At 36.8% G+C, this 72,089-nt stretch overlaps 1 protein-coding gene across 2 annotated transcripts; it reads left to right on the top strand.

Moving 5' to 3' along the window:
- The first annotated feature begins 37,229 nt into the window (after positions 1 to 37,229).
- Positions 37,230 to 68,490, top strand: PITX1 (paired like homeodomain 1). 2 transcript variants are annotated; one of them, XM_073620817.1, is made up of 5 exons: positions 37,231 to 37,517; positions 41,175 to 41,228; positions 58,004 to 58,150; positions 60,296 to 60,501; positions 67,882 to 68,490. In XM_073620817.1, exons 2-5 carry the CDS (start codon positions 41,183 to 41,185, stop codon positions 68,428 to 68,430), a joined length of 948 nt encoding a protein of 315 aa, XP_073476918.1. In that variant the 5' UTR covers positions 37,231 to 37,517; positions 41,175 to 41,182; the 3' UTR covers positions 68,431 to 68,490. The 2 variants fall into 2 exon arrangements, with proteins under 2 accessions (XP_073476919.1, XP_073476918.1); XM_073620818.1 differs by lacking the exon at positions 58,004 to 58,150 and having other exon boundaries at positions 37,230 to 37,517.
- The last annotated feature ends 3,599 nt before the right edge of the window (positions 68,491 to 72,089 follow it).

The following is a 72,089-nucleotide window of genomic DNA, read 5'->3' as shown; positions in this document are numbered from 1 at the left end:
TTAACGGACAGATGTACTAGATCCGTCCTGAATAACCCAGGCACAAAACCCTCAAGCACCATGTGGCGGAATGATAAACCACCCAAAGATACTAAAAAATTATGGATAGTCCTATTCAGACATCTCCTAATTCTATCTACATAAAATAAATTACTGGAAGGAGACCACAGCCGTGGAATCATTTCGAGAAAGCCAAAACTGTTAGTGGAAATAAATGCTTAATGGCAGAAAGATCCCTTTTCATTTCGCATAACAGTTTCCATGTTTTAATTTTTTCAATGTAATTTCCTCTGACATGAACAATTATAACCTGGGGGATATAGACCCTCCGGGTGATGTTGACCACGCCCCCTAAAATGTCACAGTCCCAGCATGCCCAGGGACTGTGACGTCATAAGGGGGCGGGGTCTCCGCCTATATAAGTCACAACGGAGCGCTCAGAGAGCAGTACAGCCGGAGAGAGTTTTGTGTCAACATCTGGAGAAGAGAAGAGGGAAGAAGACAAGAAGCCCAGAAGTCTGTTCCTCCGCTGGCAAAAGAGTGGCATGAAGACAGCGGAGGAGCCGGCAGAAGAACTGGAACACTGGGAGAAGAGGCCAGAGAGAGTGGAGAAGAACCAACCGGATGCCGGGAGAAGAGGAACCAGAGGCACCCCCGAAGCCGGAAGAAGACCCCCGAAGCCGGAGGAAGACCCCCCCAGAGCTGTTTAATAAATTATTTTAAAAACCTGTGTAGTGTGTTTTATTATTGACACTTTTCCCTAGGTGAATGGGTAGGGGTACCATGTACCCCATACTCATTCACATAGGGTGGGGGGCCGGGATCTGGGGGCCCTCTTATTATGATTCCGATAAGCCCCCCGCCCGCAGACCCCGACAACCAATGGCCAGGGTTGTCAGGAAGAGGCCCTTGTCCTCATCAGCATGGGGACAAGGTGCTTTGGGGTGGGGGGCCCCCTCCCCCAAAGCACCCACCCCCCATGTTGAGAGCATGCGGCCTGGTACGGTTCAGGAGGGGGGGGCACTCGCTCATCCCCACCCCCTTTCCTGACCGGCCGGGCTGCGTGCTCGGATCGGGGTCTGGTATGGATTCTAGGGGGGACCCCATGCCGTTTTTTCGGCGTAGGGGGTTCCGTTTAAAATCCATACCAGACCTAAGGGCTTGGTATGCCCCACGCTTGCCGCAATAGGAAAATTTGTTTTTCCTATTGCAGCGAGCGCGAAATGCAATACCCTGCCCTTACGTCGTATCAGGTCCGTTGGACCGGCATACAGACGAGCGGGCTTTCCGTCGGACCAGCACACAGACGAGCGGACTTTCCATCAGAAACTGAGTCTGACGGAAAGATTTAAAACATGTTTCAAATCTAGGTTTTGGGAAAAAGTCAGACGGAAAAGTCCGCCGGAGCCTACACACGGTCGGATTGTCCGGCGGACTCTGGTCCGCCGGACCAAGTATGCCGGAAAGTCCGCTCGTGTGTACGCGGCATAAGAAACGTAACAGTTTAATAACCATTTCAGATTTAGATGATAGCATATTGATAGCAAAGACCTTTGTTATCCTTATGCAAAATTACTCTCCAGTTCATGAACTTCTCTTTCCAGATCACTATTGAAACTATAACTGGAAACAACTCTAGCAGGACATTATGCAAAATGTCTTGATGCAACCAACTCGAGTGCCATTCAGAGGCACACCAATGGCCATCCATAAAGGCTCCAAAGCCCGTGAAACCCGCAGCATCTGTAAAGAAATTCAACTGAAAATCTTGTGTAAAAGCTTGTTGCCAAATGGTCGACCCGTTAAAGTTGCAAAGAAAAGAGTCCCAAACCTTTAAATCTTCTTTGACACTTTTAGAGATGCGAACATGTGCATAGGGGTTTTTTAAACCTTTGGTAGCCAAAGGGAATCGCCTAGAAAAAATTCTGACTATTGGAATAACTCTAGCTGCAAAAGCAAAGAGGCCCAATAAAGACTGGGCTTCTTTTAACAACACCTTACGCTTAGACAGAAACAAAGAGATCACCGTTCTCATACGATGTAACTTTTCTATGGGCAATCTGAACTCCATTAAGGAGGAGTCGATAGTGATTCCCAAAAATTCAATAGTAGTTGTCGGGAAAACCATTTTCTCCTGTGCAAGCGGGACTCCGAAGGCTTCACAGATGTGAAAGAATGCATTCAGTGAGTCAAGACATATGGGGGAATCCGCTGGACCAATGAACAGAAAGTCATCTAAATAATGTAGAAAACCCCCCGAAGGGGAATGTAACTCCAGAACCCAATGTAAAAACTTAGCAAATGCCTCACAATAAAAACATGATAACGATAAACTCATGGGCATGCATTTAGCAAAAAAAAAATAATAATTCTGGAAGTGGAAACCCAGTGAATCAAAACTTTGGGGATGTATGGAAAGCAGGCAAAAGGCAGATTTGATGTCTGCCTTCGCTAACAATGCAGCCTGCCCAAAGCCCCTTAACAGCACAAGTGCTTTGTCAAAAGACGCATATGAAACAGGAGCTTCGACATCCAAATCTTCGTCATTAAGCCAGGCATCCTCTGGATAGGACAGGTGGTGAATCAACCTATAGCTACCCTGCTCCTTTTTGGGTACAATGCCTTCCTTCTAGAACTTCTTTAGCGATCTTATCCCGAACAATTTCAGGGTGAATTGCAGCGGAACATACATTCCTAACCAAGGTGCAACTTTTCCCTGAGAAGTAGGGGGCCAAGAAACCTTCTTTGAAGTCATTAATTTATGGATTTGCATTGCCCTTCGTTGAAAGCAAAACAGAAGCCTTTAAGAAAGGCATTCTGCAAGCTAATCACTGCCTAGGCCTGAATTGCGGCTTCTGTGATAGCATGAGGTTCAACCATAAGCCCACGTCTTTTGACCCCCAACGTAATGTAGGGTGAACTGACAATTTCTTGTCATAAGTGAACCATGCTGTATCACCAAAATGACGAAAGGCTTCAGAAACTAAATCTATGTGCTGGAATAAACCCAAACATTTCTCAGGAAATTGTTCACCCAATACTGCCGCATAAATGCAGAAGGCATGCAACCAATTTTGAAAAGTTTTGGGGATAGCTCTCCTCCTATCCTCCTCAGTGCGGTCTCCGTTCTCTTTTCAGATTTAAATAGGAATTCTCTAGACGCAGGTAATAATGACAACAGATCGATGAAATCACTCCCCCCATATTTTTTCTTTAACCGAATTGGCTAGGTGGAAACCCAAACAAGAAATTTCACAAGTCATTGGCTCCTTAAAGGAAGACTCCGCAACTAAAGATTGAGAGGGGCGTGAAGGGGGGGCAACAGATTTGGTCTAATATCGTCAATATTATTATGTTGAAACAAGACATCATTTGTATGTAAAATGGCACCATCTGAATGTGCCCCCATATAACTACTGCTGTTATTAGCAGAATCCAATGCACCAGAAACCTGTTCTCCTTCAGCCTTTTTATCAAAAGCACCCACTGTGTGTGCCCCTTAAATATTTTTTAACATACTAGATAATGAATTAACAATTACTTACTCAGAGATATTAACATGAGACTCAGAGACATTAACACTAGACATTGTCACACCAACAGAAGAAATCCTCGTTTGCTCACTGCTGACCTCTGCAGAGGCTGGCTGAGTAGCACTGTTATATTGCAATTGGGGTGCATTCCTGAAAGGAACGCTGCAAGCTCCCTCCCAAGCTCCCTCCCGGCCGTCAGGCTGCGGGGAAGCATCTGTCCTCTGTTGCTTCTTCTTCCTCCCTGGCTGCTGACGTGGACTGCGCAAATCGTCGCTGTCTCCTCCATGTCCACAGGAACCATGATGAGAGGCAGTTTGGGCAGAGACACAGACTGACCCTCCTCCAGGCAGCGCATAAGCCATTCCTCACCTCCCGAGTTTTTGGCCCTTTCAATGAGGCGGGGAGATGGCAATCTCTTCTCTCAGGTGAGCTTCATCTTCCGCGTCCGAGTCTCGGTCCTGTCCTGAAGGGGTCTGCTGGTAACGGCCGGACTTCCCCTTTTTATCTGTTCCGGATTCGGGGGCTTTGGCAACCCGCCAATTTCTTCCAATCCTCTGCCTGTTGCTGCGCAGGGAACTGCCGCAGTAACCAATGACAACCTGTTAAGAGACTTAAAGGGAAACATCATTCCCCTTTGAGCTTTCTGGATCTGAGCTGCTGGAGAGAGAGAAAAGGAATCTGAGAGGCCAGTGGCTGGTTTATCTCCATAACGCATTATGTGTGTGGATTTTTCCATCTGCTATTTGAGAACGGGTGATACCCCAAGTTATCAAAGGCGCATTCATTATGTATGGCTGGTAAGGGTGCATGTATACACAGTGGTGGAGCATGAATTGAAGAAATAATTTCGACACCCTATTATCAGAAGGCACGGTGGAGTTTTTATAAGGACTATTTTTTATGAATTTTGTATTGTCAATATGAAATATCTTTTTTCACTTTGTTTTATCATTTTGCACTAATTGGATTGAGGTTTTTTGATTGATGGCATTGCATTTGTAAATTTTGTGTTGTGTGGTAGCGCCTTACTTTTAAAAATCTTTCTCTTATTTGTTTATTGTTTACTTATTATTTGTTAGTTGAAAAATTTGAATGGGCTACTTTTTTAGCTAGTGCCCATTTTAGCACTTAACCACTTGACCACTGGGCACTTAAACCCCCTTCCTAACCAGATCAATTTTCAGCTTTCGGCGCTGTCACACTTTGAATGACAATTACTCAGTCATGCAACACTGTACCCATATGAAATGTTTGTCCCTTTTTTCACACAAATAGAGCTTTCTTTTGGTGGTATTTAATCACTGCTGGGTTTTTTATTTTTTGCGCTATAAATCAAAAAGGACTGAAAATTCGGTAAAAAAAAATAAAATTCTTTGTTTCTGTTCAAAATTATTGCAGAGTATTGTCGAATATTGGCAGAGTATTGGTGAATATTGGCAGAGTATTGGTGAGTATTGGCGAGTATTGGCAGTGTATTGGCGAGTATTGGCAAAGTATGGCAGAGTATTGCAAAGTATTGCAGAGTATTGGCAGAGTATTGCAGAGTATTGCAGAATATTGGCAGATTATTTCAGAGTATTGGCAGAGTATTGCAGATTATTGCAGAGTATTGGCAGAGTATTGCAGTTTATTGCAGAGTATTGGCAGAGTACTGCAGATTATTGGCAGAGTATTGCAGATTATGGGCAGAGTACTGCAGAGTATTGGCATAGTACTGCAGGGTATTGCAGGGTATGGGCACTGAGCAGCTCTGTGGGCACTTCAGATCCAGCCAACAGTGCTGCTGCAAACGATCTCTCCCCCTCTCCCCTCGCACTGTACAGATCGGTACAGAGAGGGGAGGGAGGAACCGGCATCATGACATGACGCCAGTTTGTTTACAAGTGATCACTCCGTCATTTGACGGAGCGATCGCGTGGTAAACGGCCGCTACTTACCGTGATCCGTGATGCGCCGGGTCTTCCAGACCTGGCGGTCATGGATGTTCCCGGGGGCGCGCAGGAGCAAAATTCTGGGAGGACGTCCATGGACGCCCACCTATAATAAGCCGACCACGCTGTAGCCGTCTTTCAGCTATGGCCGTTAGGCAAGTGGTTAAATAAGAAACAAGGTGGTTGAGGTGGTCAATATGCAAACTTTCTGGTATATTAAAAATATGAAAACTTTTCCACATTCTTATACTTACACAAAAACTCAACACTCCACGTTAATAAAACAACCATGTCTGCACTCCCAGAAAAATCTGCCCACTCTCAGCTAGTACACTTCTGACTGCCTGATCTCCCTCTCAGGAGCTTCAAGCTGGTTTGAGTTGTTTTTCAATTCCCATTGACTTGTACTGGGACAAAAACAGTCCCGACACAAAAGCAAATAAAAACCCCACTCAAGCCCTTAAGCTTGAAAATACACATATTGAAATATGCCTTAAGCAGGTTCAGGACAAATCAATCCATGTGTACCGCTCTCTGCCCAACAGAAGCTGAACGGTAGACCACCTGTTACTGGCACACGGTCCTGCTTGAAAACCGGCATTCAAGCAGTGACTGCAGCACTGCTCAGCGTATTATCATGGAGGGGAGTCTCCACTGTCAGAATACAACAAAGACTTTAAAGTTGGGCTTCACTTGGTTTCTAACAGCTTAGAAACATGTGCGGTTTGTTTACATTGGAAGGCTGGCAATGTTCTGCTCTGGGAAGAAAAAAGGTGAGGTTTTAGGGCCAGTTCACACCAGAACATGGTGCGAGAAAGGCGTGTTCTGTGAGCATTTCCCACCCTGCGTTCAAAACACACAGCCTTTGCAATCTGCTGTGGGTGCCAATAGATTGTTAACGGCACTCCAAATTCAGATCTCAAATGCAGTGTGTTTACAGGCACCGGATCTCATAGTTCAGCAGTACAATACAATTTGGTGAGGCACATTTTTTAAAAGTAGTGCATGCACTACTTTTTGTGTGTCCCAGTACAATTTACAGCCCATTCAAATAAATGGGCTGCAAAATCGCACCGCAGGGGAACGCGCAGGAATCCACGTTCCTGCGAAATTCTGGTTTGAGCCGTGTACACACGATCGGACTTTCCTACGGGAAATGTTCAATGACAGGCTGTTGGTGGTAAATCCAACCGTGTGTATGCTCCATTGGACAATTTTTGTTGGACTTTCCACCAACAAATGTTGGCTAGCAGGTTTTCAAATTTTCCGTGGACAAATGTGTGTTATCGGATTTTCCGAGCATGTGTACACAAGTCCGTTGGACGAAAGTCCAAAGTACAAACATGCATGCTCGGAAGCAAGGACGAGCCAGAAGTGGTCGGTCTTGTAAACAAGCATTCGTAATGGAGAATTAACATTCATGACGTGGCAAATTATGAAATCTCCAAATGCAGCACACAATTCTCTTCTTCTTTAATGGGATAATAATGAAGCTGCTTTCCTGGTGATACTGATGGAGTTATTGCAAACACATTTTTAAAGGCTTTTTTTTTCTAGTGATATCAAGAATAATATTATTATGCTTTTTTTTATTATTTGGGCAAGTTACTACAACACCATTATCCCCTAGTTTTTAAGAACAAAGATACAACTATGTTGGTGTCCCCTTGTCAGTTTTACATTGTATTTTTTAAAATGTAACTGCCTACTCCCAAACTGTCATTTGAAGTAAAACACATAGCCAAGTATTATTCTACACAATTTTTTTATTGTGTATTAAAAAAATGTAAAAAATAAAATTAGACATGCTATCGGCCAATATAACTTAACCAAAAAGTGCATTCTATGCATCCAAAAATATAGAAAATATACCAAATGAAATCATTATTCAACCAAAAAAATAATGTCAAAGCAATAACTCCAAGGCCAATAATAAATAACACGTTATCGCCTCCGATTCCGCAACATGTTTGATTGACGAATGGCCGTTCAGAAACGAACTGAAAAGCACAAAATGAAAAGCACGAAATGAAAAGCGCAAACTGAAAAGCGCTAAATGAAAAACGCGAAAAGCAAAGCGCGAATCAACACTCATCAAACTTCTACTAACACGAAATTAGCAGAAGGAGCCCAAAGGATGGTGCTAAAGACCTGAAAAAACACGTAGTATGTCTAGTACGTCATTACGTTCGTAATTGTTGGCCAACAATTGTGTGGCCATGTGTATGCAAGACAAGTTTGGGCCAACACCCTTCGGACAAAATTCCACGGTTTTGTTGGCCAACAATCCGATCGTGTGTACGAGGCTTAAGTGTTTCTGTTGTGAACTTATGCCACGTACACACGAGCGGACTGTCCGGCAGAAAAGGTCCGACGGAACTATTCCGTCGGACATTCCGATCGTGTGTGGGCTTCATCGGACCTTTTCTGTCGAAAATTCTGACGGACCTAGAAATAGAACATGTTTCAAATCTTTCTGACGGACTCAAGTCCGAACAAAAAATCCATTCGTCTGTATGCTAGTCCGATGGACAAAAAAGGACGCAAGGGCGGCTATTGACTACTGACTATGAACTTCCTTATTCTAGTCTGGTCGTAAGTCATCACGTTTGAAACAATCGGACTTTGGTGTGATCTTGTGTAGGCAAGTCCGTTTCGTTGGAACTCCATCGCAACTCCGTCGGAACTCTGACGAAAAGTCCTTCGGAGTTCAGGCGAACGAGAAGTCCGCTCGTGTGTACGCGGCATTAGAAGATGAATTTCCCCACAATGCATAGATAGCTACAGAGGGAAGCAAGGGTGTTTCTTCTGATTTTGCGGAATATGCAAATACTGTAGTGAGCATAATCTGGGCACAGGTTCACCTTAAAGCGGTTGTAAACCGCTGGACTAGTTTTCTTTTCCTTACCTGCAAGATAAAGACATAATGTGCTACACATCACATACTAGCACATTATGTGAAACTTACCTGAAAACGAAGCATTCCAGGGATGTGATGTCATTGCTGGAAGCTGCTTCCATCTTCACGCATCTTCCTTCCGGGTCTGCAGACTCTGGCTGTGTGACTCCCTGGAGCCGCATCCACGGGGGAGCCACTGTTTACGACACAGGACTCTGAAGGAATGGCCCGGGTGGCCATTCCTTCAGAGCGCATGCACTGATGATGTCATCGGTTGCATATATAGTAAATATCTCCTAAACGGTGCACATTTAGGAGATATTTACAGTGCCTATAGGTAAGCCTTATTATAGGCTTACCTATAGTTACAAGTCAGTGATGGAAGTTTACTTCCACTTTAACTGATCTTTTAAAATTATTGTTTCTTCAATGGAGAATGTAATATACTGACTGTTTTTTAAAATACTTCAAACCAAAATACATTTGTTTGAATGATTAGTGCTTATATAACACAATTGTGTGAGCCAAAAATATTTTGCTCCAAAAAAACAAGACAGTGTAGGTATTAGGCATGGGATAGTTAGCTCCTTGCAGTTATACCACTTGCATAGTTCTGAATACAAGGTTAAGTAAGTTTTGGCCAGCGAACTTTGTTTTAAATGTACTTTGGATGTAATTTCCTCTGTGATGAGACATTAATTGTTGCCAAAATAAGTTAATGAAGTGATCTAAGACGTGAGTAATTTTGTATAAATTGATACTGCAATGCTAAATGAGTTAATTAAATTTTGAAATTTCGTAATTGTATGGCAAGCAATTGTGACCTTAAGTGTTTGCAGCTTTACAAGTATAGCACACTTGTTGGTAGCAGTTTTTTTTTTGTTTACTTTCATTAAAATAACGGTATGCTTCTAACCTCACTAAATCATTTGCCTGTTCTCCCTATACCTTCGGACCTCAGCTGTTCTTAAGCCACTGTGTTTGCTTTAAAAATATATGGAAAGAACTGTAAGTTTCTTTCTGAGCCAACAAGGCATGATCTGGTACATTTATGAAAAATGTTAAGACTTACAAATAAAACTTTCACTGCACATAGTCTACTGTGTCAGACTTGTATGATAGGTAGTATAACATTACTTATACAGTATGGCAGCCTCTCATGACTCAGTATGTCAAATTAGCAACTAGCAAAGGTCCATACCTTCCAATTACAGCCCGACTCTAGCCAAAACATTTAGATTTAGGAAAAATTAATAATTCTGTGATATTGTTATTGCTGTCAGTGACCCTGTTAGAACATTTAAACTAATTACCTGTACCTACGACAGCCTATGACAGCAGGACAAGAAATGAGGGAAGTCACATTTAGTAATAAAGACTTGAAAGAGGATCAAACCCTTGCCCAATGTTACTGAAAAGGATGTTTTGTTGTAGTCTGTACCCCCACCAGTGAGATTTATCGTCATCTGAAAAGGAAGCAATTGGGCATCTCTCCAATGGGACACAAACCACTATAAAAACCACTGGTTCTAAGCACTCTCCACTCTGTCCAAAACTAAAATATGGGTTTAGCTGGCGTTAGGCTTTGGGTTTTTCTAGATTTCAAATTGTTTAATGTGTACTGTTTTCGTATGATTTTCATACAAAAAAAATCAGAAAATAAAGACTGCGCATGATCAGAAACAATAAACAACAAAAAAAAAGCCTTTGTCATACAAGAATTTTCATTCAAATTTTTGTTCATCGGTTCCGATTTGCTGTGAAACAACGACGAAAATCGGATGATCGCTCACCCGATTTTCTTATAGTGTGTACCCCACTTTAGGTAGATTCACCCCTTTGTTTGTCCTTGTTACCATTGTCACCAAGACAGAAAGTAAGGTAAATCCAAACATTTAGAGTTATCATCTGAGCAAGAAGTGAGGGGAAATTATCCAATGTGGGGAAATTAACAACTGTCTAAGATATGATTTGTCTTCACTTTTGGAAAAATCTCTTCTATATTAAAACCAAGATTTGATATATATACCAAAAGGAAGAAAAACTGTATGCAAAACTAACATTCTTTGTCTGATATATCTCAAAAATATGAATCAAGAATAGACAGTTAAACACCCCCTCAAAATAATTCCACTGAATAAACATAAGGCCTCATGCACACTGGACGTTTGGCCATCTCTACTAGATACCTTTATTCCTGGCAGCAGCGTTTTGGCAGAAAAAAACACTTAAAGTTTGTAATGTGTTAAGGTGCATTTAGGTGCTCCAAGCGCTTGGGCATTGATTAATTTACTTGGCCAGAATTATCATTTTTTTTTATGGCCATTGAAATGAATTAACGCTTAACACTAAACACTCCTAGCGTTGATGCGTTTACATGTGTAAGGCATTTTTTATGCCAAAACACAGCTGCTTCTGGATGCCATGGCAGTGTGTTTTGATTTCTGCTTCTAAACTTCTCTAAGTGCCGACACATAGGCTAACATGCAGGAGCATTTAGAGGCAGAAAAAAAAACACCAGATGCCCCTAACAGCAGCGTTAAAAATGTCCAGTGTGCCTGAGGCCTAAAAGGCAATTGACAAGGTTGTGAGCCAACCACAAACCATACACTCCTGTGTACATCAGTCAATTAGTTAGGGATACCAGTACCAATGTCACACATATATTGTAACTAAGTGCTAGTAAAGTACACAATCAAAGCATAATAAAGAGCCCTCAACTGCACAAAGAAGACCCAACTGTACCATTCCCCCAATGGGACACAGATAGCAAAAAAATAACTTAATCTGCATTTAAATATTTCTATACTGCATCCAAAACTAAAAAAAAAAAACAAATAGATTTGCCTTTACACTTAAAGGCTGTATAACTACAGCCTCCAGTGACAAAGGCCTGCATATGGTCATTCCAGTAGTGCATATATGTAGAGAGTGTGCAGGAGCTCATCAACACTGAGATGCAATATTGATGAAAAAAAGATGAAAATTAGTATTTTATTTAAAAGAAATGACAATTGTTTTGGTACACAGTGCTTTAGCAAACTAAATGTTATTCATTTTGGGTTTACATCTACTTTAATTACTCTATGTAAATGCGTTTAAATTATTATTTTCACATATACAACATTTTAATTTAATTACATTCTAACTTGTTTACTCTTCCATATTTGGATCATTATTATTAATATATTCTAAGTACAGATTTGGTAATACTACCTTTACTGTTCATATGTATATCAGGGAATGCGAATGACATTGACACTGTTGAGATAAGAGAGAAAAGCATTATTGCAATAGTCCTAGACAAGCAGCAGGGTCTTCATATCACGGAGTTTTCATGCTGCATGGAGTTTACATGCTCTTTCTGTGTTTGCGCATGTTTCCTGTGAGTATTCCAGTTTCCTCCCACACTCAAGGATATGCTGGTTGTTTAATTGGCCTCAATTCTATGTGTGTGTGTTATACATATGTATAAGACCCCAGTCCCCATCCTATGTGAATGAGTATGGGGTAGGTTGATGAGGGCATATGGCCTGGTATGGTTCAGGGGAGGTGTGCTCGCTTGCCCCCCCCCTTTTCCTGACCTGCTGGGCTGCATGCTCGGATAAGGGTCTGGTATAGATTTTTTTTTTAATTGTGACATTGGGTTCCCCTTAAAATCTATGCCAGACCCAAAGGGCCTGGTATGAATTGGGGTGACCCCCTTGCCGTGTTTTTTTAACATTTTTGTATTGCTGGCAATGGTATTGTATTGCCGGCAATTTAAATATAATTATTATTTTTTTTTAGAAATGTCAGTTTTGCTGCAGCAGGTTCTATACACAATAGAGGTGTGCCACTTTACAGACAGACTAAGGGGACCCCCCCCCCCCCCCGGACACAATATTTAAAGAAATTGTCATTTTTATTGTTTCACTTTAAGCATCATTAAAATCACTGCTCCTGTAAAAAGAATCTGTTGTTAAAAATATTTTTGCATTGATATATGTCCCCCCAGGGCAGTACACAGATTCAGGTCCCATAGACTTCAATGGGGCTTTGCGTTTGGGTCCGAACATTTGCGATGTTCGAGAGTTCTGGCATGAACCGAACTGGGGAGTGTTCGGCCCAACGCTCATGTTAGATAGCGAACTTAGATTGTCAGCTCCTTGGGGGCAGAGACTAGTGTGAATGTACATAATGTAAGCTCTATGTAAATTCTTTGCTCTTTATATAGACCTGTAATAAATAAATAAATTAGGATGCATGACTATGTTAATAAATATATATGTTAACAAAATTATAATATATAAAAACAAGTGCTTTAAAAGCTTACACTCACAAATAACATTTTTACATATATTGTATATATACCCACATATATTTATAACTGTTTTGTTTTTTTGTTAGTATAGTTTCCCTTTAAAGCACAGGATATGAACGAAAGAAAGAATAGGATTAACTCAGGGAGTAGAGACTTTTCCATATGCAAAGTGATTGTTTACTTAGCTAAGTAAATAAGGTATGTTTGCCTAAATCATCCAATCACATGCACGCAAAAATCAAGTTTTTTTTTTTCTCTTGAACATGATTGAGAAACGATAAGTGATCTTTATTCACTCGCTTAGTAAAAACAGCAAATGTGTAAGTCGCCAAAAAGAAAAATAGCAAGCAGAACATCCCTTGCTAAAGCTCTAATTTAGTGTAAAAAACATAATTATTTATACAGTAGTTTCATTCTCAATAAGTTATCATAAACATAAATACTCAATGCTGATCTAGCCATTACTCTGAAGTAGTCATCCGAATAAAGTACCACCATCGCCTTAGCCTTTGAGTTTAATGCTTCAAGCACTAAATATAATGATGAAAAAATCAAAACAGTTTCGCTGTAAAGAGATGTATTCTAGAGCCTTACTTAAACACAGCCGTATGTAAAATGAAGGCATTATAACCTATGTTAAAAAAAAAATGTTTTTACAAAAAACCCAAACTGCTTAGTTAATTTAGAAATCGGGACCAAGTTTCTTTCAAGATATAAGTGTTTTTAATCTGATTGCTACATAAATCAATAGTTGTAGCTCCAAGCAGACATTAGCTGTAAAACTTGTTGCAATTGCTGTGCTGTGTTAGCAAATTGCCTTTCACCCCCCCTTCCAATTCCAGCCGCATGAGCTGCTTAATGGCTGCAGCTACATAGCACCTTTTTACATGATCTCCCAGGTCTGTAATGCTAAACAGGAAATATCCTTCCCTAGGTTGTTATAAGTTTGCTAAAGACATCAAAATAGCATGTTTCGCCTGGATAAAAAACATACAGAAATGTTTGGTTTACGTTCATGCAGGAGGATACATTTATGGCCACTTCAATCTATAGAAATTATTTCAAGCATATTTGAATTACACCCAGAGTGGAATAAATGAGGTCACCTGGTGCCCACATTACAAAAATGCTCTTTACGGCTGCAAATTCATATAGAAAACTTCAGTCCCTTTTGATGGTGCATGTGTTTAAGTAAAAAATGTGCAAGGCAGTTTTCTTCATCATACTGGCATGTGTATTGTATGTTTCCCTCATTTGCCAATCACTCCCATTCTTCTGGAAGTGATCACTAACAAATGGAGTTAGTAAAGGAATAGTTTTTCTGTGCTTCATGTTCTATAAATTCACCATAATTATTTTCCTTTATCTCCAATATTTCTCATGTTTACTAATTTGCACATGAAATAGGAACATAGTCCTTACTATTAGTGCTTTTAATTCAAGTATAGGCAGTACTGGTATTATGACAATTACTGTATGTATTAAACATTGCATGTGCTGTATGTATTTAACTGTATGTACTAATATATACTGTATGTATTAAAGTTTCTGTGTAGCTAACTTAATCAGTACAAGGGAAGGTACTTACATTTAATCTGATGTATCCCTTGTGCTAATCCCAGCTGTTCTAGTTGAAATGTTCCATCCTCTGCAGGCCCACCTTTTCCCATACACACCTGCAGCGGTGATCTTCCAGTGCTCTGGGGGTTGATATAACCAGCTGGACCTGTCATAGGCACTTGTCAAGAGTACCAGCTATGTCTTTCCACCCACCTTATTCATTCATTGAAGCTGTACTATAACTTCCACCAATGAAAAGCACTGTATGAATGCAGGAGACAGACCTTTCCTACATCTGACCATCCTCTATTCATAGAATGATTTTCATTGATGGAAGCTATTGTACACTTTCTATGAACGGAGGAGAGACGAAAGGCTAGACAGAAAGGCTAGACATAGCCTTTTAGATATCTTGATCCATGCCTATGAGAGGTCCAGTAACTGTATTAACCCCCTCAGAACTGGAAGATTACTGCTGCCGGAGTGTGTGTGTGTAAAGATGGATGATTTCAACTAGAACCACTGGTACCATCCCTTTTTTGCTGATTTTTAGAAAAAAAAATGTACCACTAAATATTATAAATTTATATAACAATGTATAACAAATTTCTCTGCTAATTACTTAACACTTTGAGTAAAAAAAAAAAAAATGTAAAACAGAATCCATTAGTGTTCAAAGTGCTATTAGTTGAAATAAAAGCCATAGTGGTATTATTGACATATATTGTATTATGTATTGTATTAAAATTTGATATATATTGTATGTATTAAAGCCTACATTCAGGTGAATCAGGTTGATAGCTATATGTAGCTATCTCAGTATTCACCCGTAGCCTCCCTGACGGATTTCCCGAGTGTGGCTCGGGGTTAAATTTCAGCACCGTTAGCGGTAACCCCGAGCCACACTTGGGATTTTATTGCAGGATCCTGGTGCGGTGTTACTTACCTTGTCCCCAGGATCCTGCGATGTCCCCCGCTGTGTCTGCGGGCTGTGTCTCCTCCGAAGCCTCTCTGTGCCAGGCTCCGTTCCCTGCGAGTGCCGGGACACATAGGGGCGGAGCCTAGCAGCAAATTAAAAAAAAAAGTAAAAAATCATAACACATACAGTACTGTAATCTTACAGATTACAGTACTGTATGAAATTATTTCACATTCCTTTTGTCCCCAGTGCTTTGTCCAGTGCCCTGCATGCAGTTTTATATTATATATACTGTTCTTTCTGCCTGGAAACTGGAGATTGTCCATAGCAACCAAAAAGTGTCCCTTTACGTCAAAAGTGGCTTTAGACTAGCTAGAAAACTGACGGTATAATTATTTCATATTTTTGATGCTGAAAGCGGTACAATTATTTTGCATGGAAATTTGGCGTTTTATATTGTAGGCCTGTAATTCTTAGGAATAACTCACTTAAATCTGTCCACACAAGAGTCTAGTAGACATCCCAGGTATGATAAAGTTTGAAACACGAAATCATAAATTATAATGTAATAAATAACTATAAATAATTATACCAAATAATAATATAATAAAAATTATTTAATAATGTAATCAAATCAAAATCACTGAAATTTGCTCAGTTGCAGAATTGTCGCTGTCATTACTTTTCAGTGTTTGGCGACGGATCTCCCCACAAATCATTATCGCTCAATTCTGCGAGTGATTCTAATTTATTATCGCTGTTTTCTAGCTAGTCTAAAACCACTTTTGATGTAAAGGGACGGTTTTGGTTGCTATGGACAATCTCCAGTTTCCAGGCAGAAAGAACAGTTTTTATAATATAAAACTGCATGCAGGGCACTGGAGAAACCACTAGGGACAAAAGAGAGGTGAAATAATTTCATACAGTAATGTAATCTGTAAGATTACAGTGTACTGTATGTATAGTGTGTGTTTCACTTTTTGAATCTGGCGGCGTTCTCCGTCCCTGTGCGTCGAAACGCTCGCAGGGAGTGGAGATCAGCTTCATGATGAATCGAGCGGAGGATGAGCCGCTCACACTGCAGGGACACATCGCAGGATCCAGGGGAGAAGGTAAGTAAGCTCTTCCTGGATCCTGCGATGCGATCCCAAGTCTGGCTCGGGGTTACCACTTTTGGTTCTAAAATTCCACCCCGAGCCAGACTCGGGAATACCGCCAGGGAGATTAAAAGATTTTAAAACGTAAAACAAAATCCATTTGTGTTCAAAGTGCAATTATTAGTTGAAATAAAAGCTATAGAGGTATTATTGACATATACTGTATGTATTTAAAATGTATATATATTGTATGTATTAAAGCCTACATTTATTGAAAAAAAAATCAGCACAAGGAGCAGTACTTACATTTAATAAGAAGTATCCCCTGAGCTGGTGTCGGCTGTCCTAGTTGAAATCTTCCATCATCTGCCCAAGCTCCCATCCCCCACATTCCCTCAGTGGTAATCTGCCAGTGGTGCACGGGTTAAAAGAATCAGCTGGATCTGTCACAGGCACTCATCAACAGCCCCCCTCTCAATTTATAGAAGCTTCACTATAGCTTCTATCAATGAAAGGGGTTCTATGAATGGAGGAGGTGGACCTTTCATAGAAGGTGGAACAAAGTCATTTAGAAACTAATACCTTATAAGGTCATACACTTCTGGTGAGTGTGAAATTATTTTTAGGTGGTGGACACAAGCAGTGTCTGAAGTTTTATATGCATGCACAAACGCATATGGAAATCGTGCCCGCATATGTAAATGGTGTTCAAATCACACATGTGAGGTATTGCCGGGATCGTCAGAGCGAGAACAATAATTCTAGCACTAGACCTCCTCTGTAACTTTAACCTGGTAACTGTAAAAAAAATGTAAAGCGTCGCCTATGGAGATTTTTAGGTACCGTAGTTTGTCGCCATTGTTTGGTATCTATTTACTCGGCGTAACATCATCTTTCACATTATACAAAAAATTGGGCTAACTTTACTGTGTCGTTTTTTTAAAATTCATGAAAGTGTCCCTTTTCCCAAAAAGTTGCGTTTAAAACACCGCTGCATAAATACCGTGTGACATAAAATATTGCAACAATCGCCATTTTATTCTTTAGATTCTCTGCTAAAATATATATATATATATATATATATATATATAATGTTTGGGTGTTCTAAGTAATTTTCTAGCAAAAAATATGGATTTTAACTTGTAAACACCAAATGTCAAAAAAAGGCTTAGTCATGAAAGGGTTATATGACACCAGTGTTCAGTGACAGTTGGGGAGGTGAGTACTACCAAATTTCTCTCCCCAATGGACCTATTTTGAAAGTTTTATTTTACCAACAGAGTCACTGTTACTCAAAGTGAATTTCAGAAAATGGGATGGTCCTCTTTTATCATTCATCTATGTTCAGTTTAAATTGCCCAGGTTTGTGAATGTTAACTTTAAGCCCTTTGACAATCTTGATGAAACTAAAAAAAAAAAAACAATCTGTGAATGGCCATGATCCGGTGAAGATTTTACATTAATTGATTAGCAGAAGCCACAGTGGATTGTTAGGTGGGTTCCAATGTCCTGTGACATTATTACACTAATAAGAAAGTACTATGCTATATGTTATGAGATGAGCTGATGAGAACATAGTCTTCAGAAATTGATCGTGAAAAGTTTTTTTTAATATATTTTTTTCTCATGAAAGTGATACACAGGGGTTGATTTACTAAAACTGGAGAGTGCACAATCTGTAGCAGCTCTGCACGAAAAACCAATCAGCTTTCGTTTTTTTTTTTATCAAAGCTTAATTGAACAAGCTGAAGTTGTAAGCTAATTGGGCACCATGAACAGTTTCACCAGATTTTGCACTCTCCGGTTTTAGTGAATCAACCCCATACTGTATAATTTACATTGTCCCTTCTATTTCTGTATATGGATAATGGCACTGTAATTATTTTAATAAAAAAAAAAAAACCTAAGCACCTTTTTTCTAATTGATATATACAACTGTCACATGACCCAGACCTTTCCCAGCCTGTCTGCAGGGAAACATAAACAGGAGGAGCATCTAGTCCTCTGCTGATGATCACATGTTAAAAATTTAAAAATTTGGAATACAGAGTAAAAATAAATAATTAATATCAATACACTGTTTTTAATTGTCATACAAATATATATTTGAAATCAAATCTTTATTATTTTTTGGGCAATAACAGGGTGTGGGTGGATTTTTGCCAGTCACAGGTTGTGTCGCACCCCTCCAGCCTGTGTCTTAAAATAAGAGGGAGATGAAACCTTCATCAATCTCACGCAATATCCGACCCCCATTGTGTTTAGCTGGTTAGTGGGTATGAAGTAGGGTGGACGGAGTGGGGTGTCATTTTAACACTGTGTATACGCCCACATGTGTCACTCTATAGTCACATAGGCTGCGCAGATGTGATGGGGGAAATTCTCAGCATGGAAACTCACTGAAAACAGAGCATGTGCAGAGCTGCCAACACTGCTCTGCAAAATCCCCAGCTGCATTGGGGACTTGGACAGAAGGGGGAGATAGAGAACAGCAGGATCAACCAGGTTTTTGGCCGAATACAGAAAATTAATCTCATAGTGACTGACTGAGTATGAACAGCATGTAATACACCATGTATTGATCGTTTTTTATGCTGTTGGTATATTGACTTTTAAATAATTTAAAGAGGTGTGTATCCTGTTTGTTTCAGTTTGAACAAACTTTTTTTTGTTAGTGCTAGATATTTACTCTAAGAATTGTTCAGAAACTGGCACTGGCAAATGATAAATTCATTTTTCCTAACATTGTTCTACTACAGAATGCAAACTGCTGTTGTTAGTGTTGCAGCATCATTAACCTGATAATCAATAAGAATAGAATCTCCACTGGCGAATCTGAAAGGGAGCAGAGGATTCAAAAATTAACCAGTAAGGGGCCCAGAGGACCCCTTTACTTGTCCACTGGAAGTGAATTAATGCACTGAATAGTTTGGCTATACATGGCAACTAGCTGCTTGCCTTGACTTGATGCAGTTGAACTTCTTGTACTGACATTTATCCAAATTATTACTTTTTGTTAGCGTGTCAAATCTCATTTACCAGTCTGTTTTTCCCCTGATCAACCAATCAGCTTTCTCCTTCTTGTTGCTAAGGCACATATAAACATAAAGAAGAGAAGCTAATCAGTTGTTAGGAGAGGACACTGTTCCTTAGCAAGACAGAGGGCTCAGTATGTTTTATTTATAAAATGAAAACTGATCCTCCCCACATTCAAGGGCCTTGAAGATTAAATGGATAAAACTAAATCCAAATATTCACCCTTGCGGAGGCTTTCAAGAGGACAGCATGAAACATCTCCTAAAATAACATTCATAAATTTTGTACATTAATTGCAGGCCTTAGGGTCACATCCACTCACGAGACAAAAAAAAATCACAAATATATAAACAGTAAATGCTATAAAATAAACTGTATCAGGAATGGATGACAATATTTGTTTTTATCACAAACGTACTCCTTTCAAGAACGTGTGAAATAGAAGTAGCTTCTAAGACTCTTGTACTGTTCTTCTGATTAGGCTAAAAGTGTACAAGAAACATCTAATAGTTAAACAGAATGATGTCTGTATAACATAAAATGATGTATTGTGGATATTTGGATCAAGGTCTAGACTTAAGTAACTTCTTCATTAATACGAAAATCCTCAGAGCCCTCGTCTTTGGCAGAGTGTCCTAAGATATACAAAGTATTTTTACAGGAATTGAATGTGCCTTGTCAGAGAGAAATGGTCAATACTGTGACTGTTATGAAATGAGAAAGTTTGTAAACCTTTCATGCAGTTAGATGGGCTCATCATGGATATCTCATGGTCTTTACATTTGGGAAACACTTTTTTTGTAACGAGAAATGGGAGATCATATTAAAGGGCCACTAGAATTATGCAGCTAGATTTATTCTAACTATTTAAAGCAATATTTCAATTTAATGGTAACATTTTCATATGAGGTAGCATCATTTTGATAGAAAGCTATCTTTAAATGTACACTAAATGTATATTAAAAACAGCTTAGATTTCCTTATTGTACACTCAGATATTATGTGTATTATGCTGAAAATCCCCTAATTCTCGTAAAAAAAATTTTTTTTTACTTTTAAGCTTACATCTAAATTAAAGCAATAAACCTCCAAACTTGATCAGATGGGCAAGTGGGACAATTCCTTCAGCACAGTGGTTATGGTGGTTCTAAGTAGCATTTGAAGAGCCATAAAAAGCATTGCTTTATTCCATCAGTAAAGTACTGCTATACTCCACAGCACTAAAAAATTACCAGCATTAGTTCTGTCCCAAAAAATTGCACCTATTTGCTTATGTATGATAAATGTGCTATTGGCCAGAATCATTTTAAATTCAGCAAACCATATATTACAATTGGAAGCTGATCTGACTTTTTTTTTAGCATATTGCTTTTGCTTTGTTTTTAGATGTTTTAGAGTGGATATCCCATTCAAACACAGGAAAAACTTACAAATTCCAGTGTGTCCCTGGTGCAAGCAACCACCGATGCAAGGCAACAGTGCTAACCTCTTTCCTTCTGTGTTCTTCATAATATAATATTTTGTGAATTATACTGTTTTTCTATCAATTGTATTATTTATTTAAATCTTCTATTTGTGTGCTGCAACCCTGTTCGGGCTTTATATATATATATATAAATATATATATATATATATATATATATATATATATATATATAAACAACATACCATTTATTTTGTTTTATTAAAAACATCCAGAAAAATTGAGCTTTACTTTTAGTAGACATAGTAGTAATATAATGATTTGGAGGGTTGAGTTCAACATGTAACAAGTGATGTGTGTGTACCACACAATCAAGTACCACTTATTCGCTAGGATTTCAATTTAAGCCCAACTCTAGGGCTATTTTTTTCTTTTGATGTCACCTTGGAGGTTTTAAAAAAAGAAAAAAAGTAGCTATGGCTGAAACACTTACCTTTAATCTTAGGATGCCCCCACAATACCTTTTCTTCCCCACAAGATGTCCTTAGTCTTCCAGGTTAAAAAATGTCCAGTGTTACTCAACCCTGAAGAGTCAAGAAAGACTTTGAGTGTAGGACATCATGGCTCTGCCCTGGAGCATGGTGCACTGTGCTCACAGTGCACTGATGCACAGAGTGGGTCTCACATACATCCTACAGGACCACCCACACCTGGGAGAACACCAAAGAGGTAATGGACCCAGTTTATCACATTCAGAAGACATCAGAAAAAGGTATGTAAAAAAAAGAGCTTTAGGCAGTTAAAGACTAAAGGTCACTCCTCCCTGTCTTCCCCCCACACCTTCCCTTTTACCTGTTATGCTGGGTTCTCTTCAAAATACATGCTTACCTGCCCAGCGGATCCAGCTTTTTCCTGAAGTTTTCACTATTCAAGTGTGACAGGAAGTAGCTGTTCAATCTCCCTAGCCACTCTGTTAATGAGTGAGGGAATGGCAGGGGGCTGGAGCTGCCAAAAACAAAAACAGAAATACTGCTCCAAAAATAAAAATGAATGCCTATTATTGCAGAGGGGGGCTGTAGAAGCATGGCCGCAAGTTCTGAATGGAATGATCTTCTAGGAGAGTAAATAAGATAAAGTTGCATACAATGCACAAGTCAAATTTGTAGGGTTTTTTCCCTTAGTTATGATTGTGTGTTTAAAGTGCACCTAGCATCACCGTTTTCACTAAGGTCAGAGAAATTATTCTATTCTTTCATTAAATCATATTATATGCATTGAAGACATCAGTTAAGTGGCCTATTACACAGTGAGTGTGATTTACTAAATCGGAAAGGAAGGGCATAGCTTAGCAGATAAAGTTATGCTTCACTTTGAATAACCAATTATGTGAGTTTGTGAAAAAAACAGGATTATGCCTTCCACATGACTGGATGGTGTAGTGAATGCAGCTTCACATTATTCACTTGACTAAGTGAATAAGTCTCCACTGCTTCAGCAAATCAACCCCTATATGTTAAAATATTATTTACAAGTTTATTAAACTAACAGAACTTTTATGAAGGCATAAAAGTGTGAATGTACTGTTATACTTTCATTGCTTTCTTATTTAAGTCAAAATGTTATTTTAAGTCTTGCTATGTGGGGTGTACACATACAGTATATATTATATATGTGAAGTATTAACCCTTTAATGACCATATGTCACTAATGCATGGATACTCAGACCAAAATTAGCATCAGCATACATAAACTAACTAGACCATTTGTCTACCTTTTTAAGAAAATAAAAAGATATCTTTAGTACAATGTTTTATTAAATACCCTATCTACATGTATTATTAGTATAGACTGGCAGGAGGACAAAAATGTTAACAACAAATACTGTTAAAGTAAACTTAAAGTTATTTAAAAAAATAACAAACATGTCTTACTTGCGATGATTTTGTGCAGAGCAGTTCCAATCCTCCTTTTCTGGGATCCCCTGCTGGTGCTTTGGGCTCCTCCTCCTCTCCATGTGCCACCATAGTAAGCGGCTTTCTATGGTGAGACACCTGTGAACTCCATCCCGAGCTACGATCTGTGTGTCCATTAACACAAACAGTGCAGCTCGGCCCCCCACTCCCATGTCACTGGATTTGACTGAAAGCGGCAAAGCCAATGGTTCCCGCTGCTCCCACTGAGTCAAGTGAGAAGGACAGAGAGCAGCTCTCGGGCATAGCGCTGATTAGAGATTGGGCTCAGGTAAGTGGGGGGGGGGCTGGGGGGTTCCTGGACACAGAAGGTTGTTTTACCTTAATGCAGAGAATGCATTAAGGTACAATAAAACCTTAAGCCTCTACAACCACTTTAAGGTTTAATTCGTTTTTAAGCGCTGTAAAATATGTATTTCGATGTGTACAGCAATTGCCCGAGGAAAGAAATATACTGAGAACTGTAGAAATATAGGTTTGTTTTCTGACAAATCTCATGAAATCATCTCGTCATAGCTGACATGGCAATCGAATGATCAGGGATCTCTTGAAGCGGTTTCCAGTTATTAGTAGACACTGGCAGTGACAGTGCGGTCTTAAAGCTTGGAGTGAGCTCTGCAGTTGGCTCCTAGCTGTGAAAGGGAGCATAGACCAACATTTTCTCAGCATGGGGAATATTAATCAACAAATTGGCAGTTGAAAATCCAAAGTGTATTTCTGGAGGATTTTTCCCTAACATACGGTCCGCTTCTTTTCTTATTTTGCATGTTTTAGCAATAGACAACACTCAAGGGAAGACAAAAAAAAATGCAGTACATAAATACATAAAGAAGAAATTTAGTCACTGTCACAAGGGCTCTTGTTTTATATATATATATATATATATATGCATGCTTAAAGTGGAGAGTGGAGCTCCTGGCTTCTTCAGAAAAAATTAAAAGTCAGCTACTACAAATACTACTATAGCTGCTGACTCTTACTATTAGGAAACTTACCTGTCCATGAATCCAGCGGTGTCTTCACCCGAGGTAATTTTTCAATAAGCTCTTGGGTGTCTACGCAAAGGGAAAATGGCAATGAAGCCTTGCGGCTTCACAGCCAGTTCCCTGGTGCACATGTGTGAAGCTTTCTGCGCTTTGTTAAATGGCCCAGCAGCAGAGGAAGGAGGAGGGGGGCCAAACTTCCAGCTGAGTATGCTGCAGAAATCAGTTGAAAGTAGGAGTGGGTACCTGTTAAAACAAGGTACCGCCCCCCCCCACAAAGGTGCCCAAATGTGGCAGCAAGGGGGGAAGGAGGCAAACAAGCGAAGCTTCCCCTTTTGGTTGGAGCTCCGCTTTAAAGTGCAGCAGTTTTAGTAATTCTCCCCCAAAGGACTTGATTTGCTACAGTTGGACTCTGGATGCCAGGTCATTGTGAGCACCTGTGTCCTGCAGCAGAACTTGAAATGGTATTAAACCCAAAACAAAAAATGTAATATATTGCAGCTTACCAATCCTTAAATGTGGTGAGTGTATCAGTTTTAATCTCTTAGGCTTTTTTCCCTTCGTTTACACCTGGTGATCTGGCCAGTAACACACCTCCTGTATTAGAGTGCTGATGAATGGGCACAGGTGGCACCTTTGGACAACAGCATTGTCAGTTGGGGGGAGGGAGTAGTTAAATGTACTAGCAGATTTAAACACACTAACAAGTTGAAGCTAAACTACAGCTAATGCTTATAAGAAGTTACAGCAAACTTTTTTTCTCCTTTGGGGATAAAGCATTTACATAAATAAATAAAATCTGATCATCGTAAACACCCCTGCTAATGTCAAATGGTTTATCTCATCTCTGTAACTGATACATTCTGCTGGAGAGCTTGAAAAACAATGGACTTACTGGCTGGATCACCAGATAAAAATAGAAGAAAGAAAACATAAAAAAGAAAATGAATGCAGCCATCAGAAAAAGAAGAAATGGTAAGCTGCAATATAATAAATGTTTGCTTTAGGGTTTAATACCACTTAAATGGGCTCCTAGTGCTTTCCAGCTTTTTCTCGTCCAAGTGCTGTCTTACAAGGGGATTGCAGGAGGCCCATATCAAGACTAATTTTTGTGTATAATGCTCTATCATTTTTTTTACCTGCCTATAGTCTATGGAAATGGAACATGAAAGTAAAAATTTAGCAAATACTTGGAAAATGACTTGGGAAATATAGCACGATAAGTTCAAATTCAAGAGAAAATACAGTAAAATTGATTTATAAAGTCATTTCAAGCGTTCATAAGTTGTCCCCTAAATGTATGCAGTATATACAGAGATAGATTTTTTGAATGATCCCCAGCAGAGTACCACTGTGTAAAAGGGTATATAAGGGTACTTGTAGAGTATTTCAGTTCCAATTAGCTTGACTGCTTTTTAAAGTGACTCACCATCCATGAAACATGTTTTTACATTTTAAAAAAGAAATCCAGTCTAACTAAAGTACAGTTTCTAATGGCAGACTTGTTTACACTTCTAATTAGAAACTATTTATAAGACACCGTGCCTATTCAGGACAAAGCAACATTGAGGTTGAATTACTAAAGGAGTTTTGAAACTTCACGCAATAATCATTTCAATTATCCAATCACATAAAAAAGCTAAGTCCTGTTCCCTTTTAATACCAAATCATGTCCTGATGAAATAAGTAAACATGAATTTTCTTATCACATTATTGGATAATTGAAGTTAATACTTACAAAATGTATTGACTGAAGGTTCTCAATCTGTTTTGTAAATCAGCCTCTTTATCTGTGTATAGGCCTTTTCTGACCCACTTATACTCACCTTTTCGCTACTCCTGCTGCTGCTCCTTCCTCCTTCACAGTAGACACAAAATGCTCAATGTCTCTGGTTATGAGAAAGATGTGATCTCCTTTCACTATGCAGAGCTCTAGCCTAGTAGAGGGGCTACGATACCAGCAGACACCCAGGATTTTGATAGACGCTGCCACTGAGAAAGGAGTGGTGGTGAATCACTTAAGAGGTGATTATCAGTGGGTTGGGGGGGGTCATACACAGACACTGTCACTTTTGCTCTGCATGTTTTGCCCCAGTTTCAAAAACCGTGAGGGCCAATAATATGAAAATTAACTAATCTCTTTCAGCAGACAATGAAAATAATTTGTTGCCAGGGTCTGCAGTGCTTTCCTCTTCCTGTAAATAAAGAATGTTTCTCAGTCCTCCTACTTTTTTTCACATCAAAAACATGCATAGAAGTGACCACACAGCTCATGATTTTTATGAATTCTTCCATAATACCTATATACTGTATAACTGTCAACATCATGGGGAGCTTAGAAACAGCAAGTGTTTTTCACAGTTTAAAATATTAATAATACAGTACACCTCTCTAACAAATTATATAACAGAATATAAATTTGTCATCAAAATGTCCATTTCTGTGCATAATAAAATACCAACATAAATAACAACATTGATAATAGTGTCCGTCTTTGATAATGAAACAAGTAGTGCCAGTAACAGTGTTCCACACTGTACTGTATACATATACAGTACAGTACAGTATGTAACACTGTTAATTTAAACACATCAGAAAGTCCCACAAACATAATGCAAATGTGTTTTTTTTTCATAATCTGTCTTCCCCACACATGAAATTCAGGATACACAAAGTTTGATCTCACACCCTGTACAAACAAAATTCACTAAAAATACGGGTTCTTTTATTATTTGAAAGTCAGCAGAACTTTATAGTCCACATTTGCCTCAATCTTTATGATTACACTTAAAATCCTCCACTCTCCTCCATGCCACAAATGAAAACCTCCCATAGTGTAATACTGTCTCAAAACACTTTTATTAGGAACAATAAAAAGAATCCACTCTTGTTTAAAATTGCTAATACTGCACTAGCATATACAGAAACAGAAAGTAGCAAGCAACAAGTACACAGATTGCTGTCCCAACATGACGAGGAGGGGAGCAGGCCTTCAGCATACACCCAGCAGGGTCCTGGCACCAGGTAGAGGAGAGCTGGCCATTAGCATATGCCATGAGGGGTGTTAATACATGCATTTGGTATATGCTGGTATGGGGGTTATTTACGAAAGGAAAATCCACTTTGCACTGAAAGTGCACTTGGAAGTGAAGTCGTTGTAAATCCGGGGGGACATGCAAGGGAAATATAAAACAGTATTTTAGCTTGCGCATGATTGATTGATAAAATCATCAGAGCTTCCCCTCATTTCAGATCTACCCCTCAAATTTACAGCGACTGCACTTTCAAGTGCACTTGTAGCCCAAAGTGGATTGGTCTTTTGTAAATAACCCCCTTAGTGCTTTAGCAAATTAAATGTCATTCAGTTAAATGGTAAGACTTATTACTTATTATAAGGTATTACTTATTACTTATTATAATGTATTATGTATTACTAAGTTTAAACAGTCTTTGATTTACATAGGATATGTGGGTAATGAAAATGTATGGGAAGAGGGGAAAGAGTATATAAAAACCTTGTGAGCTGCTATGCTAATCCACAGAAGCCGCCAGCACTACCCACACTTCCTAATAATGTGACTAAAATAAATCATAATAGTATCCACTGAGGATATAAGGTGCAATGGTATATTCAATTATTATATCAAACTGTCTGATGTGCAATAAAGTGCAACGTACACAAATTATTCATGCAGTGTCCTTACATAAATTAAATTGATGATGAAAAGAGCGTGTCAGTCCGCTTTGTCAATCTTGGACCATTTCATTTAACTGTTTCCAATATTCACAAAATGGACTAACACGCTGTTTTCACCATCGATTTAATTTATATAAGGACACTGTGTGAATAATCTCTGCACTTTGCACTTTATTGCACATCAGACAGTTTGATTTATATAAGGACATTGTGTGGAGAACTTTTTGTACATTGCACCTTAAAGTATTAATTTATAATTGAATATACTATTGCACCTTATAGCCGCCATGGATACTATAATGATTTATTTTAGCGCTGCACTAATTTTGATAAAGGAGGGGAGAGAGGGTGTGGTGGAGGAGACCCCAAAATATGTCAAATAAGATCTAGATATGGGTAATGGAATTAGTCCCATCTGGGCTCTTGCTTCCTGTTATCCTGTACCCACCGCCCCCCCCCTCCTTTTTTTTTCTTCCAAGTTTTTGCCCCCTAAATTATCACAGTTGTTTGTTTTGTTTCTCTTAAATGTGTGCCCGAGTTGAGAATGCCCAAATTGGGCCTTATTGGGTCATCACGAGAGAGGGAGGGATAAAAGAGACGGGTATGAGAATGATGAAGGAAGGTTAGAATTGAACCTGGGAGATGTAAATTTCCCAAGTTACTCCCTTTTAAGCTATCATATTTGGTTTTTGGCACACACTTTTCCTTTTTCTGGTTGATGTGGTTGCTGTTACGTCACAAACACAAGGAGCTAGGGGTGTTGGGAGATGATGAAGTGGAGGACAAATGGGCCAGGGAGTGGGAAACTGGGGGAGCAAGGATTAGAATTTTGAAATTTTTTCTGTTCCCCCCCCCCCTTTTTTTCTGGGTGGAGATTATCTGGAGTTCTTGTATCTGAATGTGGGCCCCCCATCTCGCCCCTCTTTCATGGGGAAGAAACTCAACACATATTGCTGAGTTGATGGGATCTCAAGAGCTACATCTTTAATTAGTATTTGTTTATGTATTAATGTTGGCTCATGTTATGTTAGTCTATTGGAAGAATACTGTTTTGGCTTTTTCAAAAGTAATGTTTTATGTTATGTTTTATGTTTCTTCTTAAATTGAATAAAAAGAATTTAAACACAGATGGAAGGAGTTGGGAATCTTCACTTAATAAATTGACATTTCATTTTAATTATCGAGCCATGTAAGATGCAAATTCCTTTTCACTTTGAATACCCAATAATGAAGAGAGTAAATAGGTAAAGAGGTACTTGGTTTTCATATGATTGGAGTTGAATTGAAAATTCATGCAATTTACTGAGCGAAGATTCTCCACTTCTGTAGTAAATCAGTGTCTTTAAACTGCTTTAAATAAAGAAGGTGAAAGATTGTTTGTAATTCTTATAATGGACTTCACAGGACCAACAATAATCACATTGGATAGATTTCTTCTCACTTCTTGATGTGTCTCAAGGACAGGTCATTAGGGGAGCCTCCCCAATGGGACAGTATTAAACACCTTACAGTTTTTTGGGACAGCTAATAATTCCCTGCTCTATCCAAAACTAAAAAAAAAAATGTCAAAGCAGTAGATATATGTAGGTATAAGCTATTATTCACAGGGCAGTTTCAAAATCCTACTACTGATACTCCAAAAATGAAGGTGAATTAACTTACTACTCCCTCCCCAGACCCCTAGTCCCTGCTGCACTTATCTCTTTCGATGATTAACTTCTGCCACTCATGCTAGCCGATGCAACAGTCAGGGCATCTGAAAAATGCAGTACACAGCCTGGAGGCTGTGAAGCATTATAAAGTTCCCAATAGAGAGAAGACAAGGGTCAGCGCAGCATGTGACTACCTCCATCCAAGGAGGTAAGTGCAGCAGGGACAAGTGTTTTTTTTTGGGGGGGCTGTTGTGAGTTAGTTCACCTTTTCATGTTTTCTGAAAAAGTCAACAAAACCTTTAAGGCTTTGACTGGGCTATTGCAGGACATATATCATTTTTACTCTTGATCCACTATAGATTACTTTAGCTTTGTGCTAAAAGATTCTTTTTCACCCAAGCTTTTTTTTTTGCAATAGACTGAAATTTCTTATTTTTCAAGATATTCCTGTATTTTGTGAACATAAGTATCTTCCTGTTTGTTTTTTTTTGTTTGTTTTTTTTTTTAGAAGATATCCAATCCCTGCTGATAAAATGCAACTTCACAATATAATGCCACCACCACCTTACTCCATTGTAGGTATAAAGATTTTAAGTTGTAGAATTGTGGCACATGGGCTCTTTTGAACTTTGGCCTAAAGCTCTGGCTTGACTCTTATCTAAGCAGATCCTAGTTTGCAGCTTGCTCACTCTCATTCTTTAGGGAAACTCCAGATGTGTTTTAATAACTGCTAAAATGGTTGACCGGTGCACATTTACTCTGATCTTAGTTCTTGAGTTCTGTAACTCCTTTCTTAGCCACTGTGAGGCATATATTAAAAGTTTTCTTGTTCCCACTATAATTTTGAGAATCAACTTTTTGTAGACAGCACTGGTTTTATGTAGCTTTCATTGGCTGATAATTGAACCAACTGTACTTACAGGGATATTCAAAAGTGAAGATAATGTTTTGTACCCTTCATGCATTTATACTATTTTATCTTCAGCTTTCATCTTCTTTTAAAAAAGATGTTTATTAAAGTTTTCAGCAAATGTATACAGCACACGTTAATGGTGCAAACAATTGCGTATACAAACGGAGAAGTAGAAGAAAGGTCAGCACATAGGTCGAAGTCATCAAAAGCTAATAAGGATGGTAGAATACCATCACTATAACATCAGACGAGCGTGGTCAATGTATGAGGATGCGCTTACCAGAGGGACAACCCCTCAGTGCGGGGTCTGCAACATCCGGGTCAGTAATACACTTCAGATTTCATCTTCATGAGTGTTAATTAAGTCAGAGGAGAATGTGTAGTTTACAATTTGTTTATTCATCTGAAAGTTTGGATGTAGATCTCTATTGTCTAAGGAGAATCAATGCAAGAATCCAGATAAAGGATTAAAGGAGGAAAAAAAGACCTATATTAAGTATATTAAGAATAGAAAATGTTTACTAAACAAAATTAATATTCACATAGCAAAGTAAAGTGTGACATATTGTAATGGTCAACTAACTGCAGGGCAATTTATTAATGCAGAATTTTATTTTTATACATGATTGGATGAATACATAGATTTACTTTATCCCCTTTGCTAAGTGAATATTCACTTTGTTAGTCAAGTATTCAATACTGCTTTAGTAAATCAACCCCAAATTGTAACACACTTTATATATACATATGAGGGTTTTCTTTGAAAGGAAAGTCAAGTTAAACTGAAGTTGTAATAAATACGCTCTAGAAAAAATATTTCACCTGCATGTCGATAGTTTGCTCTTAGAACACATTCAGCTTTTCTTTCGAAGACTATTACATAAAATGTACAAGTATCCATAATGCAAAGACATATATTAACCAGTTACCTTACTGCTCCAATCTGATGTATGTGCACGCTCAGACTTTTATACCTTTTTTGTCATTATTTGAGGTAGTAGGGGGTTGCTATTAACCTGTTAAGCTGCAAAAACTTATCTTAGTAAATCAGTAAAAATCTCTACACCTCGTCTGGGATATATGGAATCATAAAGGGTTTGTAGGAGTACATCCACAAATTTGGTAATTACCAAATCCAATTTTCCCCCCTTGTTTATGACTGACATTTGGATTAAAGTTTTATCCTTGAAAACAGTCTCTTGCCTATATTGTCTACTGTTAACCCATTGCTGTGCGGATCTATGTAACAAAAATAAAATCATAAAAAAATAATACTATGCTGCATCATTAAATATTGATTTGAATACAATGACATTGTTGCTTATAAATCCACACACCTTTGAGCCAGCTGTTAAACATTCTCATTCAATGCAAGCCAGACAGGAAACTCATTTAGCTGTGAACATTAAAACAGTAGTATAGAATTAATTTATGAGCTTCTGCTCCATTCAGACAATCTATTATACTTGTGTAATTTCTGAGTGGTCTAAAATCCTCTCCATCCCTCATTCTCCTCTAACACAAAGCTCTAGCAAAGAAGTATTATAGAAACACTTACTGGTGTATATATCACAATGTATCATAGCGTAACATGTTTCTGTACGAAGAAGCAGAAAGATTTTGCTTTTACTTTTTGTGTTTTGTGCTTGATAGTTTCCATATTTGTGTTTGAGTTATGATAGGGGAAACTCATGGTTTAGTTAAGTGCATTAAACTGTTGGAAATAATCTTTAGCAGATCTGCATTAAATCCTTTACTTGAGGTCATCCATCTACACAAGTTTCTTTTAGGAAGAGTTTAGAAGACAAGAGGCAGCTTATAGGTGCCAATAGGCAGCCATGTACCCTAACAGCTTTCATCACAAATATCCTCAGAAAATGAGTGGGACATCTTCAATGCAGATGTTAAAAAAGAATTCTGTCAGGTGCCTTTAAACTAACCATATAGCAAAAAATAAAAGTACAGAAAAACAAACCATCATGAGAAGACAACTGCAGGGCTACATGCACATGGGTGCATTTGCTCCTGCATAGACATGAATGGGTGAAAGCAGCTGTATGCACTATTAGTGTAAAGTGGCACACGTGCATGTCCAATGCAGGTAGTTTGCATTCAGGACATTACGTCTGAGCGCGTGCCCTATTTTAACCAAATAAAAGCTTATAGCTGCATACAGCCGCCTTCACCAATTCATGTCTACACAGTTCCAGGACATCCTATGCACCAAAACTATGCAGCCTATTTAAGCTACATGGTTATATGCTCTCATGTGCATGAAGCCTTAAAGGGGTTGTAAAGGCAGAAGGTTTTTTTAATCTTAATGCATTCTATGCATTAAGATAAAAAAACCTTATGTGTGTAGCAGCCTCCCCAGCACCCCCAATTTACTTACCTGAGCCCCATCTCTCTCCAGCAATGTCCACGAATGTCTAAGCCATCCGGGACACTCCTCCTGATTGGCTGAGACACAGCAGCGGCGCCATTGGCTCCAGTGGCTGTCAATCAAAGTCAGTCAGCCAATCAGGGAAGAGAGGGGGCGGATCCAGGTCAGGCTCCGTGGACACATGGAGCTGTGACTCAGCTCGGGTGCCCCCATAGGAAGCTGCTGACTGAGGCGGCACTTGACAGGAGGGAGGTGCCAGGAACAGCAAAGAGGTACCCGAGAAGAGGTGGATCCAGGCTGCTCTATGCAAAACCAACTGCACAGAGGAGGTAAGTATAACATGTTCATTATTTTTTTTTTTTAAACAAGACTTTACAATCTCTTTAATGCTGCCTATATGACTCTAACAATTGCACCTGCCTGGAAGAATTTAAAACGCTACGAGCCACTCCTCCTCCTCATGTCACAACTGTCAATAAAGAAGACAAACACAGACCCAAGTCATGACTCCAACTGACTCCCAGTATCCACAGAAGGAAATCTGTAGTAAGAGACATATAGGCGTTGATTTAATAAAACCGGAGAGTGCACAATCTGGTGCAGCTGTGCATGGTAGCTATGGCTTACATGCTGATCCTCTAAACGTAATACATTTTGGGTAACTAGCCCAAAACAAGTATGCCTTGATTCTATTGGCTCAGTATCAGTGCCAGGCAGCCCACATTTTTCAGATCAACAATAGCAGTCTACATATTTTTGTCAATACAGACTTCCTTTAAGGTATGAGGACTTCCTAATTTGGATATTAGTGACTTTAAACACACACACACATTAATATATATATATATATATATATATAGAGAGAGAGAGAGAGAGAGAGAGAGAGAGAGAGAGATTTTAAAACCTGAAAATACATGTTAAAAGTTTTTAGCAGAACTTAACTTTATAATGTTCTGGGTGATTGGTTAAATTTAATAAGTAAGTCTAATCTTCCCAACCTAATTTAAATTAATACAGTAAAACAATATCTATAGCACATAAGGGAGCATGACATTATTACATTATAGCATACATTATGGCTATATTGTATAGTGATAACATATATTTCTACTCTTTTAAATGTAAGCATGTAAATACTACAATAGAATAAGTGGGATGGTACAATTCATAAGGATTTACTAGCATCTAAATAAGTAATTCACAGTTATAACATTTTAATATAAATAACGAATATACAATGTACATAATACAGGGGACAAATGTATTGCCTAAACTACAAGTTCCATTAAACAATGAAGTATGTATATGTAATATCTGTACTGTGTTTTCACAGTAGTAATGTATTATGCATATTTGCTCTAATATGAATAACTGTTCTGCTTTTTTCTCCACTTTACAGTTAAGGCTGATGACACATGGAGAATTTTAACAAAAGGGGGAAGTGGGACTTTATATGAAGTATGTGGTTGCAAAACAATAAGTTGGTAAAAAATAATATTTATTGGTACATATAATCTATAATATCTATAATATATACAATTCTTACATAGGTCTGCATCAAGGTACAATTATATATAATAGTAATAGTATTAAATTAAATTAAATCTATTCACATATTAGAAAATAATACCTAGGTGACCTGTATTCTTTCTAATTCCTGTCTTTGTTGGATACAGATCATAAAATTATAAATTGCATAAATTTATGGAATTCATGTTAAAACTCTTGAACACATGATACATGTAGAAAAGTTCCATAAAACACCTGTAAAAAGTATGATATTATTGAACATGGCACCTGATAGCTCGATGCGTTTTGTGGCTTATAGCCACTCTTCAGGAGAAAGCACGTGGTAAGTATCTGCAATAAATCACATGGGTTCCTAAATGGTCTAGCATGGTAAAGGATATAAAATATGATATGAAAACAAAAATGGTAAAAGGGTCCTCCTATATTACTTACAAAATGTATCAGTATGTTGGTGGTAAGGTGCTAAGAGTTGTATGTCCCCTGGAGGAATCTTATTTAATACTATTATGTATAATTGTACCTTGATGCAGACCTAAGTAAGGATTGTATATATTATATATTATATGTACCAATAAATATTATTTTCTACCATCTTATTGTTTTGCAACCACGTACTTCATATAAAGTTCCACTTCCCCCTTTTTCCCTTTTGTTCATATTGACAGGGATGGAGGCATATGACTAGGACACTGCTTTATATAAAGTCCCAAACTTATATATATACATATATATATATATATATATATATATATATATATATATATATATATATATATATATATAAAACCCCACTCCCACCATATTTTCTTTCCCCAATTTGTCACTGAGAACACCAGCTCCCTTGGAACCCTCCTATAGAGCATTTTTGTACACAGGTGCGTTTAGGAGAGTTTAGCGTTTTTTCTGCCAGAAAGCTCCAATCAGAAACGTAAACCAGAAGGCTTTTTTTCCTGCCTCTCAACGCTGAGCTCAAAATATGCCTGTAATCATCCTAATGTGCATAGACACATAGGATAACATTGAGCTACTTCTACAGACAAAACACAAAACTCCTGTAGAAGCAGCGATTTTTAAGCTAGTGTGCATGGAGCCTAACAGTGAAGTTTTTAAAGTGATTTGTCACTCTGTTGCTCGGCGATTGAGACTCATCAGCGTCTTAGCTCAGCGGCAAAACTACTAGGGATAATCACTCTTACTGATTTTCTATGAGATGGTACAGCAATCTCTATACTTAGTTGCAAATTGTTGAAGAAGGGTGAAGTGCAACATAGCACAACCCAATGATGTAGTAGATCCCCAGTGACTCGAACGATTAAATGGTTAGCTACAATTCGCTGGCATTAGGGATTTTCGTCAGGGATTAATTTTAGTGAAAAAAAAATCGCAGTGTGCCATTAGCCTAAGAATTTAAACTAAAATTGGAAGAAAACACACACACATACATACATACACACATTAATATGAAAACAGTGGGGTTGATTTACTAAAACTGGAGTGTGCAAAATAAGGTAGCTAATCAGCTTCTAACTTCAGCTTGTTCAAAAAAAAAAAAAAAAAAAACTGGAAGCTTATTGGTTTCTTTGCAAAGCTGCACCAGATTTTGCATGCTCCAGTTTTAGTAAATCAACCCCAGTGTGTGTATTATAAATGTATTGTAAATGAGTTAACTAGTAATCATGTGTTTCATTTTTCTGCATTTTGAAAACCTGTTTTACCTTTTTCTACATTTAACTGACACATATATCTTTTTATATATATATATATATATATATATATATATATAGATAGATAGATAGATAGATAGATAGATAGATAGATAGATAGATAGATAGATAGATAGTGTGTGTGTGTGTGTGTGTGTGTTATATGATCATTAGGACTTGCATACTGGCAATAAAAGAAAATATCAGTGACTGGTCACCACGCTGGACTGCTGATTCCACCTAATCTAGTACTATTATACAATGCACACCCCATTGGCCCAATTATGTAATGAAAAGAAAGGAAGAGATACACAGCCAAGTGCCCTGTAGCCTCCCCAGAGAAATTGCAACCAAGGTCCACGCGTATCCCATCAAACCAGTCTAATTCTCTGCCTCCTCTAAATACCCCAAGCCCATTAGACCTTAATTTGCAGTCTCTCCTTGTATCCTGCAATTTAGTGATTTAATAAAAGGTATGGCTAACTTCACAAACGCAGAGATTAAGCCAGAGGACACAGAGAAATCTAGTACAAATCCCCAAAGCAACATCTTGTTATGGGCTTCAACTATCATATTATCAATATGGCGTGTGGCTATTAGATTTGACTCCTGACAATAGCACTTAAAGGCTAAATTATGCAGATTAGAAAGCTGCTCATAGCGATGGACAACAGGAAAAAAGAAAAAAAACTTCCTAAGGCCTAATAAGCAGGTTTCTGATTTGATCAGCAAAAGTCTATTATTTCCTACAGTCTCAATTGCATTAAAATCAGATTTCCCACATCTGTTTAAACTGATCTTGAAGCTGCATATGAAACAGACATATAAATATATGCATTCCAATGATATGGCTGTTTACTGTAGATACAGAAAAAAAATCAAAATAATGACTTGCTATTACATATTTATTTTCTGAATATTATTACTATATTGTGCTAATAATTTACTGGTATGCATATTTACTTGAAATGATATCCATGTTTGAGCATAATGATATACAAGATAAGGATGTGTGTGTATTTTTTATGTATATAGTTATTTTTTCATACAGACATCCGTTTTCATGCCAAGATAGATAGATGATAGATAGATAGATAGATAGATAGATAGATAGATAGATAGATAGATAGATAGATAGATAGATAGTAAGCTGAAACTGCTGTGAATGTAGAGTATGCAATGAGCTTGGTAAATTGTCAGCACTATACCTATAATAATCAAATCCAATAAATAAGGAAGACATAACTAAATAAAGTAGATTACATAATTAAGTAACAGCAGCAGCATTTTTATGACAATACAGTGAGCAGCAGATATATTTGTATATGCACATTTCTAGCAGCAGGGTCATGTATTCCATCTTTTTACTTTTTCAGCATATTTATTTAGTTAATGATGTGTACAAGGCAGAGGGCTTTGGAGTTCTAGCCCTAAGTTTTTCTACCACTTTACTACTTCTTCTACTTCTTGAAATATGTGCAAGGCCGTCGGAATATACACCCAGAGCAGATGTTAAAATATACCAGCTATTTATTAAACAGGAAATGTGTTTTTATCCGTGAAGCTGTGCTGTTTATCAGTTCAGCAGCCACACGTGTACAGTTCGTGTATGTGTGTGTGTGTGTGTGCATTTGTCAGCTCAGCAACAGGAGATGGGAGAGAGTACCTGCTCTGCTTGTCATGGGAAACAATGAAGATTACCTCCAATGCAAATGAAGGGAGAGGAGTGTAGGGCAGGTTTCATCAGACTGCTGTCTTCTGTACACACACACACACACATTCTCTTGTACACACATGCACACACAGTGTGTGGCTCTGGGACTCCAGTGACGTCACCCAAATCTTCGCCGATCTCCCGGAGAGAACTGAAAAGCTCTCTAAACTGTCTGCTAGATCAGCTCAGTGCAGCATCTGCACGGCCAGACTGATAATCGCTGGGGATCGAGTGCCTGGACGGCGCTGTCACACCACCGACCGCTCTGCTGGTAAGTCTACAAACCTCCTGCATTTCATTCTGGGGTCACTTGAAAACTTTTTACCGATTTAAAAAAAAAAAAAAATCTCAGAATTTTTTTTTCTCTTTCTAATTTCCCTCTGTCTTCTTTCAGCCTTGTCTAGCAGAAAAATCTTCAGTAGCAGGGTTTTTCTGTCTTACCTGCTTAACTGTGTAATTGCTTAATCACTTATTACAATGTCATTTATTCAGAGAGTACTTTTGTATTAGCTTTTCCAGTGAGGAAATATTATACTAAATTGTATGATCTATGTTGATATAGATATATATATATATATATATATATATATATATATATATATATATACACACACATAAGACCAGGGTGTAGTAGTGGCATTAGAAGTTGTCAGAGTAGCTGCGGAAGTTGCACAATTATATTATACGGTATTAATAATTGACTATCATTCAGTACTACTACTGCAAGAGAGTAAATTATTCATACTTAATATTATAACTATATAGTATTAAAGTATTAATAATTTACTATTATCTAAGTTTGAATATATATAAGAGAGAGAGAGATAGAAAACACACAAACACACGCGCATATATAGAGAGAGAGAAAGAGGGAGAAAGAGAACACTTCTTGTAGTAATTAAGTATTACTAATTTGCTGCTAGGCATATGTATTCATATGGACCTGTATTCAAATTTGAGCATATATACTATGATAGATCTTCAGTACTTCCTGTAGTATTAACTTACCATTAAGCATTTGTATAGAGAGAGAGAGAGAGAGAGAAAGAAAGAGAGAGAGACAGAGAGAGAGAACACTTCCTGTAGTAATTAAGTATTAACAATTTACTGATAGGCATATGTATTTATATGGACCTGTATTAAAATTTGAGCATATATATGCTATGATAGATCTTCAGCACTTCCTGTAGTATTAACTTACTGTTAAGCATATGTATATATATATAGAGAGAGAGCACTTCCTGCAGTAATTAAGTATTAATAATTTACTGCTAGGCATATGTATTTGTATAGACCTGTATTAAGATTTGAGCATATATGTGCTATGATAGAATTGCAGCACTTTCTCTAATATTAAAGTATTAATAACTTACTGTTAAGCATATGTACAGAGAGAGAGAACACTTCCCGTGGTAATAAATTATTAATAATTTACTGCTAGGCTATATATATATATATATATATATATATATATATATATATATATCAATTTTTTCATAGACATCCGGTTGTACTTACCTTGTGAACCTAATGAATAAATGGCTGAAGATTGCAGCAGCACATTGAAGTGTGGAAATAATTTGGAGGGTGTATTCCTGACAGATTGGAATCTGTCTTTTTCCAGCACCCATCATTCTTATTGGATTGTATAAACTACATACACCCCAATGTTTTGTCTGTATTCTTGTTCATACAGACATCTCATTTCATGTCAGCACTTCCTGTAGTATTAAACTATTATTAATTTACTGCATGCATATTTACTTGAAACTGTATACAAATTTGAACATATGATATATATATATATATATATATATATATATATATATATATATATATATATATATATATATATATATATATATATCATATTTTTTTTTGTCATACAGACATCTGTTTTCATGTCAGCACTTCCTGTATTGTTCCCCTTTCTTCCTCCTGATTAGCCCCCAATTTGCTGAGGCCCTGCTTCCAGTATTCTATAAGCTGCACAGTTGACAGCTACAATTGCCTGTGTTATCCTCAACCACTTAAAAAATGTGTTATTATTTGGATAGTCATCCGGATTAAATGTGCCTTGGGTGACCTCATAACGCAGATGCCCGTTTTAATAGGTTCATGGCAGCCTCAAGGCTGGATGTCTAGTATCAGATCTGCTTCTACTGATTGGGAAGGGGGGGGAGTGATATCTTAGTAAGTATGGTGAGGTTTAGGTATATACAATGTTCTATATCTATTAGTAGAAGATTCCCAATGGAAGCCTAGGCGAAAGCCAAATATTGATCACTATATTGTATTATGGTAGGGGTATTTTGGTGTGTGTGTGTAACCTGTATCAGCAAGAAATGAAATAAAGTGCACTGTTATGAGAAGCAAGTCTTTGAAAAGGAGCCTGAACTGTGTAGACAGCCTCTTCATTTGCAGGCTTTGACTTCTTTCCCCAGCCTTGAATCTGAGACCTTGACATCTTTATACCTTGTATAAATTCTTTGGTGCCCCTGCACTTCGTCAAACCTGACAAATATGCTAGAAAATATAATTCCAAAGGGGGTTAGCTCACTTTACAAACTTTAAGGATTTAAGCAAAAACAGTTTGCTCTTGGACTAGATCTCCCAATTAGGCAGCCACTATTTATGTGTGTTTTTGCACAATATCAAGACTTTGAGCAAAACTCAATTCCTTGCAAAGCCTGATAGATCTGACAAGACACACATTTTTTTTCAAATGGCTAATAAATGTAATACTTGGGGCACGTGAAAGATTTGCCTTTCTAATCTTTGGTAGTTGCGATCTGCGCAGCTTATGTTAGGTTTGATAAAGTTCATTGCCGCGGCAGTAAAATATAGATCACGTGACGCCCAGGCAGTTAAGACCAAAAGCGTGCAACATTTTTTACTTATAAAACATTCATAAAAAGGGAGGAAAATTTTTGAATGGGGATTCCAAAGGAGGGGAGTAATGTCTGTAAAAACATAAGTGCAGAAGGGGCTGTGGGCTGATTAGAGGCATTTCTCATGCCTGGATGAAATAGATCAGTATCTCCTAGACCCTAAACCACAAAACTGTTAAAGGTATAATTGGTAGCGGTCCTGTATTAGGTGTCATTTTTCCATTCTATCCTTAATAATTATTGATAGTAAAGAAACATGAAGTTAATGATCTGTCAAAATAATGGTCAATGTATTTAAAATGTGTGAGTTAGCCTTAAGATATTAAACAACCCACACTCCTCCATCTTCCTAAAATACCTAAAAAAATGGGAACAATGTACTCACACTTCCTGAATATAGGCTTGTAAGACACTTAATCCAGGGCTACTGGACAATTAGCCGCAGATTAAAGGCTCATTTGTAACCCCGAATCTGATGCCGAATTATGGCTTTACAACGTGCGACTATTTTTTCCTTCTATTTTATTGTATTAATGAAACAGAAAACCTTCTATAAACGGTTTAGTTAATACAGTATGTACATAATGCAAGTATTAGTTCTGACACATTTGAACAACGCATCCCCAAATTAGAAAAAGAAGACTGTTAGATATGCGGCTTATAAAAGTCAAGCATTTAGAGGGAAAAAAAAAAAAAAAAAAATATATATATATATATATATATATATATATATATATATTGCTATATTTATATTTAGATATCTATAGATAGATAGATAGATAGATAGATAGATAGATAGATAGATAGATAGATAGATAGATAGATCGATCTATATCTATATAGATCTATCTATTTATCTATATATATATAGATAGATATAGATAGATAGATAGATAGATAGATAGATAGATAGATAGATAGATAGATAGATGAAGCACTGTGTCAAATACCTACGGTATAAGATACATACATAAATAATTGAACTTTTACAGTGGTATCTAATATACAACCTGTATTTGGCTTTTTTTTTTTAACAGATTCTGCTATGGAACTAAGTCTAACTAAGCCTGCTTCCTCCTATGTTGATTTAGGTAAGTAGTAAAGTATTTTGATATATACGTATTTATTTATTATTATATCTGGATTTTATTTACTATTATTTTACAAATATTTTGCTTATTCCTCCCTGTAAACAACAAGCATTGTGGTGGAGATAGTATTATTGCACACTGGCTTAAAAAACGTTGTTTCTACGGGAGTTTTGTGTTTTGCCTGTAAAAGCGTTTCAATGTTATCCTATGTGTCCATGCACATTAGGACGATTACAGGTATATTTTGAGCTCAGCGTTTAGAGGCAGGAAAAAAAAACCTTTTGGTTCGCGTTTCTGATTGGAGCTTACTGGCAGAAATAATGTAAAACTCTTCCAAACTTGTCTAAACTTTGTACAAAAAATGCTCTATATGAGGGAACAGACTTTTTCAAGCCCATTGTGCATGGAGCCTTATTAGTATTATTATTCAAAATGTGCATATGACCTTATAATAATTACTACATAGAATTATTACCAACTCGTCCTGGAATTAAACCATATAAACTTGCAACAAAAGTGAGTAGGATAATGGTCTACAAAAGTTATTGTTTTTTTTCTGTAAGAAAAGCAAACAATAAGCAAGGAAAATAGATGAGTGCACCTATCTACAGAATCTTATATATATATTCAGTCAGTATACACCTTTCACTTTTAGGTGCAACTTGCCTCTTTTCCTAGCTACTAACATTTGGGCAGCAATAATATTGCTTTCCTGGGCTTAGACTTATGACACTCTATATTGCTAAAAATAGAGGAGCTTGATGCTTAAAGGGACACAAATATTTGTCACCCTATTTATTTCTATCCATACTAAAAGGGTTATGCACATACACTGCCTGAAATTCCATCCATTTTTTGTAGAATTTATTTAACAAGCATGAAATGTCCAGTTTTCTGCTACTGAAAAGTCATTTTAGAGAGCTAAGAGAGTGTTTATGCTGGTGGGGGAGTAACATTATTACTCTAACCTTAAGCCTACTGTTGCTATACATCTAAACAATGGATTTATTCTATGGATTTCCTGACACTGTTTAGATCACAGTTGCCATTAAACTTGACCCTTAGTAGACTTTCTTTAGAATTGTGCCCCCCTTTTCAGTTTAATGGGTGGATACAGTTTAACAAATATTTATTTAAATAGCTAATGAGGTTCTAAATAGGAGGTGACCTCTCAGGATGGCTCACTTTCCATTTGGGTTTCAGTGGGTTTTATATGACTTGTCCACTAAGTGGGTTTACATAACAGTTTGTCAGCAATGGGCCTGATTTACTAAAGTTGAGTTCACTGATGATTAGGGTGAGCAGTGTTTGCTTTCCGATGCCATCAAATTGAAGGTGGTGCAACCCAACACACACATATGCACCTTCCAAAGGCCATAACCAATGGAAGATATCTGAGATACTGCTCTCTATAGACCATTCTTATGAAATAGGTAAGTGTCTTTTTTTTTTTTTTTTTTTTTAAACAATTTTCAGCACATAAAATTGCATTAATTAGAAATATGCTAAAAATACATTCTATAATTTTAAATAAAATAGTAGTGTGTAATTATAAATAAATAAGTAAATCTTTTTATTTCCTTTATTTACCATTATATAGTTTGTTTATATGAGAAAGAAAAAGCAAAGTATGCAAAGAGCGCAAACTGTAAAATAAATTTGAAGGGGTTCATTTACATCGTTTTCACCCAACTTTCACCTAAGGTTCACATATTTCTACAGAGCATTAATTTAGAAATTGTGTGAATCGTGGGTGAAAGTTCTATGGCACTTGGGTGAATGCATTGGTAGACCCTCAAATGTAATTTATTTAAAAGGCCGCCATTAGGATAAACATTGTATACTGATAACTGTAGGAAGGTATTACTTTAACAAAAATATTCAATACATTTATTTATATTTTTCTTCATATTTACATGTCAGCCAGTCTGTCCAACAAAAGTAGTAACTGTTGGGACAAGCTATACACTTCAGTGGTCATTTATTATTAACATTGTTTAAATTTTCTTTTTAAAACATCTGAAACTTCTGAAGCATACATGGTAGTGTGATAGTTTGCCCTAACCCTTGTCAGCATCACTTTTACTGGATGACTTGGTCAGCTTGAAAAATCTATAGTAAAATAAGAATACATTTATATACAACTAAAAAAAAAAAGATTTATTATACTGAATGCTATAATCACTATAATGCTAGGATAAGGAAAACATTGCTAATAATAAGTGTGTATGTAAAGCCAACATTTTTTTATTTTTGTTTTGGATAGAACAGTAAGGACTGGTTGAGACCCTTGTCAGATTTTTTTAGTTTTTTTGTTTGTTTTGTTTTGTTTGAATCCCATTGGGACATTTTTCCTTCATTTCCTGTCCCATAAACACAGTGGGAAGTATGAGGGGATCACTCCAAAGTAAGGGGATAACCCCTCTTAGACAGTTGTCACTCAAAAATGTTGCACAATTCATCAGTTTTTCTCTTTAAAAAAATAGCCATCTGGAGCAACAGTGAGGGTGAAGCTTCTCAGCAACAGCAATAAAAACCTTATAGAAGTTCTAACCATTCTACATTCTAACTAAATCTAAAATAAAATATTTTTGTTTTAAATACAATAACCACACTACAAAATGTTTTGCACTGCAGGCCTATAATTTTTTCAGTGTCTGCTGCCCTCTCTGTTTTTTTCAGTGTAGGCTGTATAATTTGGGTATGCACAAATGCATGCCTTCATTACCATTTGCACACATGAACAGCAAAAGCTTGCCCGGATGCAAATCTGGGATGCATGTGCACATGTTTTAGAAGCAGGCATACAGTACAAGCAAGGTTGGTGCATGCATAGTGATTGGTAAACATTTTAAAGTATGCTGGCTAGAAGCAATTCAGGTATATCATCATATGTATCTTAGGACTGAGTGTACCATTGCAAGCAGTACCCTATTTAGTATAGGCTTTGTTAGTTTTTACAGTATAGCTAGGTAAATACAGTCATGCATTACATTAAGGTTAATTAGCCCAGCCCCAAAATATTCAGATATGTGTAATCCCAAATATATAACATTTTGAATATTATAAAAGAACACAGTTTTATGTTATTGGTATTAAAAGTATACGTAAAGTGATGATAAAAGTTATCTAAAATAATTATTATAAGATCCCCATATAAAAAAAAATCAAATATGTTTTAATTATGCCATGCAACGGTTAAATGATTTATGGTAACATAAAAAAAAGCATTATCATCATTTTATTTATATGCTGTAAAAAAAACGAAAAATTTGGGTTTCAAAATCTTGCTCACCTGCTCCTGTGAGGAAAGGGGATGTAGCAGTCTGGCAGGTCAATGGTTATGTGTGCTTGACTCGTGAATTCACATACATAAATATCAGAAGAGCCAACCATGCATGTGCATTGCATGCAGGTGTACTTTAGTTTTCATTGTATGGAAACAGGGTAAGGAATCCCTGCTGTACCCTCTGAGACTGATGACACAGCAAGCTCACAGCCATGAGAATCAGGCCATTTTAATTGCAGATATCAAAGCCCTAATTTGGGGTATGAAGGATATGCATGGCGGCATACACCTAAAATGAATATGGCCAGGTTTAGACCAAGATTTATTTTTGTCAGTACGCTCTCTCCAAATTCTATAGGCCTACACTTGTCCATTTTGGGTAAGCTTAAAACAAATATATCAATATAACAATCAATATATGTATTGGAGCTAGAGTAAAAGTTAGGATAGTGACAAATTGAAGGCCCCATAAAGTGCCTCAGCCTACCTTTTTTAGATATGTCCAAACTTCCACAAAACTCCAAAATATCTTACACCAACTTTCTGAAATTTGATATCTGCATAGGCTTAGTCCCATCTCTCAACAGCCATGGGACAATACTTGAGCCTGGTGACTGGTTACACAGCCATAAATTGGTTGGCCATGCCTATTCATTTCATATTTCCAAGTACAGGTGTGTGAAGAGGCTCTGGCAGTGTTCTAAAAGAAACAAGTTGACCTTTGGTTCATCACTACCCTTACTTGAATCATGTATCCTTGATAGAACCTTAACAGAACTTCACATTAGGTTGCAATAAACATTAAAAGGACTGAAGATTTTCTTTTTGGTCAGGCCATCACATAAACATACACAATCAGGCAATTAAAACAGTTATGTTTATGTGAAATTCTGAAAAAAAAATTCAAGCAATAAGGCCCCGCTTACACTTTTAACCACCTTCTAATGTCCATAGCCCACCTAAATCTTTTACCAAAACAACTCTTTAATGTGCAAAGCTAACTATGACAAATAAAGCTAAAAGAATATAAATGAATACATGCTTACCCTGTTTTGTTTCTCTACTGAAAATTCGGAATCTTCTAAAACAACACATCAGTCAAAGGCATTTAGTCTAAAGCAACTTCTCACCCAGCCCACACACGCACACACATAGCTTTCTGGGCATTGAAACACATACAAATATTTTCATTCCCAAAATTACCAAAATAAGGTGTCCTTTTATGAAACTGAGATCAGCGGCGATCCCGAGTCTCACCGCTGATCTCAGCGCTTTACCAGTTTATGAAACTGAGATAATCAGCGGAGAACATGTTCTCCGCTGATTATCTCAGCACAGTGAGAATTCACAGAAACGGCCAGTTTATGAAGGTGCGATCTCCACACCTCACTGGCGATCTGTGACAGAATTCTCACTTTCTGATTCACCATTTCAGAAGTGGAGAATCAGAGTGAGAAGCCTGAAACTGGCTGATATTCTGGAGAAAGAAAGAAGTCTTTTGACTTCTTTCTTTCACCAAACAGTCAGAGCACACCTTCCCCACCATTACACACCCCAAAACCAGCAGGATAGGAATTTATAGTGTATATATATATATATATATATATATATATATGTATGTATATATATATATATATATATACATATATATATATATATATATATATATATATATATATATATATATATATATATATATATATATATATATATATATATATATATATATATAAATATATATATAAATATACATCTATATATATATATATATATATATATATATATATATATATATATAGCTATATATAGATACATATATATATATATATATATATATATATATATATATATATATATGTATCTATATATAGCTATATATATATATATTTTTTTTTTTTAGATGTTCACGTCTCTGGCTGGGTTCACACTTGTGCGATGCGTGAACCAGCGTGATTCCTGTGCGGGTTTTCACATCGCACCTACATTGACATCTGCGCACCACTGCGGGTGTCAATGTAAAGTTAATGACACCCCCAGATCATTTCACAGATCGCAGTGCGAACTATGTAATGGTGCAGGAATCGGATCGCATGGGTGTTCACACCCATGCGATCCGATTCCAGTGCGGACCAAATAAAGGGTCCTGTACCATTTTGGTGCAAATGCAATATGATTTAGGGCCAGTTCCCACTGCTGCGGTGTCCGAGATCGGATGTGATTCGCACCGCAGTGCAAAATTACATCCGATCTCTGTGCGATGCGATTTCAGCCATACAGATAGTATTGCTAAATTTGCATTGCCCTCGGACCAAACTCTTACAGGACCCTTTTTTTGGTCCACAGCAGAATCGGATTGCATGGGTGTTCACACCCATGCGATTCGATTACTGTCCGAGTTTGCAGATCGCACTGCGATATGCGAACTGATTTGGGGGTGTTGTTAACTTTTAGGCCCAGTTCACACTTGTGCGATGCCGGACATCGCACAGGCATCGCATGTTATTTGCAGCACACTGCCATTCACATTACATGCGATGTCTGTGCGGTGCGATATCAGCTGTACAGATAGTATGGCTGATATCGCACCGCATTCGGTGCAAACACGCACAGGACCCTTTTTTCTGTTCGGACCAGAATCGGATCGCATGTGTGTTCACACATATGCGATCCGATTCATGTCCGAACTGTCAGTTCGCAGTGTGATATGCAAGCTGATCTGGGGGTGTCCTTAACAATGTATTGACACTCCCCAGCGATTCGCATATGGCAGTGTGAACTGACATGCGAGTCGGTGCGATGCGGGAACCCGCAGTGGATTCGCAGTGTTCTCGCATCGCACCAGTTTATCAATTTTTATGTTTATCTATAATGAAATATATTTTATTTTAATTTATTAATAAATATTTATACTTGTATACTTTATTAAAATTATTTTTTTAATGATTATAAATGTATTTTGCATTTATATGAATGGTGTATAGCTGCATTACATATGTGCATTACATTCATTTACTATACACCATTCACATTTAAATAGGGACATGTATGATCTTTAAATATTGATAAAAACAATGTTTTTTTTATAATTAGGTTAATGTATATTGTGTAGGGGGAATTTAACTTTATTATTTTATTAATATGTTGGGGAATAATGTGTGCTGATTTGTGTTAAACTTTTGTATTTTATGGTTCCTCATACTGTAATCCCGCTATATCACGCGAGATTACAGTGAGAGGAGCCATTCTCAGGAGTTCCTGGCGTTTGTAGATCGCTCCTCAACTCAACATGAGAAGCGCTCTACACACTTTCATAAACAGGCACTCAGAGGAGAGCGATCTCCTCTGAGAATGCCTGAGAACTGAAAAGCGGTATTTTACCGCACTTTCATAAAAGGACACCTCAGAGGAGAGCGATCTCCTCTGAGAATGCCTGAGAACTGAAAAGCGGTATTTTACCGCACTTTCATAAAAGGACACCTAAGACATAATTATCATGTATTTACAGCATAAACTAAGGTCCTGTATGTGCTCCTATTGTCAATCATTTTCATAGAGTTATTAGGTTTTAATTTCAATGTGAGAAAAAAACACAGTGCCTAATTTTGGTAGGTGGTCTGAGCAAAAGTGACTCGTCTTAACTAGTTTTCTAGTTTGAACTCATCCAGAATATTGAAGGCTTAAACTGGAATGTCACTTAAATACATAGACTAACCTAAGGGTATGGAAACACTTGCTCCAAGCTATTTTTTAGGGGAGGGGGTAAGATAGGTATAAATTTAAATCTATATATACTTTTTTTATTATTTTTTTTTTAACTATTTGAATATTTCAGTGCACAAAAAAATCACTATGTCAGCTAATAATTATGGCATTTCAACCAAATATTCGATAAATAGGTATGAGTAGTGTTACAACTTTAATCCATTATGGGCAAAACTGGCAATAATGTGTTCTGTGATTAGTATAGTATAATAGTTCACTGTAAAATATCCTAGTGTAACCAGCTGTTTTACATTATTTTATTCTTTATATATCTTGCTTTACATTATTTACACATTTCTACATAAACCGTTACATGTACAAAAAAAGCAAAATGTTGGCAATATATTGATGATATACCCTTTATTTAATAAAATGAACTCTTTATTAAGACCACAATTATAGAACAACCTTTCACTATACAAGAAAATATTCACTTGACTTATAAAAATTGTACGAACAAGTTGAAGGAGTGTGTGTGTGTGTGTGTGTATGTGTGTGTGTGTGTGTGTCAGTAATCTTACAATACTCTGCCATGCTCTATGCAAGTCTGCAGGCTGCTGATTTTAAAGTGTTTCCCCATCCTTTCCTGCAATTACCTCCCCTTAGTACAACAGCTGTCCTGTATCTGCAAGCCTCAGCTCATATGAAAGGATTTCATAAACCAGAGGAACTTCCATTTAGCATGGCCCCAAACTGCTTTTAAAGGCAATTGATAACAACGCCATATTTACTAGAGTCCTTATGAAGCAGTTTTACTGGGCCAAAAAAAACTTCACGTTTTAAGGAAAATACAGCAGTTAATAAAGATACAGGGTGTCTATTATAAATTATTCAGCTGTGGGGTACTCTTCAATCAGCACATGCCTTGCCAGCCCCTGAATGGTGTGGGGCAGCCAACCCAGCTATAAGAATTTGCCTGTGTATGGATTTTCTGTGTGTGTGTGTTTCAGTTCACAACAGCAATAAAATTTACAGATATATACATGATGCTTGCATTCACCTAACACATTATAATGCATACCAAGTAAAATAGTATGCTTTAAATACACTGGGAGTGAGAAATTTGGGCATTCACATTATTTACAGGATAAGTATGTAAAATATGCCTTTAGATAATGTGAATGTTCTAATAAATTGTGTGACTTTCTGCATGCTTGCCTGTAATTTCCACAGAAATAAATTCAGTATATACAAATAATATTTTTTTTCTGCCTGTGAGTAAAACAAGAATGCAACCATTTTATATAACTTCCTAACAAAAGTGCATGCTGAAACTATTTTCAATGATAATATAAAAGTTATTCATTAATTAATGACTATTTACATTTTTGGGCAATATAGCATGTATGTACTCTTGCTTAAAACATATATAATACAAATTAATGAAGTTTTTATTTCTTCAAATAACTTTTGGTTATTAGAAACTGGTTTTGTCATCAATTGGTTATTTAATGGGCTTGGTAGGTCATGGAAATGTCATTATTGCATAACTGCATATCTTGCGTGTATTAGGCAACAATGCAGGGCTTTATATGCTTGATGACATCATTACCTTAGCAGAGGGAATCTCTAGAACAATAGTAGCACTCCTTTGATATAGATAAATGGAGACAGGGACACAGACAGAATCAGAGAGAGACATGATCCATTGTTGGAAATCATATGGAAGATAGATAGATAGATAGATAGATAGATAGATAGATAGATAGATAGATAGATAGATAGATAGATAGATAGATAGATAGATAGATAGATAGATAGATAATGGGAGGATATTCTAAAGGGATTCTATTTATTTATTTTTATTAAAAGTATGATGCGACACAGGGGTTGGTTAACTAATATATAGCTTAGAGACATTTGTAAGGAACCTCCCCTGCACATGTAGGCATTCAAAGTGAACATAACTTTACTTTATCCATTTTGCTGAGCCAACATTAACTACTCCTTTAGTAATCCAATCCCTGTATAAGCCACTTCTGGCAACTTTAACTTCTAGTATGTACTTCATGTGTTAATTGCCACAAGTGGCACTTTACTGTGTGATCCACAATTAATACTGCAATGCAATGAATTTATGAAGACATTAAGCAATGGTCCTGACAGCAATCATGGCAATCATGTCTTAACCGTAACATATCCACTTCTTTTATTGCTCTATAGTCCCATGTAGAAATTCTGTATACATTTATATACAGACATGTATGCATGTGTACAGCTCTATATTCCAATTTCTAGATAAATATGTAATAAAATGTAATATATATATATATATATATATATATATATATATATATATTTTCATAGCCTATCTCTCTCTCTCTTTCTCTATACACATATATGTGTGTGTGTGTATATATATATATATATATATATATATATATATATATATATATATATGTATTATGTATATATATGTATATATATATATATATATATATATATATATATATATATATATATATATCAGTGTGCTGGTGAGTAACTGTTTATGTACTTTCAGTGGCCGCACGTGTGTTCCAAAGCCCGTGTAGCCATTGAGAATCCTCTGAGTGTACAGATACTTTCTATTATTGTTTGAAGAGAATGGGATAATCAATGCCATAACTAAACAGAACACAATCCTTTCTACAGCCAGCATAAAAAAATGAAAAGGAAGCGCAAAGGGGATTTGAAATTGTAAACAACAAGGTACACATTCAAGAATAAAGATTAGCAGCGATGTGCCTATATTGTGCAAATATCATGCGGCCGCCTTCTAATGAAAACCAGGGCGACCCGTTATTGGTAACAGTTGCACTGTGGATTCTTCTGGTTAGTGTTGGGGTTTTTATATGACAAAAAACAAATCATGGAGAATTAACACATTTACAAATACAAATGGTAGAACAATACCTGATCTCTATTCAAGGTTATTTACAGTACTGTGTTGCAATGTCCTATGAGCTAAAATAATTTCTATGTAAATAAAATTTAAAAAAAATGCAATAATATCATCAAATACAGCAATGATTAAAAAAAACACGCTTTCTATTGGATAAGCCCAAAAATGTATTTTGGGCAGTAAATGTAGTTTACACAACAAAAAACAACGTAAATAAAATGTAGCCTTGTTTAAATTAGGTACCAAAGGGGCTTTAGAGTTTTATTTTTGTTTTAATAAAAGGCCAAAAAGCACCCAAAAATCCCTCTCATGTATACTGGGCTTGAAAAAAACGCCAGTACCCTTGGCAGAAAAAAATGTCTGGGCGTTTGAAGTGAAGAAAAAAATGTGAAAATAGGGCCTATGTAGGGCTACAAGTGCTAGAAGGCAAATCTTTTCGCCGCACTAGGCATTCGTAAATCCCAGTATAATATTTTATATATATATATATAATTATTATTATATATATTATATTATATATATTATATATCAAATATTATATATTATATTATATATATATATATATATATATATATATATATATATATATATATATATATATATATATATACACATATATATATATATATTTTTTTTTTTTTTCTCCGTCTGTAACTTTTTTATGCACAGTACAGAGATGGAGAGAAAGGTAGATAGATAGATAGATAGATAGATAGATAGATAGATAGATAGATAGATAGATAGATAGACAGATAGATAGATTTTTATTCGTCTCTGTACACCTCAGTAGTCCATTTTTATGCAAATCGTAATGATACATTTGTCGGCCGGATTATATGTGTTATATGAGTTTGACATTTTACTGTTACCCAAAATATAAAAGTAGCAACTCAAAAAATGAAAATGATGATTTCTTCAGCCATGTATCCATTCTTCATAAATGCTCTGTGTTTGCAACACTGTCTTGTTAGAATTGTTTATACAATAGGAAAATACAATGTATTCAGAAGTAAATAACAAAGCAGACTCCTATACGGGTGCTACAAAACAGGTATCCTGGCATGAAAGGATGTCATTTCCTAAAAAAAAAAGGACTTTTTTGACCAGCTCAGTGAGCAGTTGTTTACATTAAATACTAATTCAGGTTAGGCAATTGTCTATTTTTATTTTACTTTATATAGCATGCGAATTTCCCTTTATCTTACCTAGATCCTTGAAGCCTAAATGTGCCCCAAACTGGAAATATACATCCTCCTTCTAGTAAAACACCCCAGTACTATGAAGTCAGGGCTACTTTCTCTTTACAGTCTTATGTATTGATTTATAATTTACGAGGATGATTATAGTATTAAGTCTTATGCAGTGCATCACTTTTAGGAATCACGTTTTATACATAATTAATCTTAATGTACAATTTATAGAAAAGTTGTGAAAAGCTTTTTACATGATTTCAATGAAACACAAGCAGTGTAAAATGTCAGGAGCTCTCTTCCTCCCCCTAGCGATCAAGCTCTTTGTTGCACTCAGAATGTCTAAAAAATAATGACATTAACCAGTCCTGTGCTGGATAACCCCACTGCAGTTGATTACAATTGCAACCCCCAGCATACAATCTGACAATAACAGACGATCAGTAATCAGGAATAGCTAATGCAGTTTAGTTAATACGTGTAGCTAATTTTCCAGTCTGATTTACACATGATTTTTCAAATCTTTTAAGATTACCACTCCACCTTATCTATTTCTATTCACACCTTTGTTGTTACTGCAGTGTTATCAGATGCAATCGACATACATTGTGGGTTTAACCCAAATCCATAGGCACTATCTGATTTTTATTTTCCCTGTGGCATTAAGAGGATTTGCCTAATTGATTTGAGACTATCCCCACGTTTCACTAACTTCGTATAGCTCTAGGGAGTCGCCTTCTCAGCAGACCATTTACAGAGATTACTTGGGAGCTAATACAAAGCTAATACACGACTAATACAAGGCTGCCCCCAGCCATGGGCATAGCTTAGCTCCCTCCAGAACTCTACTAGTTAAACCATATTGTATTCCTCTTCCATGATCAGGAATAATCAGGCTGTGCTTGTTCATTAGAAGCTCCTGCTTTAGGTCTGGGGGCTACAATGTTAGTTTTATTTTGTCTATGTAAAGAAAAGGAAGATTTTTTTTGTCTCAAGGTCCCATCAGAATGGAACACTAGACAGCGTCTGAGCAAACACTTGTAATCTTATCGCCTTTTCTTATCAAGCCTGCTTACAGACTGCACAACCCCAGTGCTCTCCCATACCTGTTTGCCTTACTATTCAATAGACCTAACCTGCTGTGCTTTGTCTTGCATGATGTGGCAAGCTCCTAATATAGACTGAGCCTTCTTGTGTGCTTTCTGACCAGCAGTGTGTAGGTGGAAACTCAGCGACCTTGTAGAAGCCATCTGTAAAAACACTTTATTTTTTTGTCATTGCAGCTTATTTTTTCTACTGTCTATGCAATGGGGTTCATGTTTTACATTTTACATGCCATAGGAATTATATATTTAAAAGTGCTGATTTGGTAAGCCTGGGTTCACTTTATGGACCCCAAAACACCCCGAAATATTATACATGGGATGGGGCACCTCTGGGTACACAAGTTAAAATGTTGAAGGTCTGGTAGACCACTTTGGATCAAGTCTAATGTAATCAAACAAAAATGGATTGGTCAAAAACTGTAATACAGTTTTGTAAAATTGTATAATTGATTTACTTTTCAATCCATTTATTATTTATTTTGTCATCATAATATTAAAATATATTGAAAAGTAGATCAATTATACAATTTTACAAAACTGTATAACATGTATTAGTATCTCTTTGGAGACCAAGGGTACTTAGTAGAAGACCTGGGGCACATGCCCTGGGTGCCAAGACCTAGCAATGGCCCCTTTGATGGGGCATTTCTAGGTTCCTAATAGACCTGGGGCACCTTAGGTTAAACACACACAATTATGAGGGGCTGGTAAGATACCATGATGACCGCTTTGGGTCAAATCTAAGATTAATATAAACTTTTTAGCTAAACAAAAAAAGGAACTGGTTGGGTAAGGTCACATTACAATGACAACAAATGTAAAGCTTACATCCATATTTCAAAGGAGACCTGGGGCACTCACTTGAAGACCTGGGGCACATGCCCTTGGTGTCAGGATCTATCAGTGGCTACAGCAGGGCATTTCTGGGATTCTAATAGACCAGTAGCACCTCTAGGTAAATAGATTAAAATGTTAAATGGCTGGTAGGATACCATGGTGGACACTTTGGTACAAATCTAAGACTAATATAATCTTTTTAATTGAACAAAAAGGAATTGGTCAAAAAAACTGAAATGTTATGTCTCAATATAAAAAAATCCTAGATGTATTGACAAGTAGAAAAATTATGCAATGTTCCAAAACTGTAAAATGTATACAATGTTTCAATATCTTAAAGGAGACCTGGGCCACTCAGTAGAAGACCTTGGGTACATGCCCTGGGTGCTAGGGCCCAGCAGAGCCCTCAGCAGAGGGCATTTATAAGATTCTATAGAGCAGGGGCACCTCTGGGTACACAGGTTAAATTGCTGAGGGGCTCGTAGGATGCCATGATGAACACTTTGAATTAAATCTAAGAATAATATATTATTTTTAAAGTGGTTGTAAACTCTCTCTAAAAAAAAAAAAAAAAAAAAAAAAAAAACAACCTGCAAGACAAAGGCATAATGCACACTAGCTCATTATGAAATACTTACCTTAGAATGAAGCTGTTGTAGCAGTCCCCGTACACCGCTGAGACCCAGAGACATGAGTTATTTCTAGGTTTGCAGGCTCCGGTAATGTGATTGGCCGGAACTGTGATGACGTCACTCCCGCGCATGCGCACAGGAGCTGCCGGTCACGGCACAGCTACTGAGGCACAAACGAGCTGTTTCTTCAGTGCACATGTGCCGATGATGTTGGCACATGCGTGTACAGTGAATATCTCCTAAATGGTGCAAGTTTAGAAGATATTCACAGTACCTACAGGTAAGCCTTATTATAGGCTTACCTGTAGGTAAAAGTGTTAGTACAGGTTTTACAACCACTTTAACTGAACAAAAAGGAATTGGTCAAAAAATGAAATGTCACATTATGATGGCAAAATAATTATTAGATGGCCTAAAAAAAAAAAATACATAAATTATATATTGTTCCAAAACTGTGTAATGTATAGGATATATCATCTCCATATCTCAAAGGGAGACCCGGGATACTCTGGGACACATGCTAAGGGTTCCAGGGTCAAGCATAACCCCTGGGACTTGCTCATAGCAACAGGTCAGGTTTTATATTTAAATTAAATACATTGTATTGGAAGCCATAAGCAACACCAGCTTTTAAAAGCTACATTCTTGTTAATTTACCTATTTATGCTCATCAGATATATAATACCTACTGTATATACATTAGAGACTGAAATAATTATTTACAGATTTCTGCTTAGTATTCTGTTTACTTGATTTTGTTATACAACATAACTGAGCTTGGGGTCTTATTATACAGGGCTGTGCATTTATTAATCAGAAGCCAGCTTTTGACTTATTTCCAATCTGTAAACCATGAACAACTGATAGGCCAGCATTCTGTGAGCCACCAGTGATGTAAGTTATACATCCAAACATGCTCTGTGACATAGGCCTGCTGAGATTCAGAGCTCCAAATCCAGCCTTGTAAAAACAGGCCTGTGTTGGGACAGAGAGAATATGATGTTGGGATACAGAGCTATGTTGAGCTGTAACACCCAGCACTGAGTGGGAATCCAAATTCAATTTCCCCTCCTACATTAGGGGAACAAAAGCTCTTCAGTGATTGGTTGCTCTAGGGTACTGAAGATCATAGGATTAATACCATAAAAGGTTCAGAAAAAAGGGGGGCAAATACATCATAGTGAAACCTTCAAAATTTGCATCAGGACTGGAATATGAATATAATGGTGTGGGAACTAGTAAAAGTGTGAAGGGGGTGTAAAGAAATCCAATAATGATAAAGCAGATAAGTATGACACATTTGCCCCAACCATTCTACCAGGTGAGAAATACCAATATGGTATAGGCGGATTCCACACTATACAGAGGTGCAAAGGTTCAGAAAGCCAAGCACTTATCCCTTCCTAACTCATGACAGGTCAGCTCTGTTATTGACCCGCCGGTCCTTTTTAGCAGATCAACAAATGACAAGCTCCTCCAGGATTAAAGGTCAGGGTGATCACTTTGTTTACTGGCTGTAAAAATAATAGATATTCACTGAGAATACGACCCAATGCTGGGCAAGTTCCAAAACTTAGTAATACATGAGTAAGATAAGACAGACATGAATATCTAGAATGAACACCAATCCACGATAGATAGATAGATAGATAGATAGATAGATAGATAGATAGATAGATAGATAGATAGATAGATAGATAGATAGACATTAAACACACACACAGTATGAAAAATGATCTGTCTATTGCATTATATATATATATAGTTATATGCACACACACACATATATATATATATATATATATATATATATATATATATATATATATATATATATATATACTAGAGAGAGAGAGAGAGAGAGATTTCTCTCTCTCTCTCTCTTTCTCTCTCCCTCTGTGTTGAAGTATCTGTAGCAAACTGCATAAAATCTTTTTTTCATTGCCTTAACAGTATGTGCATGGGGTAAAACATAAGATCGTACGATTGCATTGCATGAAATCGATAGTCACATGTATACTGTAGGAGACACTCTCTACAAACATTTTATATGGCAGCAAACGGACCGTTTTACTGTGAAAGCAGGCACCCACTGTTCTACTATTTCCTTTTTTAATGATTCTGTTACCTGCCAGCTTCATTTTTAGCTTGTTTAATTTACAATCCAGAAATACAGCTTTTGTGCAATAACACGGAAAAGTTAAATGTGTTCCATTTTTTTCTTCTTCTTCTTCTGAAAAGCTATTTTCTGTGGAGTGTAGGACTCCCCTGTAAACAAAAGCGACTGAGCCTATTCACATCTGCAGTGAATTCTTGAATGGTATGAAGGTATATATTTGCTTAAGAGTTCTGTGCGAGTCTATCAATATTTGTAGTGAGACAAAAGTATTCAGAGGTATACAAAACGAAATAAATCACCCCAGTGGTAAAGTTCAAGGCACATTATAGCAATAAAAAAAATAGATGTAAAAAAAACATACACAACCCCCACACACACACACACACACACACACACCCATAACTCTGTAGTTATGTATTGAAATTGTGTTTTCTTTTTTCCGCCTAGAAAGTAGAGGATTGTGGGGATTTTACCAGGGTTAGGGTCTCTTTAAGAAAGAGATTGCCTGTAAACCTGGGATGCCTTAGAGAGCAGTTACAAGATTCTATGGGGAGTTAGCAGGCTGCTCTTTTGCTAGACTGTAGGCTGGGTTCAGTGCTGCACAGAGTCATTTATTAGCAAAGACAGGGAGGTAGTCACCTCAGCTGGGCGGGGCTCCAGTCTACTGCAGGCATTTCAACTAGGGCAGGTCTCTTTAATCTCTTTAGCTAAAAACTATCAAGCTAGCAACTTGCACTATCGCTATCTAATGTATTTCTGCTTTGGAAACTGCCTAAGTTGTACTGCCTGAGAGGAAGGAGATCCGAAGGCGACCCTCCAAAGACTATTCTTTAACTTTTTATTATTGTATGGGCCACCACCTTTTGCAAGGGAAAGAAACTGGATTTGACTTGGGTTGTGTAGGATCTTGTGGAGTACTCTTTTCATGAGCAGTATTGTCATGGATTCTTTTAAAGGGGGGATGAATCTGGAGAGATTGCCTGAAAGTTTAAGACCCCAGCCTTCTCACGACATGACTTCCACCTACCATTTGCAAAGATCATCAGAAACTAGAGATCCAATTGAGAATTCAGCCAGTGAATCATCCGATACTGAACTTCCAGGTAATAAGACTTAGCCATTGTATGACTGTGAAAGCTTGTTAATGATCTTCTATGCTGTGTTCAGAAAGAAATGCACGAGAAAGAAAAAAAATGGGATATTGAGATCCAGCTATAAGGGTTTTTAAATATCAAGAGCGACCTTAACTAATATTAATATTACAGAATAGCAAAAATCGTCTGTTCATGTGTCAGTTTGTCTGTGCATTCCTACGGCCAGATCTTTTACATTGCATATATATATATATATATATATATATATATATATATAAATATATATATATATATATATACTAAAACCACATATACATATATACATTCTACCATTCATACACATGTGATTGGCCTTATATTATTAGAAGAGTTTTCACACAGCTAAGATGTCCTGTTCTTTTTGTGAAAAGTTATACAGTGGTCACAATTCTAAAAATAGCTTTTTTTTTTATATTTCTTTATTTAAAAAAAAAATCTGCATGTGTGTCTGTTTATAGCTCTGTGTAAAGATCAGTCTGGAACTCCCAAAGTAGTTTGTTTTTTGGAGTGTTTAATCTCAAAGATGGCATGTTTATGGGTTTTTATAGCAAAAGAAAATAAATATTTTGTATTTGCAGTGCAAGAGTAGATTTGTGGGGAAATACATCAACATCTGCTGCCGTGGATTATCTGAGGACAGGCCTAGTTCATTTCTAGGCAGGAGCTGCGAGAATTTTTATGCTGACCCTTGGAAAATATCTGCATTTTACTTGGGATAGTATAGTATTGATATATATGACATTTACATATTTATTTATTGCTAGCGACAGTCAAAACAACAACGGTTATAATACTTTTTATAGATCATCCATAACAGAATTAGCACCAAAGTTAGCACAATTTATAAAAATACTTGAGCTACTATCAAATTTACATAACATAAGTCGATGGGTAAAGGACATTTTTTTTTTCTTTCACCAACACGTAAAGATTAGACAGGTCAGTTTAGGTAACCTCAACAGAAATATCAAGAAACTCCCACAGGGGTTTTTCTCTCTGTGGCCTATTGAAAGCAGCTACTGAAAGGGGCCTGTAACATAAGTAGCATCAATATTTGTTCCTCAAAGCTCACATTTATGAAACTAGTGAGGAGGGTGAACGTTGCAAAGATTATTGATTTCTTTCCGCTTTCTCTGGGTTACATTGTTAATTCCTGCACATATTTTAATAAATGTATAAAATCAGAGCTCTTGTTTTGTTAGGTGATTAATATATATTTCGTTAAATTGTTTTTTTTATACATGTAATATTATTATTTCATTATAATATTATTATAAATATAATAAATATAATTTTCAGATATAAATCAAAAATAATGATTGATTATAAAGTGTTTCATTAAATTGTTGTTGTTTTTTTTTCTTCTATATTTGTAATATTATTATGGCCTGCTAGTCTACCTATTTTTTTTAGTTCTTTTCTTTTTACACATGAATCCCTGGAAGCCAATCGATAACGTTTTTCATTAAATTGTCCTTTGTCTATATCTGTAATTTAAAAGAACTTTATGAATGAGATTGTGACACGATAATAGATAGAGACATACTGCTGTAGGGTCCATGGTTTGACTGACATATGCTGTGTAGATGACTGATTCATTAGGCTAACCTATGTAATGTTGCCGTGGAGAAGTGCCTAAAACAAATGTATTTATGAATAGATGTATGCAGTATACTAAGGTCTCTGGACTTCACAGATCAGATCTGGAAAAACACATAGGGTTTAATTATGAAATATGGAGCAGAGTTGGGGGGGGGGGGGGGGGCTACACAAAGTAACTTATCAAGTTACATCTATTAACTTAAACAAGGAAACGAAATTCCTTTCTTTTGACGACAGATGCAGGTTTCAGAAATCGTCCTTTCTGGCTGATTAAGAAAAAATAAGAAGACATGTTACTGGTTGTTCAGAGCATCCAGACTGCTTTAGGTTCAGGTGCAATCTGGGTAGCTGCTAGGAGGCCTATTAAATGAATCAGAACCAATGGTTTTCAGAACTACTAGTAAGTACTCACTCATCCTGCAGACTTAAAATAGCTTATTGTTATAAGCCAGAAACCTGGTGACTTTAGTGATTGGATGATGACACTGATGTGGGTCTATGGTCTCTCCACAGAGAAGGATAGAGGTGGGGAACCAAAAAATGAGGACGGCAATGTAGAGGACCCCTCCAAGAAGAAGAAGCAGCGGAGACAAAGGACTCACTTCACCAGCCAGCAGCTGCAAGAGCTGGAGGCCACTTTCCAGAGGAACCGCTACCCTGACATGAGCATGAGAGAGGAGATAGCAGTCTGGACCAACCTGACAGAGGCCAGAGTGAGGGTAAGGCCAGCACAATCTCTACTGTACCAGACCAACAATCACAAGCTCACACACTGGGTGGACCTGCAATGGAAAATCCACAACTGGGAAATCTGATCCATTTCCTTTACAAACTGCACACAGCTCACTTTCAAAGCCAAGTTCAATTTGTATTAGTGCTCTATTTCTGATCGGAGGTTTGGCCAAGTCATATGATAGTTTCATGAGCAATCCAATTAATCACCGCTAGCATCGGGCACGGATTAATACATTCGGTAATTTGAAAAGGTGCAATCTAATACGACTCCCACCACTCAGGTGGCAGTCAGGGTTCAAGTGCACCAAGTTTAGGTGCTGAAATCACTAACAAGCACAAGATATTATTATTGTTGTTGCTATATATATATATATATATATATATATATATATATATATATATATATATATATATATATATATATATATATGTGTGTGTGTAGCAACAACAATATATATAATCTATCTATATAAAGATAGATACATAGAAAGATACATAGATATATATTGTTAATATTATTATTATTGTTATTATTATTATTATTATGTGTCTGTGTGTATCTATAAAGGAATGCAGCAGGCATTTTTAATTTGCACACACACAGAAATAGATTAGAATGATAAATAGTTAATATGCATACCATTAAAAAAGTATATTGCTAACAAGAAAACTTTAAGCTCCATGCACACTGGCTTAAAAAACATTGCTTCTACAGGAGTTTTGTGTTCTGCCTGTAGAAACAGCTCGGTGTTATCCTATGTGTCCATGAACAAGAGGCATATTTTGAGTTTAATGTTTAGAAGCAGAAAAAAACACTGGTTCGAGTTTCTGATTGGAGCTTAGAGGTAGAAAAAAATGTAAAACTCTCCTAAACTCGTCTAAACTTTGTACAAAAAATGCTTTATATGAGCGTTTTTTACTCCCAAGAGAAAATACTTTTTTTTAAGCCCAGTGTTCGTGGAGCCTAAACTCAAATTCAAAAACATTTTGTCTATATTACAAAATTTCTTTGACTTTTTTTTAGTTTACTTTAAGTTGTTTCATTTTGCACAGAGACACATTAAAATAGTAGTGCCCCCAAACAAAGACCAGATGGAAAGTAAAACCCAGAACTGAACCTCAAGGCAAACTGAGATTGAAAGGTTCATTTCATATGGCCCCTAATAAAAGATTGAAGAAACGGAAATGATTTGCATGTAAAAAAATAATAGTTAAAAGTAGCTGCAAAAGGTCAATAAGATTGAATTTTTAGACGTCCTAAATATAAGGCAGCCTGTTATATGTAAAGGACTTTGAATGAAAATTACCCCCCCCCCCCCCCCCCCCAAAAAAAAAAAAAAAAAAGAAGAAGAAAACAACTCGTCTTAATTTAGATTTGGAAGATAGACTTGTGTATGGTAGCAGCAAACTGTGTAATGTTGTATAGTGGCATTGAATGAGCGCTCTGTTAGCCAATAGACTTCCCACCCCCTGGGTGCTTTTATACAGCAGAATTTTCATAGGGCATAAGACAAAGTGGAAAGTTCGATGTGAAGAGAAGTTTTTAGGGGCCTATAGTCTTCTCTTTTTTGGAGTTAGGTCCTGCTTAAACTAATCACTAAAAATAAAAAATAAAAAACCATCTTACAAGGAAGCATTGCACTATACATGAAAAGATTTTGGTCCCAAAACTGAAAAAACAAGTTTTAACTCTTGTGATCAGTGGAGATGATTTTACGGTAGACGTAAACGTTTGCTTGCAAATTGTGTGTTCATTTTGAAAAGCGAATGTTAGTAAATAAGATGAACCCGTGCTCACGCAATCTTGCAGGGTAAAGAAAAAAAGAAAAAAAAAAGGCATTTACATTATGATTGGATCTAAGTGAACACAATCACTAAGCTCAGAGAACATTCGCTTTGCAAAGTCTCTCTTTTCCTAAATTAGCTGGGTTATGTTATTGGGACTTGAATAAAATCTGTCCTTTTCTAGCCATCGTTGCGTTTTACTAAGAGTGTCGGGTGCAGCTCTGCATAGAAACCAAGAAGCTGAAGTTAGAAGCTGATTGGCTACCATGCTCAGCTGCACCAGATTTTACACTCTCCAGTTTTAGTAAATCTACCCCATTGAGAAGAAATAGAGCTGGCGCACTCTTTTATGGGTAACCTGATTTTTTCCTGCTGCAGTTTTTTTATATTAGTACTGACACAACATATTTTTGTTGTCTCCATTCTCCTTATAATGAGCTCATTTGTATACACCTAAATGAGGATAACTAGAGGGCAGTATTATTATTTTTCTAATACCCATTGCTTAAGAAATCTCCATTTTCTCAATAGATGATAGGTAGTTTCAATAGTTATATATGGTTAAAGAATGGTAACATATCTCAATATATTATATAACAAAAAGTTAATAAACAAAATAAATAATACAATTAGATTATCTTTTAGGATTCGGTCAGTGTGCGCAGATCGCTAGCTATTTGTAGCTGTAATTTCCGATGCTGTAACTATTAAACAGATAATTTAATAACAGGAGCAGCCTTTTTGTTCCATGGCGTAAAATAAATATAGAGATGCCTTTCAGCCCTGATAGATATTCCTATGGCAGGTAGCTGGATGGAGACATAGCTCAGGTACACAATATGCAAAGAGCCTGCCGCTATCATGTAAATCCTTCCTAGCTGTAGAATGAAGCAGCTTTGACTGTTGATGCGATAAAAGAGAACTGAATAAGCCTGGCTGTGTTTTGAGTATGTACAAATATGCACGCAAATGATCTGCATAGTTTTTTTGAATTCTGTTATATATCATTTTTGAATCCTGAGACATGATGATCTGTTGTTGTAAGGTGCTTGCTATAAAAGCTATGTACACATGGGGGGTTATACTGCAAGCAAGAAAATCGTGTTATCTGCTTCATGTAGGTAAAATAGCAATTTAGACTAGTGAAAAGCTTTGCTCTGCTATGTTGTGACCACTCTGTTACCATTGATTAACCACTGAATAGATGCAGTGTTCTGTCTGCAAAAAACCCTTCACCCTTCATTACATAATAATGCAGAAAAACAAATTGGCACAACACATAGTCGATAGATACATTCACATTGGCCTATTTATTTATTTTTTGCCTATATTCTAATTTGGGGACCTGTACCTGTATATGAATTTCTAGCGATGTACTTCAAGTCCTATAGACTTTTTTTTTTTTTTTTTTTAACTGGTGTACTTTCATCCCTGTTAAATTTCATTTAAAATTCTGTGTTAGCACCGAAAAGTTCCCCAGATGTCCCTAGTTGCTGTTTTCTTATCTGGCCTTTTTTCTAAGAAATATGAGACATGCACTAAGGCTGGATACACACTATACGATTCTCTTTAGATTTTTTCCTTTAGATTTACCAAAACCATATAATATGAGGTCAAACCTAAACACTTTCAATTTGTATGCAATCAGGCAGGCCCTTGCACTACTGTTGAAGGTAAATCTAAAGGAAATCAAACAACAAAAGTTGTATAGTGTGTATCCAGCTTTAGTCTATGGGGGGAAATCCCACTTTCATAAAATACCCCAAGGTAGGGGCAAGGCAGAGCTGATTACAGTAATGATTAGATAGATAGATAGATAGATAGATAGATAGATAGATAGATAGATAGATAGATAGATAGATAGATAGATAGATAGTATTCCAAAAGGGATTCTATGTATTTATTTTTATTAAAAGTATGACGAGACATATAGATATCAGCGGTTGAACTGTCTTTAATTTCCTGCCTCGATAATATCATAACATTTAAAATTCAAGGCCAAAGCAGTGTACTGAAAAATATATATTTGTGCTTAAAAATATCCATTTTATATACACATTTTGGAACAAAAACTAAAATGCATTTACAATGTAATTCTAGAAAAAAAAAATCCAAATGCTTGCAAACAGATTTAAAAAAAATATATAAAAAAAAATATAACTAGAATTTTGCTACTACATATCTATTTGCTGCAAGTAGCAGTTAAATCAACCTAGGTGCATAATAATAATAATAATAATAATAATAATAATAATAATAATAATAATAATAACAATAACATTACAAATAACAATAATAGAAATAATAAATAATAATACGAATATGATTAGGACGTGTAGAGTGAATAAAACTGATACTCTTCCATGGTCCATTCTCTTTTCCAATTTGAAGCAACTCCTTTATTTTCTTATTTTTAGAAAAGCAGGGAAGCAAATTATCTGCACAATCAAAATAACATGCCACAACATAGTGTTATTTCTTTTATTCTAAGGCAATTACACATTATCAATGCAAATCTGTTTTTCTAATTATGATTCCTCAAGGGTTTACTTGCTTTCATTTAGGCTAGAAACAGCGATCAACGAGCCTGTCTGGTGTGCTTCTACAGCAAATACCATTTTAATTAGGAAAGCTTTCTGTCAAGTCGTTATTTTTACCGTGTGTGTTGTGTGTACCTGTAAAGGAACTGAATGGCAATGAGTTGTATTAAACAAAATCCAAGGTGCTTTGCGTGTTCACAGAGCAGAGTCAACTTTGCAACTGGTCAGAGCAGTAAATCCTAATTAGTTATACATGCATAGACTGCATATCCAAAGGGCAATGTAAAGATTTTTCCTTAAACATTACTAATCCAATACCTTTTTATGATCTGTAACAAGGGAATTTTATGATGCTGTGTAAGTAGTCGGAAGTGCTGGTCTACTAGTGCACCAATAGTTTTTTTTTTATCATTAAAGAGAGGCCATTGATAAAACATCAAGCATTGCCAATTAATATGCTTGGTAAATTTGAAGAAAGGGATTTAAATGCAGGAAAAAAGCCATCTCCTTGAACGGGACTGGAAGTCTGTTACAGAGGTGAGGGTATGCAGTATATATAGCAAATACAGCTGCTGGATTATTATAATGAGACACCAGCCCAACTTTCAGAAGTTTAGTAATAGAGGTGTAGTAAATGGCAAGTAATAGACGACTAACTTGCCTATCCAGATGGCAGAGAGCTAAAACAGGCAAATGAAGTTCTCCAGCTGTAGGGAAACTGAAAATCTGATGTTCCATGTATTTGGCAGCTAATTTATATGAGACTTGTAGTTCCACTGAACTTTCCCTTAGAAGGAGGGAAGCCATGCTGGCCAGCTTTTATATAAATATATAATTTATACAAGATATGCCTTGCAGGCAATGATTGGGCCCTACAGAATTCCATCGGTGTAAAGCAATTATGAAGAGGAAAGCATGGTGGCCAGCTTTGGTGAAAATATAATGTATATATGATACGCCTTGCAGGTGGTGGCTGGGCCCTTTAGTTTCACCACAGGGGAAGCCAACTATGGAAAATAAGTCGCCATGGCCAACTTTTGTGTAAATATAATATATATAAGAGCATTGTAGTGGATGGCTGGGCTTTACAGTTCCACCACAGTGGACCCACTATGGAGAAGAAGTCATGGTGACCAGCTTTAGTGTAAATATAATTTATACATGATATGCCTTTCAGATGGTGGCTGGGTCCTTTAGTTCCACCACAGGGAAGCCAGATATGGAGAAGAAGCCACTGTGGCCAGCTAGTGTAGATATAATTTATACATAAGCTGCAGGGGGTGGTTGGGCTTTACAGTTCCTCCACAATGAAAGCCAAATATGGGAAAAAACATTGGAGTTCAGCTTTAATGTATATATCATTTATACATATGATTTTCACATACGGTTTCTGAGCAATACAGTTGCACCAAAGTGGAAGCCAACTATAGAAGGGATGCCATGGTGGTGGCTAGTTCCAAACTATTGCTGACTTGCAGACCAGGACGTATAGTACCACCACTAACTGCCTATTGCCTAATATGTGTTTTACAGTACCTACAGCTCCGATGCATTAAAGGAACACTAAGGGCAGAAAGTAATTCCACAAAAGCTATGGCTGTAATTTGAAGTTCCACCAAGTTGGAGAGGGCATACTGAGACAGTAGGGTATGCTAGGCTGATGTGGCACAGAACCTTTTGGAGTAAACACTTGAGTCTTTTACAGGCTTTGTAGCCGTGGGCAGCCATGGAACTTCTTCCTTAGCAAGTTCGCAAGCTGGGACTTGTAGTGCAGCCGTAGGTGGGAAACCAGAGTGCCCTGAAGGCTGTTGATACAGAATTGGCCTGATGACTTAACTAATTTGAGTTCCATCTTGGCTGTAGAAGTCAGAGAATCCCTACCTGCGGTCAAGGGTTTACAAGGTTGATTCTTGCAGTCGCATCACAAATTTGCTGATCACAGCTTTCAAGCCTCATTGGTCATTTTGTTCACAAGCCCTGGCTAGCTGTTTATTTCCTAAAAGCGTTCTCTAGAAAAAAAAAGAATCACAAACCTACTTTTTAATCTCATTTCTACTAAATCAAATGGTGCCACCATACCAGAATCTTTGATTTTATGGCTTTCTTAACTAGTGTATAAATAGTGTTGTGTATTTTTATTTTTAAATATGAACTGCCTCATTGCAACTGAATGAGGACAAACATTTGGCTTTGATTCGATGATTAAACACATCTTCGCCTTTTTTATTTTCATATATACATAATCACGACTCTTTTAGTAAATCAGCTCCTTAAAATTGTTACCAATAGCAACCGATAAAGTTTCCCCTTTCATTTTACTTCGGAATTAAAGAAGAAATCTATTTTGTGGCTTTAGGCAACAACTCCGCTTCAATCTTTTTTTTCTGGATTTAATAAATCAGGCGCATACTATTACTTTACCGACGGTTTGCTAATGATTCATTTATAACATGCATTCAAATTTGAAGCACAAATTGTGATAAAGTCAATTAAGTAAATACCTAAATGAAACACCATTTGATATCCCATTGACCTCATAACTTTTTGGTAGGGGATTTGTGTAGTATTGGATTATGCAGTTACAGTGCCTAGAGTAATTATACTAATGATACTACTTTAGTACCCTCAATACACACGCTCTGTATTAATTATCCTTATTCCATGATTAAGTCCTCCAAGGGGATATTTAATTCTTTGTTGCACTTATGCCAATTCTCATTTGCGCAGAAGCTTTGTTTCCACTTTCCAGGAATGTATTATACACAGTTTATAATAAACTCCAACCTGGCTTGATGAAGACCTATATAAGCCATGGGCACAATTCTGGTTATGACTATTTATCAAGGAGTAGCAGCTGCCAGAATATACGTGCTTCTAATTAATGGGGAGGTAGTTGTATTTGGTCATTTGACCCTCAAAGACCAGATTGTTGTTTTCTTATTGAGGTCAGAACAGTGTAGATATTGTAAGATCTTTAGGTAGTTGAGGGTGATCCTTTTGCTATTAGGTCTGACAATGTACCGGTTATTCTACCTGCAGGTCTGGTTTAAAAACCGCAGAGCCAAGTGGAGGAAAAGAGAACGCAACCAACAGATGGACCTGTGCAAAAATGGCTATGTTCCCCAATTCAGCGGTCTCATGCAACCCTATGATGATGTGTATGCCGGCTACCCATACAACAACTGGGCTACTAAAAGTCTGACTCCTGCTCCTTTGTCCACAAAAAGCTTCACCTTCTTCAACTCCATGAGTCCATTGTCTTCTCAGTCTATGTTCTCTGGTCCAAGCTCAATCTCTTCCATGAGCATGCCATCCGGTATGGGACACTCTGCTGTTCCTGGTATGCCGAACTCAAGTCTAAATAACATCAATAATCTTAATAATATAAGCAGTTCTTCGCTCAACTCAGCGATGTCTTCAACGGCTTGTCCATATGGACCTCCTGGTTCTCCATATACAGTGTATAGAGACACCTGTAATTCCAGTTTGGCCAGCCTTAGACTTAAATCCAAGCAACATTCAACTTTTGGATACAGCAGCTTACAAAGCCCAGGATCTAGTTTGAACGCGTGTCAATATAATAGTTGATGGACTGAGCCTCAGATCATCGTGCCCTGTGGACTTTGCTTTTTTTTTGTGAGGATGGACCAGGAATTTTTTTTTAATTTTTTTATTATTTGCAAGAGACATCAAACTTAAAACACATGGATGAGTTGCAATCTTCTCTCTGGATTATGCGGGTTGTATGTACTTGAACTTGCACAGGAGTTTTCATTGTCCACTTTATAGAGAGATTAGTGGAGGTAACATGTTCAGATATAAATTCTTGGTGGTAATCAGATACAAGGGGGGCTGTTTTGTGGTATACACTGAGATTGGTGACCATTTTATCGCTGCAAAACAGGAGTTTGCAGAGGGTGGATCTGGGGGGGGGGGGGGGGGGGGCGGGGAAGAGGAAAAATTTTAGGTATTAAAAAAATAAGGGTTAACCACTTAAAAAGGTTATATGTAAATATAGGTGTGCAGTTACTTTGTGTCAGATTGTGCGCCACAGTTGAATAAACTGTTTTTAATGCATGGATCTCGATGTTTGTCCAGTTAAAAAAAAAAAAAAAAAAAAGATGTGATGGTTTCCAAATAACGTGCAAGTTACCACCTCTGCAATTAAACGACAGTTCGCTAACATGGAGAACAAGGATTTAATAACTCCATATGCACCTAATTCATACCCCACATGATCCTCCAAATTGTATTTATGCTATGCTTCGATCTAAATAGATCGTCCTTATTTATCTGCAGTTTTTTTGATGTTTTAGGCTCCCCATGTATCTTAAATATGCTATGTAAAATAAAATAACGGAAACAATAACACAAGAATCCTACTGGTGCATTGAAATACCTTTTGAGCCAGGTCATAAATGATAGACTCCACAGTTCCCCGATGGCTGAAAAGATATCCTAATGTAACTTATGTCATCATGCCTTTCTGTAAAATTATGTGAAACACAAAAATTAGAGGATTATTTTACCTGAGAAATGGGTTTGCTGCGATTTATGAAGACTGAAGCTAATGTGGATTTGAAGCCCAGGTGAATGAAAACGATCTTTGTTCCGGATTTCTTAAATTTGCCTTAAAAGTAAGATTTTGGGGAATAGTCTATTTGGCTTAGTGATGGACTGTGGCCAGAAAATCTGGGCTCTGTTCAAACATCCGGTCAAATTCAGAGTTTTTGTTTAATCCCCCATTATTTGGGTGCTTGAAAGGAATACAGTTCCCTAACACTCTTCAAGGTTGATTTACTGGAGAGAATGCCTATTTGGTTTAATGATTAGTGGGGTTTCTAAGGTTCTGATAGACCAGGAGCACCACTGGGCACACAAGGGGCTGGTAGAATACCACCATGACCATTATGGAACAAATCAAAGCCTAATATATTTTTTAACAGAAAAAATGAAACACTTTGACAAAATTAATAATAATAAATAGACTGAAAAGTAGATAAAGTATACAATGTTTCAAAACTGTATAAAGCAGAGAATGTATTAATAGGAGACCCTGGACGTGGAATACCCCTGGCACATGTCAGAGTCTAACAACACTCCTGGATTTGTGTATGTCTAGGTTCCAAACCAGGGGCACCCCAGGGCACACAGGGGTCTATGCACACTTGCTTAAAAACGCTGTGTCTATAGGCTGTTTTGCCTGTGAGAAGCTCAGTGTTATTCTATGTGTGCTTGCACATTGGGACGTTATATTTTAAGCTCAGCGTTTAGAGGCAGGAAAAAAAATCTCTTCTGGTTTGCGTTTTTGATTGGAATTTTCTGGCAGAAAAAAAAAATAAAAAAACGCTAAACACTCTCAAGCATATGTAGAAAAATTCGTGTTTTTAAGCCCAGTATGCATGAGGGACTGATAGGATACCATGATGACCACTTTGCATCAAATCCAAGTCTACATATTATTTTTAAATGAACAAATATGAATAGTTAAAAAAGAAAAAATCTGTAAAAATAACAGATGAACTAAAAGTAGATAATTTATACAATGCTTCAAAGCTGTATAATGTATAGAATATATCATCTGCTTATCTCAAAGAAGACCCGGGCACTCAGTAGGTCGCTATGGTCTAGAAACACCCCTGATAATGGCTGTTCACTTTAGACCATGTGAAAGAAAAAAAAATCTGTTGTATAGCATACCTTACACATGACTGGGTATTCAAAGGGACCATAGCTTTATCCTATTCACATAGCTGTGTGAACCTACACATTAATTGAACAGCCAACCAAGAATAACATGAAGGTAGATACAGCAAAAAATAAAATAAAATAAAATAAAATATGCGTTCAGCGAAAATATTTTGCATTGCTAAGTGAACTTTCTGTATTCCTTCAGTAAATCAACCCTCATAGTAGAATTGTCCTCCAAGCTCTTTTTGGTTATTGAAGGGTACAGATACAACTGATTTTGTGTTCCATACAAGGCATACACTTTGTAAATTGCCTCTATTTGTTGCCGAGATTTTTATACCTCTAGGTTAGAAGGATTTGAAATTCTTTCATCCCCTACAATCACACTCTCACCTTCTTTCCCCTCCAGTCTTCTCAGTGTATTGTACATCTGTGGTAACGGTCATGTGGATGAGTGGATGTGTATAGTAATTATGATGTCGTGAAAAAGAATGCAGTGTCTTTTTTTTATAACTTATGTTTTTTTTTGTTTTTTTGTGAATACTTTCTTTTTGTTATTTTGTTTCTCCAAAAATTAAGAGCATGGGAATAAAACAGATTTAAGCAAAAGCTTTTTGTGTTTTTTGCTAGCTATTTTTTTGTTATTTATTATGATGTAATATTACATTTTCTTTTAAAAATAAGAATAAATGTATCAACATTGATTTTGCTTGCTTTTTTTAATTTTTTTCCCTGATGGTCCTTAGCAAAGTCGGGTATAAAATGTGATAGGTTATTATGTACCTTCTGCCATGACCGCAAACTTAAGCTTCCAAAAATGTAGTGAGTCATTTGCTAAATAGTGTAAACTTTGCGCTAGTTCTTTTCATCCGCCAGGTTCGGTGGGCATTACATTCAACTTTGATCATCTGATGTTCGGTGAAACTGAATGAAATCGGGATGTTTTCATTTCAGATTTATTGATTGGTTTTGGTTGATTGGAGAATCTGTTGGCTAACAAATTTATATGCTGGGTTATAGGCTTGAAAAAAATAAAGGTTGGCATTAAAGGCTGTAATTTAATTTGTATATTTACCTCCAGTAACCTACAAGCCCTCTTTAGAACTTTGAAGATGCTATTAAGATTCCAGTTCACAATTACCATTATTATTTATTAGCTACAACACAACAGATATATGCTGCAAACTATGTATCAAATATAAAAGGTCTTTAGGAAGTGACAAGTTAAAAAAAAAACAAACAAACAAAAAATATAATCTGCACAGGATAAAGAAATGAGACCTTGGGTTATTAAATCAGAAATCGATCCCCTTTTTTTAAGTGCTAGTTTACACATGGGCAGCACATTATTATATATTATTATTATTTATTATTTATCTATAGGTAGTTCCATTTCCATACTAGAGTATCACAGTGGCTGCCTTCAGTGGACCCAGCAAAAGTTATTTAGATCTAGATCTCCGAGTAACCTTATTCTGTGTTCTATACACCCCCCCCACAGCAGAATTTTAGGGAAACTAATAACAGGATTTAAGCCGAACAGTGATTTAGACCTC

The sequence above is a fragment of the Aquarana catesbeiana genome, linkage group LG03 (genome assembly GCF_042186555.1).
Source record: "Aquarana catesbeiana isolate 2022-GZ linkage group LG03, ASM4218655v1, whole genome shotgun sequence".
NCBI lineage: Eukaryota > Metazoa > Chordata > Amphibia > Anura > Ranidae > Aquarana > Aquarana catesbeiana.
The sequence above is the reverse complement of the archived record's forward strand: the minus strand, read 5'-3'. Positions and strand labels throughout refer to the sequence as shown.

Bases quoted from the DNA above. Each gene is read 5' to 3' on its own strand.
- PITX1 (XM_073620817.1), top strand. From the start codon at position 41,183: ATGGAACTAAGTCTAACTAAGCCTGCTTCCTCCTATGTTGATTTAG. The intron at 41,229-58,003 runs GTAAGTAGTAAA...ATTCTTTTAAAG, and splicing joins TTCCTCCTATGTTGATTTAG to GGGGGATGAATCTGGAGAGA. The intron at 60,502-67,881 runs GTAAGGCCAGCA...TTCTACCTGCAG, and splicing joins TGACAGAGGCCAGAGTGAGG to GTCTGGTTTAAAAACCGCAG.